Here is a 52,177-nt window from a genome sequence, read left to right on the forward strand (position 1 = left end):
TAGTTGTATGATAAATATTAGTTCTTTCTTCACAATCAGTTGAAACATTACCTGGTTTGGTAAGCTTTCACTCGCTGTGCTGAATGCTTTCTCAGACTTATGTCAAATCTGTCCACTGTTTGTGAGGAAAGAACTAATTTCAAGTTACATCACGAGTCATATGAACCTCTCTGGTAATTACAGTTGTAGTTGAAGTTTAATCGTAGTGATTTGCTACTCGCCACCCAGAAAACAATGGGTACCTGGCAATTGCTGGGTTAATAATTATTGCTGGGTCACTAAGAAGAAATAATATTAATGGTGATGATTCTTGTGGAGTAAACACAATCATTCTTCTTATCATTATCATTATTATCATCACTACTAATAGTATTAATACTAATGTTATTATTATCATTACTATTATTATCATTACTATTATCATCATCATTATTATCATTATTATTATCAGTATGATTATTATATCTATTATTACTACTACTACTACTACTACTAGTTCTATTACTACTACTACTAGTTCTACTACTACTACTACTACTATTGCATGTACTTTATTCATGCTGTTCTAGAGCCAAGCCGGATTATCACCTTTGTCTATCTATGATCCTTTAATTTACTCTGCTAAGATGGGTTCGGTTTGGTTTGATTAGAATGTGCATGTCTGTAAATGGTGAAGGCTTAAATGCTCTCCATTTAGTTTGAGCGAACTAGTATGTGATATTATAACAATCGAATATTCAAAATCAAACAACTTTTTCTTCTGATTTACACATGCCAATGAAATTTTGGTTTCTTGATCACATTGCTTTACCGTGATTCATGGAGTACAGAACGACCTGTACTTTTGACGGATCAATGAGGTTGGCACAATGGGGAATCTTCAATCTGACAGGTTTCTCTGATACAAACTGCAATCCTGGCGGAAGACACTGGAAGCCATAGGTAACAAGCGTCTCGTCGTGTCTCAGAGTGATTTCAGGTGGGATGTTTTTGAGAACATCTAAAGTTATCGTTTCGCAAGAACCCTCAGGCAGTGCACCGGGAGGGATGGAAAGAGTGAGTCCGTACGACGGAATATGTAGCTCTCCTCCGGTTTGGTCAAAGATCCCTTCAGAATGACGTTTGTCTATGGTTAAAATCATTTGTAAAATTATCAATACATGTATCAATTATGATGCGAGGAGATCTTACCTCGAGTACTATGAATATTAAATGCTTTGTGTATTTGAAATAATTTAAATAAACTATTTATTAGGACAATTACCCCCGAAAAATTACCCATAAGACAATCACCCCCCTATATGACAATTCCTAGGACTTTTGGAGGCCTACGTCTATTTAAATTATGTGAATCTGCCAGTTATATTGAGGAGCCTCGTTGTTTTATTATAATTTATTTGAGCCCATAAACAAAAAATCATGTTCCTTTTAAATAAGTACAGCACCAAGTTGGGTGAGGCTGGTATTGTTGCGTAGTACCTGGACATAAACCAGTAAGCCTACAAGTATAGTTGGAGTGAGTCCAAGGAGTGTACAGTGTCGGGATTATACATTATTGTAATACGTGCGTGATGATACAAATTTGTTTGGTGATCAAGTAGTAAGATATTTCAGATCATTCGAAATAACTAAAGTAATCTGGTTCATAAATATGGTGTTTTATCTTATTGTGGATATTTTCTCTTTGCTTTACTGGATCCTTCGGTATTTAATTTTTACCTCATATACATGGAATTTTCTCTATGAAAAGCTTGATACATTTTACGAACGAATCAGGTAAGACACCCTGTTTACTATTCTTAGTACATATCTTTTTATATATGAAACAACTCAGTCAAGATTCTAAAGGAGTTACTAATTTGGCTTAAAGTATTTTTGTCATGGAAACATGTTGTTTCGAAAATATGTATATATTCTTAAACTGTTGGTTAATTCATCGACCGGTAAAATGTTTGGTTTTCTCGTTGTATTTTCATACAGGGTGTTTTTTTGGTTTTCTTCCATGTTTATCGTTTTGACAGGAAGAATAAAGTATAATGAAACCTCATGCCACTGATCTTCTGGTCCAATTATTTCCTGTTTTGCAAACAAAAATAAAAGTTTTAAATGTTAGACCAAGCATCTTTTTAAAAGTTTTTATTATCTTAGTAACTGGAAGACAGTGTAGTCCGTTTAACAATAGGGACTTTTAGATTTACACGACGAGAGCGTGGACTGCCGCGTGTGACATTGTGTTAAGGCACTGGGCCCTGCCCGGCAGTGCCTTAAAAGGACGTCACATTACCTTAAAAGGATGTCACACGTGGCGGTCCACGTTCTCGTCGTGTAAATCTAAAAGTCTCTATTAGGGATAGCATGGGACCATTTCGGCTTTTGACAGATTAGCCGATTGAGTACGCTCATTCTGTACACTTTGGAGTCTACCCAGGTGATTGTATTGTCATTCTCATTTATTAATAAAACACACTACCCAGGTTCCTGATTGTAGGAGAAATGGGATGTTTTGATCATCACTAGAAAAGGAGAGGCCAATGTTAAAAACACTGTGCCTGCCTGGCTGCCTCTGCCTGAGAAATGATTGTGAATTATCAAAAGAAAGTAGAATAACTTCACTTGCCTTTACTGCGGTATTGATAAAACTTACTAGTCATTCTACATCACATTCACTTTCAATAACTTTGTTACTTCAAGTTGTCATATAGGGCATATATGGAGGAATTCTTTACAAAAAATACTTCACCCAAATATTTTCGAAACATGTCTAAATATGAGGTACCTGGGAGGCTGGGATATTCTAAAGAGTAATTTTACAATAAAAGTAGACACTACTATAGTAAGACAATGCATGCAAGTTCTTTTCTTTTCTCTTATTACATTTTTACTTCGTGTTATGGAGATTTTAAAACAAATGTAATTTGATTAATATTGGATTAATACAAACATGTAAACACGGTCCACTTACTGTACTTTGGAACGTGATTCACTGCTTTATCTGCCAAAACTATAAATACAATATGAAACATATAAAGGGGATACCTACCTTCATATTCATGTTGCTCGTCGATGCTCAGAACTCTAAAAATAAACACCAAAATGAATGGTAAAATTTGAGCAATATTCAGGTGATTGTTTGCAATGAATGTATCCGACCTTTCACGAATAAGGGGCCATCACCTTAAGAAACAAGGGGCTTTAATCATAATTTTGTTTGGAAAGATTTGAATAGCTTATCCGGGGAAGAACTTTGCGCTCATTCGAAAAAAAGTCTTATTGACCCTTGTTATGACATGTTGTTAATTTTGGCCTAAACTGACTATTTTGGTCAATCATTTTTTTTCTAGCATCAACGCACAATTTTACTTAGAATAAGCCTATCCAAACTCCTTTGGTGATATTAGCGAGTAGGAAAATTACCCCTGACCAAAGGTGATCAAATTTCACGAAAGTCTGTTTAACACCACGACCCGATGGAGGGAATGAAGTCGCTTTTTGTAAGGTTAAATTGAGTAGACCTAGTGGCTTTTGTAGAAGTGTCGTACTCGAGTGGTTTAAGCACTTGACTTGAAATTCAAATGGCGTGGTTCGATCCCCGACTCGGCACTAATGTCCTTTGGCAAGGCATTAATCTTCATTTGCCACACTCAGCACAGGTAATGTAAATGGGTACCTGGCAGGAATTTATTCCTTGGAATGCTGGAGCGCTGTATAGGGCAGCTAGGCTAAAGCCGAGGTAATAATAAATGCGCCTCGGAATAGAATTTCTAAATAGACGGCGCTATAGAAGTGCCTTTTATTATTATTATTATCCCAAAACGGTCGTCATCTAAAAATGGTGGACGTAATTTTTTCAAATTCTTTCAAACCGTGTTATATTCTATGTCTTACTTCCGTGAAGAAAGATTGGGGCATGCCCAAAATACATGAACATGTATCTATACAAATTTGCATATTACTCAAAATATACTTAGATGATGGTATTGTAAAACAGTTAATCAAAAAAGTGTACCCAATCTTGACACTTCAAGTTAACACATTTTGATGTAGTAATGTTAAATCCTAGAATAAATGTAATTAAAACCATAACTAAAACATGTTTAATCGGTAACATGATAACAGAAATAACTATAAAGATGGCACTGACAATGATATTAGAACACAAGCAAAAAAAAGGCTTAACTGGTAAACATATCAAACTTTAACAATATAGGTGAACGTGAATATTATTATCCACAGGGAAATGCGAACACAACTTAACATTCCCTTATGCTGTAACCAGTGGAGAACGGATTTAAAATAACCATAAACAACGATTATTTATGTCTTCAATACAATGTTTACTCAGATTAGCTACTGCCATATGCCGCGCATTTCGATTCGGGTAGCACATTGATGAATTCATATTGCACTTTTCGCTTTCAAACATATATATATATATATATATACTTATGTGTACATGTTTATACTCAAGCTAAAAGACTTATTTATTGCATTATATATAGTTTAGATATTTGACGCATCACAGAGATTTCATTTCATTGTCGTTTTGTAACATTATGATATTGGTCAACCTACAACAATCGCTTACATATAAAATTGGATTCTTTTCATACGATTGAATTGTCAAAGAAATTGAGCGCGATTGGAAATGTTATGTCGCATATAACTGTATATTGTGAGCTTTTTTAGATCTTCATATTAATTTGATTTGGTCTTGCTGAAAGCCAAATGGATCGTTGTTAGACATGGATGTATAGGATTACACAAACATGTGGTATGAAATTTGGTCCAGATATGTCAGAAATGTATTGTCATTTTGTTTATCTTTATCTGACTTATTGTATGTCCTTTCTCAGAACTCAACCATCAATCTAACATAGGGCACACGTCAGAGTTTTAACTTGTAAACCATCACGGAGATGGCGTCTCTCGGTTTGCCCTTTTCTGTATCTACCTTTGAGGTCCAACTAGACTGTCATCATGTTTTCCCCCTCTTGTTTTGTTATCTTCGTCGCTAGAGTCAGTCTGTCGGTTCGTCTTTTTTGTTCTTTTCCTTGGACGTCCATCTAGACAGTCATCCTTGGAACCATGGCTCTTTCTTTGTTTTTCCCGGCTTGTTCTTTCATCTTCGTCGCTAGAGTCAGTCTTTCGGTTGGTCTTCTTCGTTCTCTTCCTTGGACGTCCATCCAGACAGTCATCCTTGGAACCATGGCCCGTCTTTTGTTTGTCCCGGCTTGTTCTTTCATCTTCGTCGCTAGAGTCAGTCTTTCGTTTGGTCTTCTTGTGCCTCTTCGTTGAGGGTTCATCCAGACTGTCATCCTCGAAAACATGGCTATATCTACGTATGAAAATCATCAATTGACTCGACGTCAGTAGACGAACCGAAGGTAAGGGGTAACAATAAAATTAGGCAAGGTGTTTTCGGCATTAAGTAAGCGTTTAATCCTCAGACTGGTATTAATGTCATGATAATGTAAGGATCTACTGAACTCAGAAGGTTGCTCCTTCCCGTAAAGTTCGTCATTAAAAATGTTTATGAATCCGATCAAACAAATTTCCTTTTCCATGGGGCTTACTATTCCGGGAATGATTTGTCCCCGTGCATGAAATTATTTTGGAAGCGCGAAATCCATACGACATTATAATTCAAATTTTATGCAGTTCGAAATGTCTATAATAAAGAATGGTTCATAATTAATTACAAATATTTTGTAAGATATACATTTATATAATATATATAGATATCACAAATTGCAAGCGGTATGGAGCTCTGGCGAGATACAGCGTTAAAATACGTAGTAAAGGCGGAGTGGACTTCACAACATATAGAAACGCATTTCTGACGATTTGAAATAGGATTGAATGTTTCCTGCGTTCTTGGGAATGTTAAACAAGTTTGTGGACATTTGTAACATTCCTACGAACGCAGGAATCATATTATACTTTTTAACAAAGTCACCAATCTTTGCTTATCCCCATTGCGCTGTGTTACATTAACATGTTTTGTATGATTGTTTTATTTCTTTTCTGTCAAGTGCATGTCTATATATATGTATCAATATACAATATAAAGACCATGAATTCCAATGGTTCAATGGACTATAAACATAAACCTTTAGGTACCTTATGTGATATATAGAGCATTGTGCTCTGCTTCTTTTGATACCACATTCATGGTATGTTATTCCATAGTTTCAAAGAGTTTATTATAGTTAACATGGTCGAATGCCACTTACGCCAACTCAGGGGGACAAGGCGGATTAAATAACAAGTAGCGTTTATCAAACAAAATTATTGTTAAGGTTAAATTTCATGGATTCTCTCCCATTGAGGATGACCATGTGGTGCACAATGCCCGATTAAGCTATGTGCCCATCGAATCGCCACAGCAAAAACGTACCGAGAAGACTTGATGATATTCTGTTGACCTATGAAGGTATGTCTTGTTACACGACTCGAATTCGCTGCATCTACATGTACACCGACTAATGAATCTCGTTGCTTTTCCGAAGGAAGTTGATATCCTGTTGAAAAGGTAATTAAATGAATAGATGGGGATAAAGATGATGATGGCAACAAAACAAGAGCTATAACAATATGAAAGACAAGGGCAGTAATGATAATAAGTTAATGGAAAGTAAAGATCATAATTGTAAATGGAAGATTCTCACACACTATCATTTGAACTATTTTGGTCCCAACCTTTTAGTGCTCACGATGAGTTTCTTAAAAGACGAAGAATTAACAGTTCTAAGAGATATACCATTATTTTATCAACAATGCATTTCGGCATGGCAAAAATGTCAACCTGTAAATACGCCATATAATGAGGTCATTAATATTAGAATGCAGTCGTTATGGGGAAACACATACATAAAGACAAACAATTATGTTTATGGTGGAAACATTGACTAAAACCTGGAATATTATTTATTGGGGACATCTTAGACGCGACGGGGGATGTAGATATAAATCGGGAAAAAAAAATCACTTTGTATTAAACATAATTATTTATGTGAGGTTAAACTACTTTGGGAGTGCACACATGGTGACTTGAAAATTAAATTGAATGTGGAACCGTTTTTTGTTCGACTGAAAGCACACGTCTACATTATTTTGAATTAACACGAAAAGTATGCCATGATATAACAGTTACCAAAAAGAAGTGTCACAGATTATATATAAGGTATTATAACTTGTATAAATCCAAATTTTCGAATTTATTGGTAGTATTTTTTTTGTGGAAAAAAGTTATCCTGGGCTAATATATGGAAAATGAATTTGACATTCGTCGAGGAAGTACGATTAAAACAGTTTTATTTCAAATTACTTTATAAGTAATTAGCATGTGAAGAATATTTATATCGTATCGTCAAAATCTGATCATGATTATTGTTAGAAGTGCAAATGCACTGAAAATTATAATCATTTATTTTTAGTGATTGTGATTACTCACAAATATTTTGGAACAAGGTCTTAATTTTTCTCTGAAAAAAACAGATGTATCATTTGACAATGAACAAAAATTGATTACATGTGAGGTTAAATTACTTTGGAAATACATAATTGGTCTAACCCTAGAATCTCCTTCAAAGGCTCTGAAATGGGATTTATATTAGATTTAAAGACATGGTAAAACATAAGAGAGATTCCCAAATGTGAAGAGACTGTCCATAAACTTGCAGCAATATGGGTACCTTTGGCCTTTCAAAAAAAGGTAAAAGTATTGATGAATTGCCAGACGTTTAGTATTTCTTTTGCCATGGGAGGACTGGATGAAAGTTTATTCAAATTTACTTTATAAATTTGTTATGTTTTCATCGAGACATTAGCCTACCAGTATAGTTTGGGCGAGTCCAAAGAGTGTATAGAGTCGGGATTATACACTATTGTAATATGTGCAGGATGATGTAACTTTGTTTAGTGATCAAGTAGTATGATCATTTGGAATTACCAAAATAAAGATTACTTTAAGTGAACTATGAGCTATAAGAAAAGCGAAAGTAATGAATTGATGGCAAAAATATTCCCCAAACAGTGAAAACAGGGGCCATTTTATGAGAAAAATTACATGTTCTGGAGATTAATTTTCTGCCTTATGTTCCAATTAAACCATTCTTTTCCCTATTTCCCAGAATGTAATTGCCATGGCAATCTCCTCGTTCATGTGTTATTCTATTGTTTTCACAGTTTTACTAAATTCTGGCACAAATGGATTTTGATATGCCATATTCAAAACAATGTTGCTCACTATAGCGTATATGAATGAATGTTAAAAATGTATCATTTGAAAGCATATTACTTTTACTTTATCAAAAGCAAGGGGTTTTATCATGCAGCTTAGGGTTCGTTCGTAATAACCTTTTCATATTTTGTTTTCTTTAACGCACTGTACAATGTTGCCGAAACATGTTTATTAATATTAACAGTATTATCTCTTGACTAGTAAATATCCTCTTTATTTAAGACAAACAACGAAAAAATCCTACCTTGCCTGGTGGTGTACGTAGAATGCAATAATTGTTCAGGTGCAGCTTTGAATTTTGAACTAACATCGCTCGGGCCAGGATCAGAAAGTTGTCCGAAATCCCCTGTTTCAATCCATGCAGTGACTACTTCTTTGGAATAGTCTGTTTCATTAAGTTGTGGGGTATCTGCGTTCGCTGAAATAATTGAAGTCACACATAATATGCTTAATAGTTAATTAATACGATGTATAGACTTTGTTTTCATTTTGGAGACATCGATCAGAAGGATTTATACAACATCTAAGTAAATCCTTGTCATTTGATTGGAGAATTGTTGGTCACATGATATTCAATAGATATACTATTGCACGGGCGTGCATTTTTGGTACTATTCGCCGTAGTACTATTCAACGAGCGTGCATTTTTGGTTATATGCAGACTGCGTACCTCTTTGCTCATGTGTATCCCATCGTTATATTAGCTGCGCGCATCTGACGCGAAGGCAAAATGTAATCGCAAAGGCCTGACTCCAACTTAAATTTATCTTTAATATAAGGAGCAAAGCATAATTTGTTGAAAGATGTTGTATATAGCAAATAATGAATGTTTTTCATTCGTTCAATAGTGCAAATATTTTCATTCGTTGAAAGATTAACGTTAATTCTATTCAACTCGGCTAACGCCTCGTTGAATAGAAAGTTAATCTTTCAACTCATGAAAATATTCGCACTATTGAACTCAAAAACATTCATTATTTGTATAATATTATATTCACATGCAGCGAGTTTTCATTACCGTTTGTACCATAGTGATATTTAATAATAATTTAACGGGTTATTTACGCAATTTAAATATTTTCAGATGCATACATGATTACACCCACGCACACACACACACACACACATATATATATATATATATATACTAATATATGCGTGTGTGTGAGTGTGTATGCTTATATATATATTTATAAACAGGTTATTATGCGCATAAAGCTGTAATTAACTGACAGTGCACAACTGCAGGAGCTAGCGTAATATTTGTAGGCTGAAGTAGTTGAAGTTTTATGTATTACCTTGCAAGATAAATTCTTCTGCCGAGATATTAAGCTGAAGCAAATCTGGATTATCACTGTCCACAATCCTCGGTCGTCTGAAATATTAATTGACCAAGCAAAATTTGTTTTAGATAGTAAAAGAAATCAAACTCATCGTCAACCTGATTTGGCACAAAAAATGGATCACATAATATATTCGTATGAATAGAGCACCAAGAATCTTGCTACACAATTAGTCTAAAGGAGGCCACATGACAAATGATAAACTTCATATCTTGGCGGTTGTACTGATATTAAAAAACAATTATGCGACAATCTTTTTTCGCTGATACATACACGCTAATAGATAATTGCTCATTGGTATTGGTATTGGTATTTAATTTCCATATCACAATATTAAAAAACAATACAAAGAAAATACTATACAGAGGCGGCGGAAAATTGCATCTTATAAAGAGGACAAACCCAATCCTGATGGGCTTATAAGCACATTCTCATAAACAGAAGACTGAAAAGACCTTTGATAAGTAACATAATTATAACATCTATAAATGCGAGCGAGCGTAGCGAGCGAGCTTTGGGGGATATTGCTCTTAGTCGCTTGAAAGTAGGGGCACGTTTAATGATGAGAGGAAAAGGGGACACTTATCGAAAGGGATGACACTTATTAGAAAAGAAAAGGAGCACGCGTGAAATTACAACGGGTAATTATCGGAGGTGAAATGGGGCACTTCTTACACCTAAAAAAGGGGCACTCACCAGGGATGAAAAAGGCACTTATGAGAATGGGAGTTGGCATTTTTCGACGGAAAAGAGGCACCCATCATATTTTCATAGGGGCATTTATAAGAAGTGAAAAGGGTCATTTATAAAAAAGGGATATGTTCCTTATAAGAAAGGAAAAGGGGCACGTACCATTGTTAAAAGGGTTATTATCAGAGGTGAAAGGGGACACTTATCGCATCTGAAAGGGACACTTATGAGAATGAGAAAGGGGCACTAATAATAAAGGTAAATGTGCATTTGTTGAAAGAAAAGGGGCACCGATCAGATTTTAATAGGGGCATTTATCGCAGGTGAAAGGGGGATTTTATGAAAAGGGGAAGTGGCTCTTATTAAAAAGAAAAAGAGGCACATGTTAAAATAAACGGGGCACTTATCAGAGATGGAAAGAGGTAGTTATGAGAAGGGGAAGGGGCACTTATAAGAAGGAAAAAGAGCATTTATTAGGAAGGAAATGGGGCACGTGTCAATATAAGAGGGGCAGCTATTAGAGATGAAAAGACCACTTATCAGGAGGAAAAGGGGCACTTGTCAAAGTACAACAGGTATCTCCCAGGACTTAAGAGGGTAATATACCAGAGATGAAAAGGGGCACTTATGAGAATGAAAAGGGACTATTTTCATAGGTGAAAAGGGGCATTTATGAGAAGGGGTAGGGGCTCTTTTTGTATGATGGGGGCGCTTATCATAAGGAAAAAGGACACTTATTGGAAAGGAAAGCTAGGGGCACATGTGAACATATAATGTGCGCTTATCCGAGTTAAAAGTGGGTAGTTATTAAAAGGGGAAGGGGCATTTCTTACAAAGGAAAAGGGGCACTTGTCAAAGTAAAAGGGGTATCTCTCAGATTTGAATAGGGCGATTATCAGAGGTAAAGGGGGCGCTTATCAAAAGTGAAAAAGGGCGCTTCTCGTGCCTGAAAAGATGCACTCACTAGAGATTACAAAGGGCACTTTTCCCATGTAAAAAGGGGCATTTTGGGGGTACTTGAAAGAGTGGGGGGGGGGCACTGTAGGCATTGTAGCAAAAATGTTTCTTTCACCATATACACACATTGAATAGTTTTCATCACGAATCGTAGGCTTTTAAAAGAAATCGGAAATTAACCTTTAAAGCATTTAAGACAAATGAAAGTAACTAGAGGCCGAAGACTTTGATGGTGTACACACGACATCAACCCAAACTTGATACGTACAGGGAAATTTCGACTAAACATCTTGAAAAAAGGACTTTCATGGCAACGAATTGAGTAATAAAACACCACGTACTCTTAACTGCGAGTAACATTAAGGCCACAGAGGAATGTTTTAATGGGGGCTACCAAATTTCATGACTCTTTTCACACGCATGGAATGACAACCAAATGAAAGAAAATAAGAAAGACGAAATATCGATGTGATGAAGAAAAGAAGAGAAAAATAAAAACAACCGGATATTACTTTCGTCTAGGAGGTCTAGGAGTTGAGAGGGCCTGTAGTTTATTGCCACGTAGTGTCCACTGACCCATCGCTTCATCTAAAAAAAACACATAATAATTCTTTCAAATGTAAACGTCTAGCACATAACTTCAAAAATATACCTCACTACACCAAGGAAGGACAATATCAGTACCATTCCCAAATTACACTTGACGTGTTTTTGTATTACTCTTAATCTCATTTTATATCATGCGGTATCTTCGGGTATGTATCATGTTATAATTATACCAAAATTATCTTTTGGCTCTTACTTATTTATTTATTCCGTTTTATTTAAACAGGGTTTCCCGCCAGTACTCAATGTACTGTTTCCCAGGGGGCCCTGTAAACAAATGCAACATAACAATATGAAGATATAAACTACTCGAACAATATAAACAATATGAACATCATCGAAAACATCAATACATAGTAACATATAACAGAACATAAGTAAAGAATAAGGGTGAAAATAAACAAAGCAGTTGTAAGAATGATAATTTTCAATGAGCAATTAAAATCGATAAAAATTCTAAATCAGCGTATACACTGATTATTATCAATGATCTGTTCAGATTATAATATATTATAATATTGAGAAATGTATGTAAATATTCATGAAAGAGAGAAAGAAAGGCAAATCAATATTTAACATCACTGGTTAAAATATAGATAACAAAATGCATTCTTGGTCTGATAATTTCGCACTGAGTTGGGTAGGCTATTCCACAAATGAGCGCTATCAATTGAAAAGGCACGTTTTCCACATTCTGTTTTAATTCTTGGAATAATAGCACCCACATTTTCAGAATTCCTTGTTTTTTATTATCTATGAGTATGGGCGGATATAGGGTGAACATATCATATAAATATGACGGGGCACTATTATTCATAATATCATGCATTCATTTACTTTCTGGAACTCCCATTTTTCTCCATATAAATCCATTTCCGGGTACTGCATGAAAATTTCAGAGGTGGAAATCAATGTGTTTATTTTAAGGACAAATGTTGCCATCTGCTTGTCTTGCTTAATCAAGATATCTTTTGTTCTTTTACTGCAATTACTCCATGAGACACTACAATAGTTATATTATGGAAGGATAAGAGAATTGGCAAGTAGTCTGGCATTATCAATTGTAAAATATATTTCCTGACTCTACGGAGTAGGGCCAACCTAAGGGAGATCTTATTAAAAATGTATTTCACATGATCCTGCCAAGTCATGTGCTGGTCTACCAAACTCTCAGATATTTTACATTTTGAATTTGCTTGCTTGGTACATTAGAAACTTTTGTTTAGATTTGTGTGTATTGCAAGTTCAGCAATTTCTGCGGTGTTCCAACAATCATGCAGCATGGTTTGTCCGTATTCAGAGTTTTTAGATGATTTCTTTCCAACCACTATCTCACACAATCCAAATCATGATTAAGACATGTTTCGATTTCCATTGGATAAGGGATCAGACTGGGGTGGAGGAATCTCTCCCCTTCCTGTTACCACTTACCAAGAGACTGAAAGTGATCCTCGTCTTCTTCCACTCTGCTCACACTGTGAAGAAAAAAGTGCAATTCGAATTTAATTTCATATTCCTATAGCTTTCATTGTGATAAACCTTTACAAAGAGTTAATATATTGTTTACCTGAATATCTATTTTTTGTTGTATGATATGAAATAAAAGTTGTGGCGTTCCGGTTGTAATGTGAACAAAACTATTGAGAAAAGTAGATTTAGCATGTAAAAATAATTGAGTATCATGAAGTTTTGAGGGGGGGGGGGGCTTACGTGCTTAATGAGTCGCTTCTGATGATGGGAGTCCTTGTTGTCTTCTGACGCTGTCTCTTCTTCCTTTGATGAGTAATCTCTGTCAAGTGACCTCTTTCTCTCGGGATCTTGAAAAAATGAAATTCGCAAACATCAAATTCTGTAGAACTTTGCAGGCATTATGAATACGTCATGTGTGTCCTATCTGTGAAATTAAAACGTAAGCAGTGTCCTAATATTCAAATTATGCAAGGAAACCCGTTTACTTGCTAGACTTCACTGTCAGACACTATTGAGTGATCGACTGGTTTTTTTCTTCTTTGGTAATAACATACATAAAATGAGCTATAAAGGGTACATGAGCATTTGTCTACATAAATAGCCCACTTCTTATAATGGACGAACTGTTGTGACGTCATACCCTGGACACGGCTGTCTAGCTGCAAACTAATACACGCGCGACTCCGGTATGCGGCCGGTACCGAGCTGTTTGTCCAGGGTGTGACGTCACTATTCAGAGCTCGCTACGCTCGTGTGTTTGGCTTACGTTCGGGGCGCTTGGGGGTCTAAGAAGGGTCTTGAAAAAATGCATTTTACGCCTTTCCATGATATCTATATGATTTCTCAGCAAATTATTCGTGTTTTTCAAGAGAAAATCTTTCCATCCATATGTAATTTGTTCTAATTATCAGTTGTTAGTAAATTTTCTTTGTGTAGCTCCTTTAACGTAATTGTGATAAATGTAAAGAATAGCATCTGAGGGCTTGAATCGTAATCAATTTAAGTTGACTGCTTAAGTTGCAAATTCCGATCAGCTCGATTCGTGCCGGAAATTATGTGTCATAGCCAGAGGAGTCCTAAAGATATAGACAGACCCATTGGTGTTTTCGCACCAGACTCACTCACTGGCCACAATATAGAAATGAGAATTCCAACACAACCTGTTGAAGAGATAAGCTCACCTTGTACTCCCAACCTGGCCATGTCGGTGCGACACATAATTCTTCTAATTCTAATTCGCTTTCCACTTCCGTTTTAGATTGCATTTCTTCAAGAGAAAAGGAAACGAAAGGCGATCTAAAAATTGTACTCAACCAAATTTGTTGATTGAAGTCGATGAACACATGCAATTCAATTCAATTCTGGTTTATTGAAAATAAAAACATGCTGAATAAAAAGTCCGGAGACTCATACAATTCAGTTTACAAATTATATATACATACAAGAATATTTTTAAAAAAATCAATACTTTTAGCAATATTCATATCAATTACTTATTCTAATCAACTAAACAACTTATATCAAATAAGCGTAAAATAAAACATGTTAACCCCTATAAATCTTGACCCTCCCATTTGATTACGGAGCGCAAGGGGGAGACCTTCCCCGGTAGCACTACGCATGCAGAATGAGGGAAGGACCAACTTGTGAGAAAAAAGCTTTTGAACTTTTGAATTGCTAACAATCTAGCTATCGCAAATACCATGTTCAAACAGAAGAAGGCAAGTCGTGAATGGACATGGGAGTCACCAGATGGGAGGACCAAAAACAAAATAGACTTTATCATGGTGAACAACAAATGGAAATCAAGCGTCCAATGCGCTAAAAGTTTTCCAAGTGCTGATGTGGCCTCACATCACCAATTGGTTATCTGCAATTTCAAGCTACGATTCAAAACTAAACCCAATCAGAACAAAATGAAGAGATATGATTTGTCAAAACTGAAAGATGACACTACATCAAAAAACTATCAGGACATAATCGGATGGAAGTTTAGACCTTTGCTTGATCACTTTGACACCCATGTTGACATAGATAGCTCGGCAAAGGATGTTCTGGGAATGAAAAAGAATAGACCGCAGGAAGCACGGATCTCACAACAAGTGCTAGATATCAGCGAAGAACGCAGCAAAATTAAACAAGCCAAACAAGATGACCCTTCACTGAAACCAAGGTACAACTTTCTGAATAGAGAGATAAAGAGGAAGATTAGGGGCTGTAAAGATGCGTGGCTCCAAGACCTTTGCAGTAGAGTAGAAAATGCACACCAAGCTTTGTGATTTCCCTTTGTAGGTGCCCTTTTTGTTGATGCCCCCCCCCTTGGAAGTTGCTCGGCCGCCCCTGAATGGGTATATGTTATATGATACCATCATTTAGTAAAGTAAATGTTTTTGATAGTATGTATCAGGGTAGCTTACCGTGTCGCGGAAAGGGATCCTCTTCCTCTAGCCCCGTTCTGAAACTGAACAGCGAGAATTGCATCAAATTTGATATTCCCCTGGCATTAATTGTTATTTGTATGATATAAGCTTCAATAAAGTATATGTTGACACAATGACTGCCAGTTTTCGTTATAATAAAAGATGGTTTGCAAAAGTTTGCACTGCATTTGTCATGTGTACAGTGGTCAACGTTTTTAGTTTTAAAATGCTACATCCACATATTAAAAAAAAACTATTTAATGGATTTATAACAGAGAGTCAATCTTTTGCAAATTATGGTAGTAAAAGGTCCTGCCATTCATAACACCTTTGTATGGATGTATCCTGATTTAGAACCAACCTGTTCAAATAAATATTATTCTTAAATATCATTTTGCATTCATTGAACATTATTTTCACCATACAAAGTCATCGTTTTTCCATTTTCGGGCAGTCCCCTAATGCTACCATACCTGCATGACGTGTCACCGCCCGTGGTAGGTGTCCTGGTTAGCTTCCTTGGACCTATTTTCTCCAATAGCCCTATTTTTTCTGTGACCTTTTAAGAGCGAAAAAAAAAAAAACGAGATCGTCTGTAAGCTGGCAGATAATCATATTAATCATCGCTGTAATGGGTAGTCCCAGTGAAATAAAGAAATACATATTTTGATGAAAAGAAATGGGTGGGGGCTTTAGCCTTCTTGATATTAAATTGATGGACCAACATCAGATTCGGCTTTCCCGTACTTGTAAATTCTGCAATTATAGAAATTTAATTAGACATTGCGCTCGAATGGCAACCGGTAAATCTCCGGTAAAGGGGTACTTTTCGCGTGACAAAGTCCGGCCTCAGTGAGAATTGTAAAAAAAAGGGGGTGTATATGACTTTTCACCCGGATATTTCTTTAAAAAGGGGGTGTGTTTTTTCTTCTCTCTCTCTTTGGATTCCTGAGAAATGTAAAAAAGGGGGTTATAGAATATTTAAAAAGGGGTGTGTAAACAACTACAATTTTCTTCGTGCGCGCGTTAATATGCATATAAATCGGAAACGCGCGCTGCTGTACGCGCTGGGTAACGAGCGCATAAACTGGTTAACAGGTGAACTCACCTTACTCTCCGAATCTCGCACTTTCGGCGTGGTCCTCGGTTCTTCTTGATGTAACTCCTCGGCCATGTCTACGAGGCCATCCACATTGGCTTTATATTCATTTTCTTGAAAGAGAGGGAAAATGGGAACGCGAATTAACGGTGCAAATTAGCCATACCGATCAATGCGAGTTTCTGAATAGACTAAATTTAAACATGGTAGCGATTAAACGTTTCCCTTTAGTCTGTATAATATCTCAAATGACCTTTTTCTTTACTTTTCTTTGCCTATCTGACTGGTTTGGAGTTTGATGTTTAGAGTTTGAAGTTTATTTGTTCCACAGTTCCATCAAAAGCATGCTGCTGCCTTCAGGTATGGCGACCTAGCTGTTACGACATTTGTCAACCAATAGAACTAAAGCAACAATTTGAAGTCTCTTATCGCGATCTTATCGCCAGTAGGCCTACATCTCTAGCCCTCTATCATCAGAAGAGCTCCCTACGCAGTTCCTGGAAGCACATGTCCTTTTCAGGACAAGCTGGCTGACACCTCGACCTGCGTATTCCAACTCAACGCTGGAAGCCTTACCCGCTCTAAGCTTGACCTGATTCCCATATTGCAAAGGAAAATTGTATCAATGTTATCTGTCTCCAAGAAACACACTGTGAGACAAAAGAACAGCTTCACATCGAAAGTTTTGATCTGATCTGCTTCATACCACACGAGAAGCATGGTAATGCATCCTACGTCAAACAAGGCATGAAAGCATCCACCACTGGGCGATCTCCTGCGAACTCAGCTCTACAGTGGAGCACCTTTAAAGCTATGGGAACTCACTTCTGCAATCTGTATAAGCCACCACCGGTAGATGTTGAAATCATGCTCTTCCCAAAGATGCCCCGGAACTCCTTTGTCTGCGGAGATTTCAACGGTCGCAGCACTGCCTGGGGATACCCTAACATCAACCAGAATGGAAAGCTCATTTTTGAATGGCTTGAATCTTAGGAGCTAGTGATACTGTATAACAGCAAGGACAACCCCACATTCTACTCAGGGAGCCACAAATCATGGAATTGCCCCGATCTGTCACTGGTTTCATCCAACATCAAACACACCTGCTCAAGAATTGTCCATCCAAAGTTCCCAATTAAAGGTCGGACTTTCCAATCATCAGCTCAAGCGACATCAAGCTTCACCTCTCCAACCTACCAAAGAAGAGATGGAATTTCAGAAAAGCTTACTGGCCCAAGTTCCAGGAACTCACAAACAAGCTAACATCTCGACTGCCAGACCCCTCCACCAACAATGTGAATGACTCCTATTCTGCTTTCTGCTTCATGTTACATCAGGCGACAAAACTCCCCATCCCCGGGGGCAGGAGACACCCGTATATGACATACTTGGACGAAGAATGCGACCGTCTGTATGCATCCTACACTAAGTCCAAAACCATTGAAAGAAGAGAAGCTGTAGGGAACGACCTGCTGATATTACTAAGAGAAAAGAGGAAGATTAGATGGGAAGAAAAAAGTCTCTGAGATCAACTTTACCCACTCTAGGCGCAAGGCCTGGACTACCATCAACAAACTCACTGGTCGAAGCAGTGCTCCGAAACAATGTCCTGTTACTGCAAACTCCACCGCTTCAGTCCCTAGTTAACAATAGAAAGTGGCAAGATAAAACCACTGAGGCCAAAATCCACTCTCGCTCAGTGAACTCTGATAAAGAACCTCCTCAATTCCACTCCAGAGTCAAACTCCATGTCTGAAGCCTCCACCTTGGATGAGTATGAAACTGCACTGAAATCAATAAAGTCCGGCAAATCAATGATAATGTAGTGGTAAGCCGATTTGGGCTGGGTTGATTAATTGTACGGTTATTGGTTTGACTTGGTAAACATCTAAATGTTAAATAGCATTAATTATGTTCCCAATAGTATGCCGGGAGCTGGTAAACAACCCCTGTTTTTGAATTCCTGCATTAGATTAAAGTGTTCATTTCGATAAGCGCGTTGGAAATTAATTCCTGCATTAAGATGTACAGGTGTTCATTTCCGATAAACACGTTAGACAATAAACTGTTTTTCCGGGGACCTGACATTCTCGCGAAGAGATAGACTCCTCTCAATTTTGGCGGTGACTAGTTCAAATCACTCTTATTTGTTATGCTTTGTCATGGGTTATAATTAATTAAATGTATAACTCCTCTCTCAATTGGTCGGATGACCTAAGGGTAATTTTATATGTCTAATCTTGTAATTGGTTGTCTTCGTAAGGGTCCTCCTGGTTGGCTGGTAATATCATGTGGTATCTAAGCCTCGTCGGGTGCCGGAGTATTTAAATGCCATGTGCGGAATTTTGAGGTCAGTTTTTTAGTTGAGTTTATTTAAGTTTTATTTCATTCTGTTACCATGTTTAGAATGTGCTGCTAGTTTATTGTCAATAGGGCCACCCAGCCTCTGAGAGAAGCAGCTTATTTGAAATGTTCTAAAGTAATTAATCTTCGTTTGTAACTACTGGAGCTTCGGCTGACTTTTATTATTACTAAAGTGGACTTCAACTGTATATCCGAGCTTCTTTTGTTTTTCATTTTGTTTTGAACTTGTCGTCACCGACTCATTAACGGGCCCACCACAATAACATCCACGCAGAGTTCCTCAAGAACATGAGTCACAAAGCTTTTTCCTGGCTCCAACCTTTCTCTCTACCTGCATGATAATATCCACTATTTCATCGAAATTGAAGTTGAAGCTAAAGTTATTGCCATTCTGAAGCCCAAGAGCTATCGTCCAATCAGCCTGCTATCTCACATCTACAAGCTACTTGAAAGGCTGCTACTTGCCGGAATCGTCGACACTGTCGAATAGAAGCTACCTACTACACAGGCAGGTTTCAGGAAAGGTAAATCAACCACCGACCAAGTGGTCCGGTTTGTCAACGACATAGAGACGGCCTTCCAGAAGAAGAAGAAGTTTGGTGCAGTTCTTGTCGACTTTACTGCTGCATTTGACACAGTATGGGCACCGTGGTTTATACCTCAAGACCCTGCAGACCATTCCATAATAAGAATTTTCATATTTATCATGCTGTTTGTACAGAACCGTTTATTTGTTCTTGAAACATCACACGGCGAATGCAGCAGAAAGAGGAGACACCGCAATGGTGTGCCGCAAGGCTCTGTCCTCGCCCCGATACTTGTCAACATCTATGTCTCTGATATGCCCAAGGGGGAATGCATGCATTACTCCTATGCAGACGACACCGAACTGGGGTTCGTCAACGATTCCTCCGAGGCATTCGAAACATCACTGGAGAAGGACCTGAGCATGCCAGCCGAGTTCTTCAACAGATGGCATCTCAAGATGAGCATACCGAAGACTGTATCCTCCGTCTTCCATCTGGCAAACCGATGCGCCAACCGAAAGTTGATTGTCTCACTAAATGGGTCTAGGCTGAATTTCAACCCCACGCCAAAGTACCTAGGTGTCATTCTTGATCGGAGCCTCACCTTCCACGAGCATGCCAAAGCCACAGCTCAAATGACCCAAGCCAGAGTGTCTCTCCTAAAGAAGCTTGCAGGGACCGGATGGGGAGCTGATTTCACCACCCTTCGCACCTCCACTCTAGTTTTTGCCTTTTCCACCGCCGAGTATGCCGCATTTGCATGGAGCCACAGCACCCGTGTACAAAAGGTTGATGTTGGCCTCAATGATGCTATGAGACTAATCAGCGGAACACTCACTGCAACACCTGTCAGCAACCTCCCAATACTGTCTAGCATACCACTAGTTCAGCTCAGACGAGATGCGCAGTACAATAAGCTTGCCCAAAAGCATGACAGAGATAAATGCTTTGTTCCTGTCCCCTCTGCCTTTGAAGGACAACGTCTCTCTAGGAGACACTTTGCAACACAGGCTGCTGAGCTGCCGCTTGAGAAGCCCCCCCCTCAACTTATCCACCTGGATAGCAAAACGCTGGTCAGACCTGTTCATCCTAGAGCCCTGTGCAAAACCAAGTGGCAGCGACTTCTCAAGAGAAGCCTGGGTCAACCTCAACCGTATCAGAACTGGGGTTAGCCGTACACAATACTTCCTGCATAAAATTGTAGCTGATCCATCGCCAAACTGTGCCTTTGGAGAGATCCAAGCTATGGATCATGTCATCGATGCTTGTCCTATCTACAAATCCCCTCACGGTGCTTCTGGAATTCGAGAGCTCGATGATGAGACATTTAGTTGGCTAAATAAGGATCTTCCTATTTAGATGATGTACTCCTTTATATTCTTCGTACGAACGAATGATCACAAGCAATTCATTAAAAAAAAATCAAGTATACGGTAAATGGGGAAGTAAAGATAAGAATGGGTGTTTTTGTTAAAAAAATATGTGGAGCCTGGATATAAAGCATGGCTTATGCATGATGGGCTTCTCTAAAGAGTTGCATTATTAAGCCTCATTAACATTTAGTAAGAGGCGAAAAGGGGAAAAGTACCAAATTAAACATTTAAGAGTAAAAGGGAAAAAGAAAACAAATCTCGGAGTAGAGAAACAAAAGAAGAAAAATATGGAAAAGAAGATGAAGAAGACGAAGAAAAAGAAGAAAAGATTGTTTTAATAGATTACAATTGTGTTTCAGTTTTGGTTTAGCTCTATATTTCACAGAGCACTTCCAGTTCGATTTGAGTGATTACCTGCTCTTGGTTCTTGTTTCATAAAGCGATCTGAATCATCCGAGTCGTTCACGGACTTCCACACTTCTCTCAGATGATCGTCTGCGAAGGAGACGGAATGCTGCAAGCATTTCCAATAGCGGATCATTACGAAAGCAGCTTTTTGATTTGGGGTATAAACCCCCGCCTCCTCATCTTTTCTGCTTTTGTGCTGGATGCTGTCAAGTGTCTGGTAGGACAAACCCAATGCTAGACCAAGATGGTAGTACTGATCAGTGTTCATCTCTTTTGTAATGAATTCCTCACTTCGAATGTTTTCAGCGTTGCTATTATTGGAAATAATGGAGAAGAGAGAAAAAATGCCGTTATTTCACTGATTAGTAAAACTAAATAATTTCATTACCTAGCATCCCAGTCAATTGTCAATTAGGAGATACGGTGTACTACCCCCGTCATATGACTCAGATCCCGATGCTCTTAGTTGGGTATTGTTGACCAATAAGAATGTTATCATTCGAGAGTGTTTTGCCTATTTAATACATTTTGGAGTTTAGTTTTGGATTAGATTCGAGGCCCGAATGGTTCTTGGGAAAAGGTTATCAGATATGGAATCTCATGTTGGAGAAAGGAAAATGTGGTGTGCCTTTAGGATCATCAGGGGTTGCGTAATGTACTCCAGGTTGGGGGTAAATGGCGATTTGGTCATGAATAGATTTGAGGAAGAGTCAGTGCCTAGCCAGAAGTCGTTGTTTAAGTCGTTGCCATTTCAGTTCAGGTCTGATATATGGACGTCCATTTCGCATTTAATTGTCAGTGACAAGTAAGAATTTTGGTTCACCTCCTTGATAGTAGTATGGGTCATTGTGTATATTTGTTTGATAAGGTTAAGTCTTTTCCTGAAAATCCGAGGAACGTTTGGTGCACTTGGCAACGTTGAATTCAATTTTTCACTTAATAATTGTAATTGTCCGGCCAGCTAGGTAGCCTATTTAGATTGGAATGGATGACTTGGGCGTCATTGGTCGACTTGGTCGCCCGTTTTGAGGATGAAATCATCTACCAATAGCATCGCACTCGACGAGATGTTTCCATTGATGTTGTTGATATAAAGAGGAAGAGAAGCGGGCCTATGACAGACCCCTTTGTGACGCTTGACAATACTTCAGCCGAGTCTCAAGTAATAGCATATCATATTAACTAAGTTTCGTGATCTTGATGTCGGCGTGTTCTCGATCCACTGCAAAAGTTTCAACCCTTGATGACTAAACTATTGGTATTGCGTTTAATTTGAGCCAGACTTTCATTTCTTTTGGATTTGTCTTTACTAGTTCTTACAGTAAATACACAATAATACAGTAATAGATTATTAATCTATATCGTGTAATGATGTTCATATTGTTAATCTGATACAATCGACATCATATTTTTCCCATCTTGTTTATGTTATGTTTCAATAAATATAATAATGAAAATCAAAATAATGCATTTGAGCATATCACGCAAAGAAAAAAGCATAGTATAGTGGTAGTATTCAACAAACAAGGATTTACACACAAATACTGTTCGTGTAAAAAAAGGATCTTTGATTAATTTTACCTGAGGTCCAAATTTGATCCAGGGAGCAACTCATCTAGGGTTGAGTGTATGTCGACGGAGAATCCTTTGAGAGAAATGGGTAAAGTTGTTAGTGAACCTATGTAATCGGAACAAGAGTACTTTCGATTCCATGTATTGCGTAACTTTGGGGATGGTAATTGCGTAACAATTAAAGCAATTACATAATATAAGACAAATCTATTAAGTTCTTTGTTCTGGAAGGTACCGCGCAATTTAATAATACATGTTGTTCCTACTTTAAAATCACTCAGGGATAGGTTTTCGTCGAATTCACAACTCGAGAAACTTCAGAATATAAACATAACGACAAAATTAATATGCAGTGATCCTCGATTCCATGAAAATTATGTTCTAGAAATATTTGTAGAAGAAGGAGGGGAGGAAAAGAAGATTAACAAACCAGTTAGTTTAACCACGAACGCCATGCTGGTTTTTGGTTGGTTGGTACTTCTTGCTAAAACCGAGATGTTAATTATCTGCGTTCTGGCATTGGTTTCCGTCGTGATGGGCAGCGAAACCAGTGTCTCCTGCCGGTTGAATAAATCTTTTGCAGAGAGGATCTGAAAACATATTATGTTTACAATAGTTAGTGTTTATTTATCCCTACGGCATTTGGGCAGTCTTCAAGCCGTTGTGGACGGATTTAAGACAATATTGTACCTGCGCCATTTGCAACACTAATCGAATTCAGCTATGTGCCAATCCCCTAATCCACACCTAATCTTAACACTTACCCTAGACCTAACCTAAAACCAAATGCACAACTGACACTTACCCTTTACGGCTTATGCCGAAAGGGTGAGTAGCGTCGCGTTGCGTTGACTTGAACGCGACCATTCGTCCAAAGCCCCCCCCCCCCGGTTGTGGCGAAAGGGTGCGTTAGGAGTGTCGCGTTGACTGGAACGCGATTATCGTCCAAAGCGCCCACCCCCGGTTTTGCCGAAAGGGTGCGTTGACTAGTCTTCCACATCAGTCGTTTATAATAGAATTTAAGGAATAGAAATTTAAGTGGTTTAAATTCAAATAATCAAAATAGAAACAGATTAAATATTGAATAAAACTAGTTTTTACAGATAAGGCGTTTATAGAATGCACAGACATTAAAACCTAACAAGAATAGGAATAATTGTTACCTTTCTTTCCCCATTGCATTCCAGCTCTAGATCACTTGACTCAGGTTCAAGACCAAAACATCTCCCAGGATGTACCCGATGGTATAGCAGATTTTCCTCTTCTTCCTGAATTTTCTGTTTTATAGTAAGAACATAAACAAAACAGTGACAGCAGATCTCATAATTAATGTAGTGATTGAAATCTTCTACGATCTGCCAAAGTTGATTCACAATGCGTTGCATTCCATGCAAATCTGTTCAACAGTTCTAAAGTACCTTTCTCTAAAGATTGTATATGAGTTATCACATGACATGATTTTCCTTGAATTAACTATATATATCAAGTAAGTATTTCCCCCGTTTTTCACCAAAAGATTGCATGAATCGGAAACAGTGACATTTCTATTTTTACACTGATACAAATTTAAGGGATAAACCTTTGTGAGAGAGAAAAATTGTACCATAAGAGTCAAACATTAGACTTTTTTTAGATACTGATTGAAAAAGGGTTATTACAAGATATATGTAACCATTCAGAGCTATGCCATGCGCTTTATTTAGAAGTAAGCAAAGTAATATTTTCTTATTCAGACATTGTATTCGAATCAAATAATAGGCTTGCATATACAGCATCCGAAAAAATGTGACTAGGTCCGTCTCAAAAGGTTGAATATTTTTATATTTATTGTTTAAAAAAGCTAAAAGACTTCAATGCATTGACAGACTTGGCACTCTGTGATAGGTAAAAACACACTTTTCACATGATAGCTGTAATGATAATGCGGCGCAAAAGGGGTTAACAGGAATAATTAACATTTTTCAAAAGAGTGTACTAAATTTTGTTCGATTTTTCGCTGAACGGTTATAGAAATGGTAAATAAAACAGTTGAAATAAAGATTTTTGATACAAATATATATATATATACATATATACATGTATATATATAAATAATAAAGACTTAAGTTCTGTGCGGAATTCAAACAAATATACAAAACTATAATAAAAAATGATGCTCAATTTACGAAGAAATTATATGGGGATAGGATGAGCATATTTTGGCGCATATCAACAATTATTACTAGACAAAGCTCTAAGTGCAACATTTCTATATTGTTCTCCGTATACGCAGCATCATTATTTCTCGGAATTTATATAGGGTAGGGGTACGGAATTGGAGACCATAGGGGATTGGAGTCCACCAAGCTTCAACCCATCAATGTCTGTCCGTGTTGGCTCCAATATTGCTATAGCGCAATTTCGAAGACTATAATATGCGTTCTTTCTCCGAGAAAATTGGCAAAATTGACCAAGGGAAGCAATTTGGATTGTTCAATTTTGCTCTGATATAATAACACAATTTTCACTGAATGTTGTGGTGTATGCAGATATTTAGGAATGGCTTTTAACAAATAGTTTTAAAAGGAAGTTTATGAAGTGTGCCAACCATCACAGAAAACTTATGGCCATTGTGTGAATGGGTTTTGCAATGCACATTATGAATGGTGTCTGATCAGAAATGTGTGTAGGCAATGGGGGACACCAGGTCTAATATGGGGGTCGTTTGTTGTGAATGTCGGATATGCCGAGGACAGTCAATGACCCGGTGCTGGTTGGTTAATTGTCCATGTATGGAAATATTTTGGGCCACATTGTTTTAAAATCTTTTCAAAATTACAGTAAGTTTATTGGCTGCATGTTTCTCTTTCAAAAAGTGTTTTCCCATTTTCATTCAAATTGTATTTAAAATGTCTTGATTTGTAACTGACCCTTATTACCTACAAATGTAGGTAATGAGAGACCTTTGGTGATGACGTCATTAATCATTGTTATCTTATTAATCAGTTACATCATGACCACAATTTTTTAACCAAATTAAGAGAAGAAGTTACTGAAGAGAATACAAAACTTTTTGTATGTGTAACATTTTTCATGTTTATGTAAAGTATGCAAATGTTCTTAAGGGTCTCCAAATCCCCACACCTAAACTATATATATAAGAAATAGTATTATATATATAAATTACCTGAACAATGTAAGGTATGTCTTCATGTATGTACATCCGGAGTGTGATGACTTCTCCCTGTGCCATATCAATGGGAAGGAAAGGGGTGCACACCATTCGTTTGCCAAGAGCATGATGATGAAGCTTTATCGGTATCCAAAGCTGTACCTTGTCCTGAATTACAGATTCGGCATCTATGACGAGCTTGATATCCCTTTCGTTAAGGATACATTGTGTATTACCAAATTCAAGGGACCGTTCACGGTGAACTGTAAACAGTTGTAAATTGACAAGAAAACAATTCAAATTCAAATACAAATATTTATTTTAAAAATTTTTTGCTTTCTTTTGTATGACCCTAATTGATGTGATGACTTTGAGAAAAAAAATCAATTCCTTGCTAAGTGCTTCGTTGACAACAACATTCGCAAATTGACGAAATGATGATAAGAAACGGGCATTATTTTGATGGAAAAATAGATAAATAGGCGAGTGAGGAATGTATGAAAACTAATCTATAAAAGTACAGCGCATTTTTACATGAAATAAAAACATCAACACTTTCACTGCGTCAAGAAAGAGAGTCATTTGAATTTCACGTGGCAAATCCTGAAAAATATTATTTTGTGTTTACAACTCCCTTGAATCCTCCTATTGACAACTAACCTGAGGTTGATTTAGTTTGTTTCCAGATAATGTCAGCATGAACATCGTTTGAATTCAGCAATGTTGCGGCATGAGGGAGACTTAACGTTATGGGCTGGTTCTTGGAAAAGGGCCACTGTGCAGGGAATGTGATTCCAATGCCATGGCCTGTGAGAAACTCCCCCTCTCGGATAGGTGGGGGGTCGTCAGGAACTAGGGCTATAGATACATCGTGGCAAGAGCCAGCCTGCACTGCCCTTGGTGGAATCGACATAGTGACGTCACAGCTGTCCAAATGTAGAATCCCTCCTTCACAGCCAATAATGCGATGACTAACAGTAAATCTTGCAATCGGTAGATCTACTTTTTTTATACGAAAAAAGGGAGAAAGTAACCAGATAGGGCAAAACAGTGGATTTTATGAAATCTTAGTGAAAAGTAAAGCCACTGAAAATCAGATAAAATACATACCGCGGAATTCTTGAACATCATCGTCGGATAAGCTGCAAAAAATAAAGAAGGTAGTACGAGTCTATTTATAATTGGGATGTATTATTTATCATACATCCACGTTTGACACCGTAGATTATCTTGTTTTATTATTACAGTGATGTATAAACATTGTGTTGATTATTGAAATAAAATAGGCAATCGACACAAATCACATGAAATATCCATTAATTTATCAGCATGGCCATACAATAATTGTACGAACTCCGTACATAAATTCTGTGGTCATATTTTTGAGATTTTATTTCCTTGAGTTGATGTATTTATTTTTTTATACATTTTAAGCAGAATCGTTATTTGCGGAGCCTGATTAACTAATTCTTTATAATTTTCTCACCTCCGTAAAACCATTTGCCTAATGCGCTCATCTCTGGCATACTGTACCGGGGTAAAGCCTTCGTTATCCTTGATGTCGATCTTGGATCCTTGATTTATAAGGAATTGTATCAGAGCCTCCGCGGGGGATATGTCATCATCACTCTCTTGTTGTATCTTTTTCGTTAATGCATAAAAAGGTTAAGGTCTTATAATTTCGTAACTGCAGGAACTATATTATTGTGAAACACACAAATAAACTAATACAGAATGTCTAGATTAAGTGTCTTTATTACATTCCAACACGTTTTCTACATTTTGAATACCAGAGAATGAGATTATTATGATTGTATTACGTTGATACTTGCATCAATCTATTTAATACATGTCATATCTAGTTCTAGGATTAAATAATGACAATGACAATGGTGATGAAAACAGTAACGACTATGATATGACTACTACTACTAATACTAATACTACTACTACCACTACTATTAATAATAATAATAATAATAATAATAATATATCTACATGTCCATATAAATGAGCACGTGTTCGCCCCATCGTCATTCGATAGCTTCGTCCACACTTCTACGAACACGCACGACAAATATGCACACAACTTACCTTGTAAGTCAATGAAAAGATTGTACAAAAGAAACCATAAAATTAAACAAACGGAGAGGTTAAGCATGTTACTAATTTTAAGCCTTTGTAAATAGTTATGATTTAACAACGGGAAACTATCAAACAAAAACACAGTAACAAATACTGACGAATATCTGTATAATGTTCATGATCAAGTTTCTCCTTGTCCTTCCAACATCCACAACGGGCAAATATTAAGAGAATCGGTTTAATAATAATAATGATAATAACTTGGATTTACATAGCGCTTAATATAGTATATCATCTCTAAGCGCTTTACAAATGTTATTACCCCGGTCATCGGATTCATTCACGCAAAATGTGCACCATCTCCACTCCCTGGGGAGTATTCCTACCATTATGGTCACCATGAGGGCATAGGCAATTACTATCACAAATGATTTCGTCATCATACCGGGTCCCCATTTCTCTCTTGGGTATTGAGTTGCAAATGTAGATTAATGTCTTGCCAAAAGACAAAAGTGCTGTGTCGGGGATCGAACCACGACCTTTGAATTTCAAGTCAAGTGCTTAAACCACTCAACTACGACACTTCTCTAATAAAAGTATAATAAATCATACGCACACACACACACACACACGCACTATGTGTGTCAATTTGTTAAAAAAAGCCTAACAGGTCTCTGTAAAGAAAAAAATAAAAAGAAGGGACAAAATACGTAACCTTCTGCAAAGCTGTCGTCACTTCAACCTGTCTTTTCTTACAGTGGCATAGTCTGATGGCAACATGTAAGGGCGTCTGGCCATCGTGTGACTGAGTATTTACACCAGCACCTAGTGATAGCAACTCCTCAATGATTGATGATAGCCCGCTTACAGTAGCAAGGTGAATGTGTGTCAGACCAGCACTGTCGCTGTGATGTATAGAGTTTGCATCCTGTGAAAAAACAAACAACCCAGACATACACACGTTAATGGTGGAATTGAAGTATTGTCACGCAATGATGGTGTTACCTTTTATGAACTTTGATTCCGTCAATATGTATAAATATATATATATATATATGATATCAGTATTCATACAAACGATGACACTTAGTACATAATACATTGTTGTCTACCATTACTATCATTATTATTATTATGATATAAGGTAATATACATGTACTATTGGCTTGTTAAGACCATCATAAAAAAAGAGAGACACTATTCCCGAGTAATATCAGGAGGCCTATAAACAGAAAGACTAAGAGGAGAAAGGGTATTGATGTTGATGAGTTATAAATAGTACAGGTAGTGGGAGAGAATGTATAGTATGAGTGATGGTGGTATCAGATGTATAGTAATTAACATAAGCTGATTGACTTACAGCTACATGTACCTTATCAAGAAGAATCCGTGCAGTATCAGCTTTTCTAGAGCTTAGTGCAATACTTATTGGTGACTGGCCTCTTCTAGAAAGTCTCGTGCTCATAATTGCTTTCCGATCTAGTAGATTCTTCATTATTGTGTCATTCCCACTTTATTAAAACAATATAGCATAACACGCATTTATGTACATATATTTTTACGAACTTTATGTTTAAAGTATTTATGAACACTGTCAATGTTTTTTAAAACTTTATTTAGTAATATCATGTTTCTAAGATAACAAAGGAAATTCTGTTTTCGAGATTTACTTATCATAATCATTTCTGCATCATGTTTTTTCCCCCAAATCAAACTACATACCTTTTTTTTTTAAATAAAAGGCAAAATGGAAGTGGAGGGGAACTTTTGGTTGTGTCGCTTTCATTTTCAAATCTAAATGTCCTATGCAACCACTAATAAACCTACCTATAAAATGGGATCTAAAGAAATATGTTATAAAAAAAAGAAAATATATTATTTTGCTTTGATTATCAAAATGATGAATGTTTTTGTGGAATGAATCAACAATACAGTTGAATCATATGTTGTGATATAGTCATGGAGAAAATTAGTAGTATTATTAAAGTATGAAAAATGTTGTATAAACACTTCACCTTGCTGCTGCATAATGGAGGGCTGTCCATCCTTCTGCATCTTCTGTCTCAATATCTACATTGTTTTCGAGCAGCAGACGTACACAGCCCAGGTGTCCTCCCCTTGCGGCAGCCATAAGTGGCGTGACTCCTGTTAAGGTCTGTAAGATAAATAATATCGGTACACGTCTGCCTACAGTTTTAAGTAGGCCTACCATAAGATAGATGTAGTCATACTATAATTTCATCGATGAATACAGTTCACCCTACATGAGAGACAGTCAGGGAGAATATAAAATGCTCACTCACTTGTAAGATCATTGTGTTGATTTAATAATATCTTTGAATTTAACAAAATTATTTATTCGACAATTGACATTGAAGTGTTATAAGAATTAAATTAAGATATTGCTTTTTACATATATCTTCAGCACTGCTAGAAATCAATATTATTTCGGGAACATGAGTTTTGAGAAGCTCTGTGCTGAATAAGGTAATATCTCACTTGTGAGATCCTATTAGCGACTCCGAATCCCAATTTTTGTGCCAAATACGCTCGAATTAAAACACTCTCCGGTATAGGATTGGGAGTTTCCTTATTTTGTCTTTTGCTTTCGTCCAGAGGAACTGGACCTTATAAAAAGGAATAAATTGGTAGGTTACAAATGAACGTGGAGTCTATCCCTGGTTAACAGAATATATAAGCTTTTCACACAGACATATTTCTAATGGGAATGCATGTTGAAAACTATATCACATATTAACCAAGCATCTGCTTGCATGCCATACATTTTTTTTAACATATTGATATTTGCATGGCTTTTACTAAACGGTAGAGTCGCGGCGCGGGTCGACGAACTGCCGAAATTAGCCACCACTGATGGTGTCTTCAAATCTTTGTTTCAATGCGAAAGTTAAAAACGCGTCCTTCTTGGAATCATTTTCCGACACTAGGCTTTCAGATACTATAACAATGCAAGATTGAAATCTAAAAGTTGTGAAAAGTTGAACAATCGTTTATTTAAACTTCTCCCACTCGATTTTATAAAGCTATTTATTATTTTCATGGACTCCATAATTTCAGATAAATTCTGAATCTATAACAGCAATATCATATTTTCCATCAAGATTTTGTTAGTATTTTTATATTGCCTCTCTTCCCAATCTTTTAACATCGACTGCAGGCTTATTATTTAAACATTTATATAAGACCGTAGGCATTCCCGGACGCGATTTTTTTTTCTGTCAGGACTTGCGCCATCGAAGAGAGAGGGCAGTATTCATTGCTATAACCTAGTGTCCCTACTACTATAACCTGTAGCTATAAAACATGAATAATTCATAATCTCGGCCGCATGGCACACGCTGCTAATACAAAGCAGGTGAGATTCATTAACTATTCATGTGTTATAGTCATAAAATCATTCATTTATATGGGTTATAACATTATTGTTACTTGGCAATACGTTTATGGATTTGCCATTCTGCATGTGATAGGTGAAGTGTGTTATAGAATAAGAAACAATTCTTTATTATGACTAATGAGGATGTCTAGCTACAATTATTTTGTTGGATATGTAAACGTAACTTGTTTAAAATCTTTACCACACAACATAGTTGAAATGTTTCTCTTTGTGGTTATCCTTATAGCTTTCTTTACATCCTCTCAAATATAAATTTAATATATCTATTTTTTTTTTACTTTCAAGGGACTGCTAGGGGACGGTGTTTCGGAGGTAAATTTCGTTTTATCAGTTTTTTCTCAGAATTGACACCGAATCTATCCAAACAGTCATCTCTGGAACAGAACTTCACGTTTAAATCCACCTTGTACATAATCGCGCACCCGAGGTCGGGGGGGGGGGGGGCGGCGGCGGCGGTCACTCCCAACATGACTGGCTTCGCAACTGCGTCCAGAAAAGGCGTCGAAAGGGTGTCTCTTTTTAGCTATACGGCGTCGCGTCGACGTTGTCCTTAAAAAGTTTTTTTTCAAGCACCGATCGCACAAAAAAAAAAAAAAAAAAAAAAAGGATACCTTTTCAGGTTCACAGGTTTCGACGTTTTCTTTAAAAACAGTCAATTTCAGAACAGATGCGATACGCCATTAGGGTCCATTTCAGAGGTTGATGGAAACGGGTGGGTAGCACTTGTGTATGAAAGTGACCCCCCCCCCCGATTTGCGTAATGCGATATGCATTAATTCATGCACGCTATCTATATTCCATGGGCGCCGCCCCGAGCGATCGCATCGAGACTTAATTCATGAATGGGTTATGGTCAATACTGTCCTCTCGCGTCGGTGGTGCAAGTCCTGACAGAAAAACAAATCGCTTCCTGGACAACTACTCCCTAGAAAATTATCATTTGGCAATTACAGCCCAGAACAATTACACCCTAGGGCTATTAAACCCAGGGAAATAATTCCTCGGACAATTACCTCCAAGTTACGTCCTGGGGGTAGTTGTCCGCGGCTACAATAATGTCGTAATGACATCCCTATTATATCATATTGAGTCCATGAGAACAGTCACTCATGGACGTACTCAATAGTTACTTTTTTAAATTGTGTGGAAGAGGTTTAATTAAGGAATACTCAACCTTTTCACAACTTACATTATTCATTATTTCATTGGAATACTTTAAGTCCTGGTTAAATTTCGGCAAGCGCGCCGCGCTTCGTGACCCGACTGTTAGGTAAAAGCAGTTTGAATTGAGACAATACCTGTAGTCCCATTTCAATAGCCTTGTGACTCTTTCCCCATGTACCACAAGTGTTGTTTCTCAAGAAATATTTCAAAGATTCCAAATGACCATCATCTGCTGCGAAATGAAAAACTGTCCAGCCGAAATTATTACGTGCCTTGATATCTGCTCCTTTCGCAATGAGATATTTTAAAATGTCAAGGTAGCCCCCTCGAGAGGCAGCATGAAGTGGTAGATCACCATCAATTGATGGTTTGTGTACATCCCCTCCCGCATTCACTAGACATTCGACAACATCGAGATGACCTTTACGTGAGGCACCTAACAGGGGTGTATATCCATTGTTATCAACTGAATTCGGGTTTGCTGCTTGAGAAATGAGATATTTCACAATGTCAACATGACCTCTATCTGACGCCGCATGAAGAGTTGTCACGCCATTCTTTGATGCTATCTTCACATCGGCTCCTGCATTCACTAGACATTCAACAACATCAAAATTACCCTCTTGTGAGGCACTGCACAGGGGTGTAAATCCAATGTTTGTTACCGAATTCGGGTTTGCTCCTTGAGAAATTAGATATTTTACAATGTCAACATGACCTCTTTCTGATGCCGCATGAAGAGGTGTCACGCCATTCTTTGATGCTATCTTCACATCAGCTCCTGCATTTACTAGACATTCAACAACATCGAGATGACCCTCTTGTGAGGCAGTACACAGGGGTGTATAACCATCGTTATCAACCGAATTCGGGTTTGCTCCTTGAGAAATTAGATATTTCACAATGTCAACATGACCTCTTTCTGATGCCGCATGAAGAGGTGTCACGCCATTCTTTGATGCCATCTTCACATCAGCTCCTGCATTCACTAGACACTCAACAACATCGAGATGACCTTTTTGTGAGGCTCTACACAGGGGTGTATAACCATTGTTATCAACCGAATTCGGGTTTGCTCCTTCAGAAATTAGATATTTCACAATGTCGGCATGACCTGTAATTGACGCCGCATGAAGAGGTGTCACGCCATACTTTGATGCTATCATTACATCAGCTCCTGCATTCACTAGACATTCAACAACTTTGAGATGACCCTCTTGTGAGCCACTGTACATGGGTGTATAACCATCGTTATTAACCGAACTTGGATTAGCTCCTTTAGAAATTAGATATTTCACAATGTCAACATGGCCTCTAAATGACGCCGCATGAAGAGGTCGCACGCCATACTTTGATGCTATCATTACATCAGCTCCTGCATTCACTAGACATTCAACAACTTTGAGATGACCCTCTTGTGAGCCACTGTACATGGGTGTATAACCATCGTTATTAACCGAACTTGGATTAGCTCCTTTAGAAATTAGATATTTCACAATGTCAACATGGCCTCTAAATGACGCCGCATGAAGAGGTCGCACGCCATTCTTTGATGCTATCTTTACATCAACTCCTGCATTCACTAGAAATTCAACAACATCGAGATAACCTTTAAGTGAGGCACTGTACAGGGGTGTATTTCCATTGTTATCAACCGAATTCGGGTTTGCTCCTCTAGAAATTAGATATTCAACAATGTCAACATGACCTGTATCTGACGTCGCATGTAGAGTTGTCACGCCATTCTTTGCTGCTATCTTCACATCAGCTCCTGCATTCACTAGACATTCGACAACATCGAGATGACCTTTTTGTGAGGCCCTATACAGGGGTGTACATCCAAAGTTATCAACCGAATTCGGGTTTGCTCCTCTAGAAATTAGATATTTCACAATGTCAACATGACCTCTTTCTGATGCCGCATGAAGAGGTGACACGCCATTCTTTGATGCTATCTTTACATCAGCTCCTGCCTCAACTAGACATTCAACAACATCAAGATGACCTTTTTGTGAGGCACTAAACAGGGGTGTATATCCATTGTTATCAACCGAATTCGGGTTTGCTCCTTCAGAAATTAGATATTTCACAATGTCGGCATGACCTGTAATTGACGCCACATGAAGAGGTGTCACGCCATACTTTGATGCTATCATTACATCAGCTCCTGCATTCACTAGACATTCAACAACTTTGAGATGACCCTCTTGTGAGCCACTGTACATGGGTGTATAACCATCGTTATTAACCGAACTTGGATTAGCTCCTTTAGAAATTAGATATTTCACAATGTCAACATGGCCTCTAAATGACGCCGCATGAAGAGGTCGCACGCCATACTTTGATGCTATCATTACATCAGCTCCTGCATTCACTAGACATTCAACAACATCAAGATGACCTTTTTGTGAGGCTCTGCACAGGGGTGTAACACTATTGTTATTAACCGAACTTGGATTAGCTCCTTTAGAAATTAGAAATTTCACAATGTCAACATGACCTCTTTCTGATGCCGCATGAAGAGGTGTCACGCCATTCTTTGCTGCTATCTGCACATCAGCTCCTGCATTCACTAGACATTCAACAACATCAAGATGACCTTTTTGTGAGGCTCTGCACAGGGGTGTAACACTATCGTTATTAACCGAACTTGCATTAGCTCTTTTAGAAATTAGAAATTTCACAGTGTCTACATGACCTGTAAATGACGCCGCATGAAGAGGTGTCGCACCATTCTTTGATGCTATCTTCACATCAGCTCCTGCATTCACTAGACATTCAACAACTTTGAGATGACCATCTTGTGAGCCACTGTACAGGGGTGTATAACCAATGATATCAACCGAATTCGGGTTTGCTCCTACAGAAATTAGATATTTCACAATGTCAACATGACCTCTTTCTGATGCCGCATGAAGAGGTGTCACGCCATTCTTTGATGCTATCTTTACATCAGCTCCTGCATTCACTAGACATTCAACAACATCAAGATGACCTTTTTGTGAGGCTCTGCACAGGGGTGTAACACTATTGTTATTAACCGAACTTGGATTAGCTCCTTTAGAAATTAGAAATTTTACAATGTCAACATGACCTCTTTCTGATGCCGCATGAAGAGGTGACACGCCATTCTTTGATGCTATCTTTACATCAGCTCCTGTTTTCACTAGACATTCAACAACTTTGAGATGACCCTCTTGTGAGCCACTGTACATGGGTGTATAACCATCGTTATCAACCGAACTTGGATTAGCTCCTTTAGAAATTAGATATTTCACAATGTCAACATGGCCTCTAAATGACGCCGCATGAAGAGGTCGCACGCCATTCTTTGATGCTATCTTTACATCAACTCCTGCATTCACTAGAAATTCAACAACATCGAGATAACCTTTAAGTGAGGCACTGTACAGGGGTGTATTTCCATTGTTATCAACCGAACTTGGATGAGCTCCTTTAGAAATTAGAAATTTCACAATGTCAACATGACCTCTTTCTGATGCCGCATGAAGAGGTGTCACGCCATTCTTTGCTGCTATCTGCACATCAGCTCCTGCATTCACTAGACATTCAACAACATCAAGATGACCTTTTTGTGAGGCTCTGCACAGGGGTGTAACACTATCGTTATTAACCGAACTTGCATTAGCTCCTTTAGAAATTAGAAATTTCACAGTGTCTACATGACCTGTAAATGACGCCGCATGAAGAGGTGTCGCACCATTCTTTGATGCTATCTTCACATCAGCTCCTGCATTCACTAGACATTCAACAACTTTGAGATGACCCTCTTGTGAGCCACTGTACAGGGGTGTATAACCAATGATATCAACCGAATTCGGGTTTGCTCCTACAGAAATTAGATATTTCACAATGTCAACATGACCTCTTTCTGATGCCGCATGAAGAGGTGTCACGCCATTCTTTGATGCTATCTTTACATCAGCTCCTGCATTCACTAGACATTCAACAACATCGAGATAACCTTTAAGTGAGGCAATGAACATGGGTGTTTTTCCATCGTTATCAACCGAACTTGGATTAGCTCCATTAGAAATTAGAAATTTCACAGTGTCTACATGACCTTTAAATGACGCCGTTTGAAGAGGTGTCAAGCCATGCTTTGATGCTATCTTGACATCAGCTCCTGCATTCACTAGACATTCAACAACATCAAGATGACCCTCTTGTGAGGCAGTGTACAGAGGTGTATAATCATCGTTATCAACCGAATTCGAGTTTGCTCCTTGAGAAATTAGAAATTTCACAATGTCAACATGACCATTAAATGACGCCACATGAAGAGTTGTCACGCCATTCTTTGCTGTTATCTGCATATCAGCTCCTGCATTCACTAGACATTCAACAACATCAAGATGACCTTTTTGTGAGGCTCTGCACAGGGGTGTAACACTATTGTTATTAACCGAACTTGTATTAGCTCCTTTAGAAATTAGAAATTTTACAATGTCAACATGACCTCTTTCTGATGCCGCATGAAGAGGCGTCACGCCATTCTTTGATGCTATCTTTACATCAGCTCCTGCATTCACTAGACATTCAACAACTTTGAGATGACCCTCTTGTGAGCCACTGTACATGGGTGTATAACCATCGTTATTAACCGAATTCGGTTTCGCTCCTTTAGAAATTAGATATTTCACAATGGCAACATGACCTCCATCTGACGCCGCATGAAGAGGTGTCATGCCATTCTTTGCTGCTTTATTCACATCAGCTCCTGCATTAACTAGACATTCAACAACATCGAGATAAACGTTGTGTGAGGCATCTAACAGGGGTGTACATCCTTTGTTATCAACCGAATTCGGGTTTGCTCCTTCAGAAATTAGATATTTCACAATATCGGCATGACCTGTAATTGACGCCGCATGAAAAGGTGTCACGCCATTCTTTGATGCTATCTTCACATCAGCTCCTGCCTCCACTAGACAGTCAACAACATCAAGATGACCTTTTTGTGAGGCACTGAACAGGGGTGTATATCCATTGTTATCAACCGAATTCGGGTTTGCTCCTTCAGAAATTAGATATTTCACAATGTCAACATGACCTCTTTCTGATGCCGCATGGAGAGGTGTCACGCCATTCTTTGCTGCTCTCTGCACATCAGCTCCTGCCTCAACTAGACATTCAACAACATCAAGATGACCTTTTTGTGAGGCACTGAACAGGGGTGTATATCCATTGTTATCAACCGAATTCGGGTTTGCTCCTTCAGAAATTAGAAATTTCACAATGTCAACATGACCTCTGTCTGATGCCGCATGAAGAGGTGTCACGCCATTCTTTGATGCTATCTTTACATCAGCTCCTGCATTCACTAGACATTCAACAACATCGAGATGACCCTCTTGTGAGGCAGTGTACAGAGGTGTATAACCATCTCCATCACCAGTATTAACGTCCACTCCTTTATGTATAATATATTTTACAGCATTGATGTTACCCTCGAAAGATGCCTTTAGGAGAGTAGTATGGACAATATCAGTACGTCCTAGATCCGCTTCCTTAGACATGAGAAATTTTGCTAAATCATGATAATTATAACGTAATGCTATACCTAGTGGTGCATATCCATCGTGTGATACTTTGTTTACGTCTGCTCCTGCATTTACGAGACACTCAACAATATCAAGTTGACCTGTCTGTGAAGCAATATGAAGAAGTGTATAGTTATTATCACCAGCACATGTATTTAGGTCTGTACCTTTAGACATTAGGTATTTCACAACTTGTATATGCCCCCCTTGCGTTGCACCATGTAACGGTGTACCATGATATCCTGACGCTTTGTTCACATCGGCTCCTTTATTCACGAGGCATTTAACTACCTCCAGATAGCCTCCTTGAGAAGCGGCGTAGAGGGGCGTGTAGTCATCCTGTCCTGATGCATTATTAACATCTACTCCTTTATACACGAGGCATTCAACAAGGTCGAGAAGGCCTTTCTTTGATGTAAGATAAAGAGGTGTGTTACCATCAACATCACAACTATCAAGGTCATCAACTTTACTGATGAGATATTTGACAACATCGAGGTAACCATAAAGTAACGCATGACGAATTGCGTTTGTGCCGATGTCATCTCTGATCCCAATATCTGCCTCTCTTATGATAAAATAGTTAACAATGTCAAGGTGACCTTTAATCAATGCAGTATAGAGTGGTGCGTGTCCGTTATTCGATGATTTGTTGACATTTGCTCCTGCATCCACCAGGCATTCAACAACTTGGCTGTGACCATTTTGTGAAGCGTGATGTAATGGTGTGAAGCCATCTCTATCCCCCAAATCGAAGTTTACCCCTTTAGTTATGATATACCTTACCGCGTCGAGGTAGCCCTCTGATGATGCCTTAGAAAGCACAAGGAGACTGACGTCATCTCTGTTGCCAATGTCTGCTTCCCTAGTCATGAGAAACTCTACAATACCCTGACGTCCCTCTATTAATGCCGTCGACAGCGGAGTGTAACCATTATGAGATGTTTCATTGATATCAGCTCCAGCATTCACTAGATATTCAACAACATGAAGGTGCCCCTCTTTTGATGCCGCATGAAGTGGTGTATATTTGCTGTTGTCATCCATGTTGATCTCTGCACCTTCAGTTAAGAGGTATTTTACTACATCGAGATGACCACAGGAAGCAGCAGTACTAAGAGAAGTTTTACCTTCGTATCCCTTCAATGTCATATCTGCTCCTTTAGTTATGAGATATTTCACAACATCAAGACGACCATTTCTTGCGGAAGCATAAAGGGGTGTAGAACCATCATATGAACCCTTGTTTATATCTGCTCCAGAATTCACTAAACATTCAACAACACCAAAATGACCCTTCTCCGAAGCAAGATAGAGAGGTGTATAGCCATTGCTATCACCAATATTGGTATCTGCTCCTTCACCGATGAGATATTGAGCGACATTCTGGCGGCCACTCCGAGACGCATAGTGAAGAGGGGCGTCGCCGCTTCTACTAGGTTTGTCTAGATCCGCCCCCAAATCAGTCAAATATTTCACGAGGTCGATATGCCCTTCTTCTGAAGCGATTTGGAGGGGTGTCTTTCCATCAGAATCCACACTGTTTATCATGACCAGCTTGGCATCACCTGTCTCGTCTTCCAGAATAGACCTTGTCCTTACAAAATCGCCTTCCTTCAACGCTGTAGAAAGCGCCATGTTCATTCTGTCTCTCTATCGGTAGCCTGTGTGTACTCCCTCTCGCTACGTGTAAAATAAAAAAAGAAGAAAAACAATTAGGCAGACAAATTGGCATAAAAGGCGCTCCAACAAATATCAGTATTTAAATTTGAACAAACCAGTACAATACAGGATGTAGAAAGATGTATAAAACATACTACTGCACACAAGGGTGTCGATTTGTATCCGTGGTTGGGGGGATGATAGGTGCCAAAATATTTTCGGCAATGGATCAAAGCAATCAAGAGGTAAAAGCTTGTGGCAGGTTGCACCCCTCCCCAAGGGCGTAGCCAGGAGAGTAACAGAGCGCGAAGCGCGCTCCCTAGGGGGTTGGGTGCAGGGAGGGCCCTCCCCCGCGAAGCGCGGAAGCTTTGACGTTTCATTAACTTATTAGAGAAAGAAGACGATTCGTTGGACCGTTCTCGACTCTTAATCCTTGTTTGAATCAAGTTCCCCTTCCTCCGCGCGTAGCGCGGAAGCTCTGACGGTTCATTAGATTATTAAAGAAAGAAGGCGATTCGATGTACCATCCTTAATCCTTAATGTTTGAATCAAGTTCCCCTTCCTCCGCGCGTAGCGCGAAAGCTCTGACGTTTCATTTGATTATTAAAGAAAGAAGACGATTCGATGTACCATTCTCGACTGTTAATCCTTGTCTGAATTCAGTTCCCCCCTCCCGCGCGAAGCGCGGAAGCTTTGACGTTTCATTAAATGATTAGAGAAAGAAGACAATTCGTTGTATCGTTTCAATGCCTGAGTGTAATTCGCTCCCGCCCTCCCGCGCGGAAACTTTGACGTTTCAATAAATTATTACTCTTAATCCTTGTCTGTATTCATTTTCGCCCATCCAGCGCTAAGCGCGGAAGCTTTATTCTTTCATTAAATTATTAGAGAAGGAAGACGATTCGTTGTACCGTGTCCTTGTCTGAGTGCAATTCGCTCCCGCGCGAAGCGCGGAAGCTTTGACGTTTCAATAAATCAGTATTAGAGAAGGAAGACGATTCGTTGTACCGTGTCCTTGTCTGAGTGCAATTCGCTCCCGCGCAAAGCGCGGAAGCTTTGACGTTTCAATAAATTATTAGAGAAAGAAGACGATTAGTTGTATCGTGTCCTTGTCTGAATTCAGTTTTTCCCCTCCCGCGCGAAGCGCGGAAGCTTTGACGTTTCATTTGTTTATTACTCTTACTCTTCGTCTGAAATCACTTTCGCCCATCCCGCGCTACGCGCGGAAGCTTTCATGTTTCATTAAATTATTAGAAAAAGAAGATGATTCGTTGTATCGTGTTCTTTGACGTTTCATTTAATTATAACTCTTAATCGTAGTCTGAATTCAGTTGCCCCCCTCCCGCGCAAAGCGCGGAAGCTTTGCCGTTTCACTAAATTATTAGAGAAAGAAGACGATTCATTGTGCTGTTCTCTATATTAATCCTTGTCTGATTTCAGTTTCCCCACATGATGTACGTATGGAACGTTCGTTCGCAAATCTTTGCATGCACAGCCCGACTGGTGGGTAGCATGTTATCTCCCGGCAGTGCTTGTCGCAATAGCTTCTGGAAAGGAATTGTATACTACTGTTAGTGTTAACGGCCACTATTTAGGCCCATTAGTGACCATACAAAATATATGCTCTTCCTGGCTATTTGGTAATGTGTCAGTTTGCAACAGAAATGGAGAAACGCGAATTTGTTGAAAATCTTGTGATATCACGAACATTTATAAATCACTTGTATGAAATACGCCAGTGGCATAGAGTTCATTTATGTTTACATTGTCCAGGATTGTCTGATGTTGCAGATTGCTACTTTTGCGCTTCGCGCTTAACATTAGCCCCAGTCCCATATAAAGCCGGACCAGCACGGACCATCCCGGACCATGGTCTGGGGTGATCCGGGATGGTCCGGGATGTTTTGTTCAAAAAATCGCAACCGCCGACCGTCTCCCCGGACCCAACACGGTACCACTACGGACCGCCCCGGACCGTCCGGGCATAGCCCCGGCAGCAGTACAGATCATTCCAGACCCAGCACGGAGCCGCCACGGACCGTCCCGGACCACCCCGGTGCCAACACGGTGCCAACACGGATGACACCGGACCATCCCGGTGCCAACACGGATCATCCCGGAATGGTCCGTGCTGGTCCAGGGTGATCCGTGTCGCCACCGTGCTGGGTCCGGGATCATCCGTAGGGGCGCCGGGGTGATCCGGGGTCAATAACTCACTCCCAGACTGCCACGGATCAACACGGACCGCCCCGTCGCCACTACGGATGATCCCGGACCCAGCACGGTGGCTACACGGATCACCCCGGATCAAACTATTGTCCCGGACCGTCCCGGACCACCCCGGCAGTTTTTGACCGTCAAAAACATTCGGGGTCGACTCCCGGACCGCCCAGGACCATCCAGGACCATCCAGGACCACCCCGGTGCCAACACGGTGTCAACACGGACCGAATCCCGGATCACCCCGGATGGGGTCCGGGATGGTCCGGGACGGTCCGGGACGTATATGGGACTGTAGCTTTAGCTCGTTGCTTTTTAACGCTGCGTCTTTGCATCTGGCGCACTGCATTTCTATGCCGTTGATTGAACAAAGTGAATAAATTCATCAATTCCTGATGAAGCCGTATGAACGAGAATTCAATTTATTCTTGTCTCATATACGGTTGTCTCATTTACTTCGCATATATGTATGTATTATGAAAATGAGATAACAAAATGTGTATACTGACGATCATCTTGCGAGTAATAACCATTACCTACTCTCATCGGGCTCTCATCATTAATTTCTCTTCTTTTTTTCTTTGTTTTTTTAGGGTGAATTATTGGGGGGGGGGGGGATGATTGTACAGGCCATCCCCCCACCTGAAATATTGGGGGGGGGGGGATATATCCCCCCATCCCCCCGGGATCGACACCCATGACTGCACATTAAAGAGATGATTGGTATACAAAATCGAGAAGGAGCAATGAGTACAGACCTAACAAAGATTTTCGTCTTGCGCTTTCCTATTGCAAATTAACGTGTTTAACAATAAAGATTTGATTTCCGTGTCCTTCATCCTAACGTAATATCCACTGTTTAGACAAACATCTGTCAGTGAGTGATGATTAGGGGGTGGGGCCATTTCAGTTTTTAAGCCCATGGACTAATACTGCTATAATACCTGTTGGTATTGCTATATACAGTACATGTACGCTGTAGATGTATATGTATAGTGTTTCCACTCACAATGCGCATCCTGTAAAAAGACATCAATTCATTTTGGATAACATGAAATGACTCATCCATCCCATTATTTGATGATATATTTTCTGTGTGTGGCATGACAACATAACGTCCCTGTTTTCACGAAGTGACGGTAATGAGGAAAATCGCATGTAATTTCATTTTTGATTTCTTTTGGTGCATTTTTGGACATCATTTACTAATATCTTGAACTTCACAAAATTTCAGACCGTAATAATATCTAAAACAAAATCAACTTATGTCTTAACAAATATACATCTAGACTAAATAACTTAAGTGGAGAGTCTTTCTTATTTAGCTCCACACCAAATATTAATGCTATAAGGTTCTTTTTATATCTGCTTAGGTAATACATGTCCACACACACACACACATACAAGGTATCGTGTGCTATCGCACCTTGCACACGTCTGCTAATTAACAGGCGGTGATTGGTCAATTAGCAGACGTCTGCCTGTTATTTAGCAGACGTGTGCCGCGGTCCATACGTCTGGGGCATGTAAATAAAGTCATCAACGGCCTTCAATACTTTAATACACTAATGCATGCGTGCTCAAATTGGTGTAAACTGCAATTTTGGTGATACTTTAAACATGAGTCTTATTAAAAATAATAATTCCAGTCAATTTCTTAACTGTCTGGCTCTTCTTGCATTGAAATCACATCATTTGCCCCCATTTGCCACATCCGATAAAAGTTACTTGAGCTGAGTTGAGAAAGTAGGAAAGTTCTCAAATGCCGATTCCCTGTTACTATAAACAGCACGACTTATAGAGCCTACGAAGAAGTAATATCATACAGCGTCATGAACTCCAGCTGAACGCGATCAAGTTGTGCAAATAAAAGAAATGTAACAATGCCTTGGATGATCGATTGCACTCATGGTTTAAAGATACTATGTCCCTTTTGCAGCCATCCTCAAATTCTGTAGAAATTTGCAGGTCTTATGAATATGTCATGTATATGTCCTGTGTATATCCTATCTCCGAAATTTAAACGTTAGCAGTGTCCTAATATTCAAATTATGCAAGGAAACCCGTTTACTTGCTAGACTTCACTGTCAGACACTATTGTCAGTATTGAGTGACTGACTGGTTTTTTCTTCTTTGGTAATAACATACATAAAATAAGCTGTAAAGGATTTGTAGTGAGCACATTTGTTTTTGGTCCTCGAGAAATTGATAATTTGCACCCCCCCCCCCTTGAGCGCCAGGGGGGGGGGGGGGGCATCTCCCCAAAAAGCTAAAATTCTCGCACTTTTTTTCCCCTCCCCCTCCCCCTGGATCCGCCACTGAGTTCTCCTGAGCAATTAGTTTAGCTAAAAGAAATAGTGTGGTGTATGTGCTTGGGCTAATGTATGGTGGTGTTGGTGGGATTGCACTGAATACGTGCAGGATGCGATAGTATGACTTTTGCCCGTGCTCGATCTCCTTTCCTCTTTGGCTTATTGCAATCAAACTTTTGTGTACTTGTGCGTATTATCAATATAATGGCGCTTAATCCTCATTTGCATTATGTGCATGCAAGATACTATGACAAGTTCGTCGAACTTGTATATCTTTTATTTTATCTTATCTTCCATAGTATTTTCGACAATAATCACCATACCATAGGTAGGGGTTGTCGTAGGTGATATAATGGCGGCAATTTTCCTTGCTCAGTCACCGCGACATCATAGAAGAGAACTTTGTAAGAAATTAAATAAAAGCTTGACTTGTCTTAATAATACGCATATGCCGCAGCGAATTACACTAGATTTATGTTATGATGACCATACCGATTTTTTTTGTTTCATTTTCCGCGAGTGCGAGCCAAACCTTCTCCATAGACCTGTGTACATTAATTAAAAAACGTTGTATTTCTACTTTTATAGTGAACTAGGCCTATATCTTTTTCATTGATCAACTAATCGAGCCAGTGGAAAAAGAGAGTAAATATTGAATAAACATGTAAACTATTGTCTACACAACTTATATCGTATGTTCTGTAGAATTCTGGCCTTTTTTTGTTTTAAAACACCCTTTTTTTCTTTTCACACAAAATCAAAAAGCCCCAAATTACACGTATGTCTATGGGGAAAGATGTCGAACCACAGTGACAAGGTGTTTTGTTGTTGATTGGTTAGAAGTGTTTCTTGTGGCGGAAATGAACCAGTGGAAATGTCTAATAGTAAACCATGCACTAGGCTCTAGTTGAAATTATGGATTGAGAGCATGCATTTGTGATTTTGTGTAAGGGGCCTCGGGCTGTTCCATACGAAAATGAAACTATTATATGAGGGGATTTGCCTTTAATGGTAGCCAGGCAAACATTGAATACATATCTCTTGCCTAGTGAGACGGAGAAGGCATTATGTTTATTGCAATCATACATTTGGCATGGGAATATTAGAGGAGTACTTATCGTACAGGATAGTGTATTAGAGAAGGTGTGCATTGGATGAAAGACAGTGTGATAGAGTAGGTGTGCGTGCGTGGGAGAGAGAGAGAGAGAGAGAGAGAGATGTAGTGAGCACTACATTTTTTCCTTCATTTTGCATGCCCTCCCCGAATTTGAAATAAGCGCCGACCAAAATTTCGGGGGGGGGGGGGGGGAGCACTTCTAGGGTGGATGGTTTAACCCCCTAAACCTCCTAGATCCCCCCTGCTGGGTTTGACAATAGTAATATGCCATAAACCATTGTCTTCAAGTATATACCGGTATATGCATATTTCCCGAGTATTGCTTGGCTATTCGATTCTGGAGAATTCTATTTCTCATGTTTGCTTAGTGTGTTGAAGACACTATCATTTTTGTCGATCATAGTTTCATTTTTATATCTCGTTATACCCCAAAAAATTAAGCAAGAAACGATTGTTGCTAAAAAAAAAATAGCAACAATCGTTCGCCATTGCTGCTCTCATTCTTTCAGGATCGAATCATGACGATTCATTTTACAGTTGATTCCACTTGGTTGATACCACTGTACGGTTGATTTAGCAGAAAGGGATAGAAGTGAATATTCTCACGGTTAAAAAACCCGCCCCTCCCCCCTCCCACTCAGTGTAATTTAGGTACGTACGCGTATATGCTAGTTCCCTCTTTTCGAAAGCACCCCCTATCTCCGGTGTGTAAGTCAATGCCGGGCCGGACTTTGTCGCGCGAAAAGGTACCCCTTTACCGGAGATTTTGGGAACACTTATGCGGTCCCTCCGACCCCGGAGTGTGTGTGTGTGTGTGGGGGGGGGAGGGGGTTACAAACGATGTACTGTTCGTACGTCTCTCCAACGCTATTGGAATATTTTGATTGACAATAATTTACGACACTGTGTCACAATATTGATTTTACGTCACATGGCAGCCACACGGCATATAAATGATCATAAGTACCGGGTTTAAAAAAAAATAATAATTTGAACCCTAGGCAATACTCTTTCTCTCTCTCTTCCTTTTTCCTCTCACGTCCTTCTTACAAGGAAATGTGTAATGTGCTTGGGTATATACTTCGATTCTTATTAAATCTATTTCTAATACTTTCTGATTATTTTCAAGACAATAAAAATGTTGTCGTTCACACTCAGCCCAGTGAAAAAATACACGGGGGCTCGGGGCGAATTAGCCCCTGAAATGCTAAAAAGAGCTCCCGAAAGTCATAAAAAAGAGCCCCAAAAACTTTGCATATAGTTCAATGCAAAACAAATTAAAGAGGGTTATTTTCATGCAAGCAAGCCTGAAAAGTAGCCCTCGAAATTTTTAAAGTATTTTTTCCTGTGGTTCATAGTTTTATCTAGCTTTATGTCTCATGGTAATTTTAAGGGAAAGCCAATCTTAGCAACGATTGCGGAATTTTAGCTACGATCGTTTGCCAGTGTCACTCTTTAATTAATACGACTACGGCATGCATACAGTAGCAAATTACTTTTACAGTTAATTCCACTCGCTTGATTCTACATCGTTCGGATAATTATAAGCAGAGAGATAATGGTATTCGCACGATTAACGACGTTGTATAATAATTATTCTTATTTGTTCATCGCAGGGGCGGCCGAGCGACTTCCAAAGTGGGGGGGGGGGCACCAAGAAAAAAGGCACTTTTTGACAAAAAGGGCACCTACAAAGGGAAATCTCAAAGCGAAAATATACAATTTGTTAGAAATTGGTATATACCCCTTTATTGTGATCAAAATTATCAGTGATGATTTCAATATTTATTTCAATTTTTACACCATACAAGTTATTGATTCAGCATCATGCTTTGCAGTTGGGTTTGATTGTGTAAAAAATTGTTTGCGAGCGAGCGAAGCGAGTGTGGAAAAATGTTAAGATGTGTGAGGTCGCAGTGCGAAAAAATACATCTTATAAAGAGGAAAAAAAACAATCGTAAAGGGGTTATAAGCACATTCTCATAACGGAATACTGAACAGACCTTTGATAAGTAGCAAATCATCATAGATGCGTGCGAGCGTAGCGAGCGAGCTTTGGGGAAATTGCTCTTAGTCGCTTGAAATTAGCTAGGGTGCGTTTCATGATGAGAGGAAAAGGGGGCACTTATTAGGAAAGAAAAGGAGCATGTGCCAACGTACAACAAGTAATTATCAGATATGAAAATGGAACACTTCTTACACCGTCAAAAAGGGGCACTCACCAGGGATGGAAAAAAAAATCAGTTATGAGAATAGAAAATGGGCATTTGTCGACGGAAAATGGGCCCCATCAGATTTTGATAGGGGCATTTATAATTATCAGGGGTGAAAAGAGGCACTTATTGCACCTGAAAAGGGGCAAGGAGCAGATATGAAAAGGGGCACTTATGTGAATGAAAAAGGGGTACTTGTAATAAAGGAAAATGTGCATTAGTTTAAAGAAAATGAGCACTGATCAGATTTTAAAGGTGCATTCATAGAAGATGAAGGGGGCACTTATCTGAAGTGAAAAAGAGTAACTTCTCGGACCTGAAACGGGTCATTTACCAGAGAGGGGAGACTTATGAGAAGGGAAAAGGGCTCTTTTTAATGGAGCACTTATCATTAGGAAAAGGGGCACTTATTAGAAAGAAAAAGGGCACATGTGAAAATATAAGGTGCGCTTATCCGAGTTCAAATGGGGGTAGTTATTAAACGGGGAAGGGGCACTTCTTACAAAGGAAAAGGGGCACTTGTCAAAGTAAAAGAGGCACCTCTCAGATTTAAATAGGACAATTATCAGAGGTGAAGGGAGCACTTATCAAAAGAGGCACTTCTCGTACCTAACTAGGGGCACTTACTAGAGATTAAACACGGCACTTATGAGAATGGAAAGTGGACACTTATTGTAAAGGAAAGGGGGCACGTTTTCAAGTAAAAGGGGCACTTGTTAAAGTAAAAGGGGCACTATTCCTATGTAAAAAAGGGGCACTTCTTAAAAAGTTAAAGGGGCACTGTTTATGTAAAAAGGGACACTTTTCGGGTGATTGAAAAAATGGGGGGCACTGTGCCCCCTCTGCCCTCCCGGGAGGGTCGCCTCTGGTTCATCGTCTCTAAAATGCTTTTTTAATATTTTGATGGCAATAAACGACATTGTGGTACTATTTTTATGTAGCGTTATATACATGGCATTCACATGCCTTCCTTTTCCTTCTCTTTCCACGAAGTATTTGTGCATGTACCTCGATCATAGAAAAAATATAATCACTAATATTGCTGAAATTACATTTTGTATTCCCCTTCTTTATCCCTCTTCTCCTTCTTCTTTCTCAAAGTATGAGTAGTATTTGTATTATTGTTATTATTGTTTGATACTATTTCTATTATTGAAATTACTAGTGTCATTGTTAATATTATTATCATTAGGCCTAATTGTTGTACGAGTATCATGATTTTGTATTATTATGATTATTAATATCATTTTAATTATTTTTATCATGTTTATCAGTATTTTTATTATTATTATTCATACTTTACTTAGTCTAATGTTATGACTTCTGGATACAAATATTAACAAAATCCACCAAAACATGGGAATGTATAAACTATTAAATACTCACGTCATGTGTATAATACAGGCCTGTAAGTGCATGCCAATGACGTCATTCAACGCCTTTAGTTAGGTGCATGACGAGTTGTTTCGATGGATAGTGCTTGAAGAATTATTATTTTGAAACGGCTGGTTTACAAGTCCACAGATATAGTCCTTATAGGCAGTCCGTGAAGTAAAATCATGGTAAAATCCACACTTAAGAAAAACGAAGCATGCTGCTCAAATTGGTGTAAGATGTGAGAATGACGAGACGTTGAACATACATCCTTTTAATAACAATTCAAATTCTTGACTGTCCGGCCATGCTTGCATTGAAAACACCTCATTTGCCAAATCCGAGCTGAAACTAAATTGCTCGATGAGTTGAGAATTAGTTCTCAGAAGTTCCGAACAGGCCGACATAAAGAGCCTACGAGGAAGTAATACTACTCAGTGTCAGGAGTTCCAGTTTGAACGCGATCAAGTTATGAAAAGAACAAAAATGTAACAATGCCTCGCTTGATGGCATGCATGGTTCACTAGCTAATATCATATTGATTTGTGTTTGTTTATGACATGTTTCATCGTTGCATGGGGTCTTGCAGTTGTGCTCTTTTAGTTATAAGTATAAAAAAAACTTGTCTATGCAGACAGACAAAGAGAGAGAGAGAGAGAGAGAAAAAAAATAAAACGAGTAATTGGACGCGCGGCTGAAGGAGAGAGAAAAAGAAATATTGTATGAGTGAGCGAGAGCGATTAGGCCTAAAATATAAAGTGCATGTGGGCGTGTGGGTGTGACACTGTGTGCAGGGGTGTCGATTTGTATCCGTGGTTGGGGGATGATATAGGTGCCAACATATTTCGGAACAGTGGATCAAAGCAACCAAGAGGTAGAAGCGTGTGGCAGGTTGCACCCCCTCCCTTCCAAGTTATTAACTTTTTCAAGTCACCCTCAATAAAAATTACATTTCAGAGAATATAAGAGTGGTGATAAAATCAATAACATGCTAAATGTTAGTCCTGACTCTTGCCTGCAGTGTAGGCCTACCGGAATGAAATCATTTTTAAACGAAATTTAGACATTAACCCCAAAAGATTCAATGGTGAGGGATATCAACTTGTGAAAGTATTATGTTACCAGTGGGCAAATGCATTAATAAGCAAAATGTTAGTCCTGACTCTTGCCTGCAGTGTAGGCCTACCAGACTGATTTCATTTTTAAACGAAATTTAGACATCATACCCACAAAATATCCAATGGTGAGGGATATCAACTTGTGAAAGTATTATGTTATCAGTGGGCAAATGCATTATTAAGCAACCAGGAAAGGTTAATGTAGACAGAAAATTTCCTGGTGATAGAAACATACATTTTATGAATATTGATGTCTCCAAACAATATTCTGTGTTAGGAGATCTACCAAAAAAATTGTTCTCATTAGTAAATGAAAAACATATTGCTTTTGGTTCTTCATTTGACTCTCTTCCTTCCCAGAAGGAAAAACCAGTTGCAACTAGTCCAGTAAACCAGTTAAAGCCAACTGGTAACCCTGGAAATTGAAATGGGCCAGTTGAACCAGACCAGTTGAATTCTAACTGGACCAGTTAGAATTCGACCAGTTGAAATCCAACTGGACCAGTTAGAATTCAACTGGTCAGATACTAACTGGTCCAGTTGGAATTCAACTGGTCAGATTCTAACTGGTCCAGTTAGAATTCAACTGGCCCATTTCAATTTCCAGGGCTACCAGTTGATTTAACTGGTCTAACTGGTCCAATCAACTACCAATTGAAAACTTAATTAGTAATTAAAGGCATAAGTAGCACTTGTACTAATTAAAGGTATTACAAAGTTTTGGGAAATTTTGAAAAATGGGTGGATAGTGATTCTTTACAATTTAAATATATTTGGATGCCCCTGTGGATTTATTACAAACACCAGAAATTTTAGCCCCCAAAACACTTCTGCTTTCGAGAAAAATTGAATATAAAGATTTACCGGTGCTCCCGGTAAATTTTGATAAATTTCAAATAGCTCCTACGGCCGTACAATGGTAGCTGCGACCATGAAAATCTCAGAGTATGTAGTTGTGGTATATAATTTCCGAACGAGAATAGCTAAATAGTCAATTTTAGTCAATGAACATTGTTTTATAGCTTAATTAATATCTTGACCATGAGAGGGAGCTATTCAACATAAAGTGTTTATTATTTACAATTTTATAACTTTAGAGTCGATTTCGACCGCGACAACGATCACTGAATATTGTAGGATCGTATATGCTTCCAATATGTTCATTTAAACCAAATGCATGACCCCATACCAAAACTTTTTATTACCTTTAATTTTGCCAATTGGCAACAACCCAGTATAACTAGATCGTCTGCAATTTGCAATGTAAAGGCATTGGGAATAGGTAAATTACCAGTAAACACATACACGAACAAACACGAACAAATTCCATGCCGACAGTGAAAGATTTCAAAAGTTTTATGACGAGAAAGACATCTCAAAAGATAGTTTTCACTTTTCTCCAGTTACAGAAAAGTTTGTTTTAGATGAGTTAAACAAGTTGAAAGTATCGAAAAGTATTGGACTAGATATGATACCAGCCAGATTTTTAAAAGATGGGGCGAGAAATTTGTATGAACCTTTGAATTATATAATCAATTTATCTCTTATGTCTTCTACCTTTCCTGACGACATGAAAATTGCAAAAGTAACACCGCTACATAAAAAGAAAGACAAAACTGACGTTGGTAATTATAGGCCTATCAGTGTTTTAAGCGTAGTTTCAAAAAATTTGGAAAAATCGGTTCACGCTCAAATAGAGCAATATTTT

At 38.6% G+C, this 52,177-nt stretch overlaps 2 protein-coding genes and 1 long non-coding RNA gene across 3 annotated transcripts; all 3 read right to left on the minus strand.

The window, feature by feature from the left end:
* Positions 1 to 649: 649 nt before the first annotated feature.
* LOC105442149 lies at positions 650 to 16,902 on the minus strand. Its single transcript, XM_030987544.1, has 10 exons — positions 16,837 to 16,902; positions 15,307 to 15,362; positions 13,270 to 13,313; positions 11,745 to 11,820; positions 9,541 to 9,617; positions 8,487 to 8,660; positions 6,398 to 6,521; positions 4,952 to 5,335; positions 3,041 to 3,075; positions 650 to 1,126 (listed from the first exon to the last, which is right to left on the minus strand). The coding sequence occupies exons 1-10, from the start codon at positions 16,900 to 16,902 to the stop codon at positions 798 to 800; spliced, it is 1,365 nt and encodes a 454-aa protein (XP_030843404.1). The 3' UTR covers positions 650 to 797.
* Positions 16,903 to 23,508: 6,606 nt separating this feature from the next.
* LOC115924791 lies at positions 23,509 to 26,473 on the minus strand. The gene is made up of 3 exons (XR_004064441.1): positions 26,238 to 26,473; positions 24,235 to 24,348; positions 23,509 to 23,661 (listed from the first exon to the last, which is right to left on the minus strand). It is a non-coding gene; the product is annotated as an uncharacterized LOC115924791 (long non-coding RNA).
* Positions 26,474 to 31,168: 4,695 nt separating this feature from the next.
* LOC763941 (serine/threonine-protein phosphatase 6 regulatory ankyrin repeat subunit C-like) lies at positions 31,169 to 40,091 on the minus strand. The gene is made up of 6 exons (XM_030987545.1): positions 37,172 to 40,091; positions 36,530 to 36,874; positions 35,984 to 36,253; positions 35,621 to 35,857; positions 33,158 to 35,155; positions 31,169 to 31,266 (listed from the first exon to the last, which is right to left on the minus strand). Exons 1-6 carry the CDS (start codon positions 40,089 to 40,091, stop codon positions 31,169 to 31,171), a joined length of 5,868 nt encoding a protein of 1,955 aa, XP_030843405.1.
* Positions 40,092 to 52,177: the final 12,086 nt, after the last annotated feature.

Source organism: Strongylocentrotus purpuratus, unplaced genomic scaffold (assembly GCF_000002235.5).
Source record: "Strongylocentrotus purpuratus isolate Spur 01 unplaced genomic scaffold, Spur_5.0 spur5_scaffold_16, whole genome shotgun sequence".
NCBI classification, from domain to species: Eukaryota; Metazoa; Echinodermata; class Echinoidea; order Camarodonta; family Strongylocentrotidae; genus Strongylocentrotus; species Strongylocentrotus purpuratus.

What these genes read in the sequence shown, in the direction of transcription:
- LOC105442149 (XM_030987544.1), bottom strand. Translation starts at nt 16,902, where the DNA reads ATGGCCGAGGAGTTACATCAAGAAGAACCGAGGACCACGCCGAAAGTG. An exon ending in GGATCACTTTCAGTCTCTTG is followed by an intron (nt 11,821 to 13,269) that starts GTAAGTGGTAAC and finishes TGTTTTTTTTAG; the next exon opens with ATGAAGCGATGGGTCAGTGG. An exon ending in AGAAGAATTTATCTTGCAAG is followed by an intron (nt 8,661 to 9,540) that starts GTAATACATAAA and finishes CAATTATTTCAG; the next exon opens with CGAACGCAGATACCCCACAA.
- LOC763941 (XM_030987545.1), bottom strand. Translation starts at nt 40,091, where the DNA reads ATGGCGCTTTCTACAGCGTTGAAGGAAGGCGATTTTGTAAGGACAAGG. An exon ending in TCATGTGGCGTCATTTAATG is followed by an intron (nt 36,875 to 37,171) that starts GTCATGTTGACA and finishes CCTCACTTAAAG; the next exon opens with GTTATCTCGATGTTGTTGAA. An exon ending in TTCTAAAGGAGCTAATGCAA is followed by an intron (nt 36,254 to 36,529) that starts GTTCGGTTAATA and finishes TTGAATTTCTAG; the next exon opens with TGAATGCAGGAGTTGATGTA.